This window comes from Canis lupus, chromosome 6 (genome assembly GCF_011100685.1).
Source record: "Canis lupus familiaris isolate Mischka breed German Shepherd chromosome 6, alternate assembly UU_Cfam_GSD_1.0, whole genome shotgun sequence".
In the NCBI taxonomy this organism is placed as follows: Eukaryota; Metazoa; Chordata; class Mammalia; order Carnivora; family Canidae; genus Canis; species Canis lupus.
In genome coordinates this window covers 29,445,108-29,517,196 of record NC_049227.1, presented here as the reverse complement: position 1 = coordinate 29,517,196, position 72,089 = coordinate 29,445,108, and the positions used below count along the sequence as shown (strand labels likewise).

Sequence of the window (72,089 nt, the reverse complement as noted above, 5' to 3'; positions counted from 1 at the left end):
TATGCTGGAATCCCAACCCCTAGGACTTCAGATTATGACTGTTATTTGGAGATGGGATCTTTGAAGAGGTAATTAATTTAAAATGAGGTCATTTGAGGGATTCCCGGCTGACTCAGTGGTTGAGCATCTGTCTTTGGCTCAGGTCATGATCCTGGGATCCTGGGATTGAGTCCCACATCAGGCTCCCCACAGGAAGCCTGCTTCTCCCTCTGCCTATGTCTCTGCCTCTCTCTGTGTGTGTCTCTCATGAATGAATAAGTATAATCTTTTAAAAAAATAAAAAATAAAATTAGGTCATTTGGGTAGGCCCTAATTTAATATGATTGGCATCCATGTAAGAAGAAGAGAAAGAGCCATCTACAAGTCAGAGAGAAAAGCCTCAGAAGAAACCAAGCTGCTGACACTTTGACCTCAGACTTCTAGCTTCCAGAATCATAAGACAACAAATTTCTGTTGATTACTCCATGCAGTCTGCGATTTTGTTACAGCAGCCAGAGCAGACTAACACATCCTTAGCCCTGGAGTTGGTAAACTGTTTCCTATAAATAGCCAGACAATAAACGTTTTAGACTTCCTGGGTTATATGGTCTCTGTGACAACCACTCAACTCTGCCATTGTAGCATCAAAGCAGCCATAGACCACACTCTAAATGAATGGACATGGCTGTGTTCTGATAAAACTTTATTAACAAAAATAGACAGGCTGTCCTTGGACTGTGATTTGCTGATTCCTACCCCCAGACGATTGATTCAGGAGTTAGCACGGTGATTGAGGTCTGGCCAATCAACACTATTGTATTCCTCTAGCCAAAATGTTTCAATGTCCAATTAGGATGACTCTCAGAACCTGTTCCAAACTGGTAGGAAAAGCACACTTGCTTTCCACTGGACTATAGTCATGAGGGTGTGAGAATGCAGCTAATGTTTGCAAAATAAAACCCAAAGTCCTCTCCATCACTTCAAGGCATCCTGAGCTTCAGGCACAGACCCACCATCTTTCATCTGCTTTTTACAAGGGCCAAAATTCAGTAGATGCCCCTAGATGCCTAAAGCAGGAATCAACAATTTACTTTTTTTTATGTATCCAAACGGTCTCGTCTGCTTGCTTGAATCAAGTTAACTAGAAAACTGTCAATTGCACTGCTTGAAAACAACCTAAAGTAACATACCATGCTGTATTTACCTGGCACCTTATGTAACAAGAATTTTAAAAGAATATCAAGACCCAGGAGAAAATGCAAGAGGGAAGATATTTATCCAGATTCTCTGAGAATGCCCAGAAAAAAAGCAGCTTTAAAAACACAGTCAGTAAAAAAAAAAAAAAAAGAGAGAGAGAGAGAGAGAGAAAGAGAGAGAGAGAGACAGATTCAAGGATGGCTGAATTTTTTTCCACCAACGTATGATTTTAAATTAGATCATTAACAGAAGAAGTCAACATAGCTTCCCAGTATGGATCAGAGAGAAGACAATATTGCAGTTTTAAAAAAAAATAAAAATTGGAAATCATATATTATTTTCTTTCCAGACCGACAATTATTTCTGTGGAGTAATTATTAACAAAATCAGATGCCAGCTTGCTTGTGTTGAAGAGCTTTTGGGGTTGGTGTCAATGGACCAAATTATGCTGCAATAATAAGCAATACTGAAATCTCAAGAGTTTTACACGAGTCTCTTTCTTGTTCCTGCAAAGCTCTCTGAGTCTCCATGTGGCAACTACTTCTATTGGCACTTCCACTTCAACAGATGCTTCACTGTGGCAGGAGAAAGAACCTGGAGCATCACACACTGACTCTTCCATGCGTTCACCCAGGAGTGTCAGATGACACTTCTACTCTCAACCCATCGGCCAGAACTAGTCATGTGGCTGTATCCACCACAGATGCCTAGGAAATGTAGTCCAGGAACAGGGGAAGGATGGGAAATAGTGATTATCACAGTGGGATACTTCTAAGAGGGGGGAAAAAAAGCAACAGAATTCTTGCAAACCAATGAGGAGGAAGCAGAGAGGAATAGGGATGCAGATAAGTAGAAAGGAGACACACTCAGGTGCTACTCAGCTCAGTTGCTCTCAGAATGAATCCATGTACCAATGCCTGCTCATGACATTGTTCACTGAGCTATGGCAAAAGAGGGGAAAAAAAGAAGAACATGTCATTATTAAGCTGAATTGACAATATGACCCTTCATTATTGCTAAGATTGACAATAATAAATGGCCTTTTGACATTTTGAGGGTTTTAAAATGTCTTTTTTTTTTTTTATGACTTGATAGTAATCAGAGTTAGTAATCACTTATCTAAAGTCCTAACTTGGCAAAATAAAAGGTTGGCAACCGCCCAAAACCTTCCCCATTTTTTTAATGTTACTGTGTCAGTCTGTAAAATGAAATTCTGGGAGCCACTGACCTAGATAATGGCTTTGCCTAGAGCCTACTTAAGCTGTAGAAGGAAATTCACTTTTTGAAGCACCCACTCTGCACTGTTTAGCATGTTTCAAAGGAAGGTATCATTATCCCAAGTTTATAGATAAGGCAACAGAGACTCAGAATAAGAGTTTCCTAGTTATAATTTCTCAGTTCTTCCTGTTTTCAGCCCTATAATAAGTCCCTTCTTCCATATTACTCCTTGTGGTTCTGCTTCTCTGATTAACTCTTGCTGATACACACGGGGATCCTCATCTCAGGGTCTGCTTCTGGCAAATTCAACATAAGACAAATTGCTTAATAAGTGATGCACTAGGTGACTTAACAAGGCCATACTGTTAATTAAAGTGATACTGGACCTCGGTCCAGATGTACATGGCTGAAGCCCATGTGCCGTCCCCAGAGCGCCCTTCCACTTTAGATACTGAGCGACCCCAAAGCAGTGAATTAAGAGGAACTTCTGGGTCACATTCACTAAGTGCGTGTTGGCAGAAATTCTTCCATATATAAAATAATAATATTTAACTCTGAGCCCATTAATGAAGCATGCCTCACCTGCACACTGGCAATAAAAAGGAATTGCCATTGTGGAGAATCATGCAGTAGGGTGTCTGGGAGCAAATTCTTAGCACAGGTGCTCTTGTGGAATATTGATAGCTCTTCTGAAGACAAAATAGAGTATCTTTGGCTCTTTTTACACCAGCAGGTGTTTCTCACTCCCAGAGCCCAAAATGTATGTGCCTTCTAAGACTATAAAAATAGGCACCTCTCACATTTCTCTATAGGAACACTTAGAAACAAACAACATTTGGAAAACTGCATACGTCTTATATGAATTTGTTCCACTTTTACGAGGGGCTTGCTAAATCTGCCGTATGAGCATAGATATTGGTATATTCATAAATTTCTGGTGCTAATGCACTTAAAATTCAGTGTTCCTGAGAAAGGCAGGAAGAGGCAAAACAGCTGTGAAAAAGTATTGCTTTTTTTTTTTTTTTTTTTAGATTTCTTCACTAAACAAATTTGTAAATAACCAAAGTGCTTTTATTGTTGTTAAAACCCTAAATCTTATGAATTCACATGAAAATATCAAACTTTATTTCAGGCATGGGGAAAGCCTCAAATTAAGCTTAATTCTTCTTATTTAATAAGTATTACTAACAAAATAAGGTTATTTTATGCCAAATATCTTCCATCTATATAAATTTCTTTTTTTAGAGAGAGAGAGTCCATGTATATAAATTTCTAATAATCCCTCTCATATCTATACTTTCTTCTCAGTAGATGAAAATAAGTCCTATACATCATGAATTATTTTAAAGCTACTTTTATACCAGGACCTCAAAAAACACATGGAATGTACTCTCTTTTTAAGAGCTCTGCAACTTAGGACCTATAATATATAATACATTGTCATAAAATATCACAGATTTTATTATCTATCAGAAATATTTAGGTGGAATAGTTAATTAAATGATGCAAAGATTTGCTTCCCTAAAATTATGGTTCACAATTAAAGCTATAAAAAGATACTAAAGCATAAGGAAAGAGAACATTACCCTAAAGACTCAGAGGAAAAACAGAACTTAAACAATGATCTTCTAAAAGAAATGGACAAAATTAAAAAAAAAACTTACTGGTAAAAAGTAACTAATTTTATATCTATCAATTGATAGGCAGATAGGTAGACAAATTGATAGGAAGAAAATGAAGAGTCTTCTATGAAACACAAATAGGAAGCCACAAGAGTTGAAGGCAAAAATGCATTTAAAAGGTGCCAAATAAAATTTTTAAAAGATTCAAGGAAATCTAAACTCTAATAGGATGATTAAAACCCATATTGGAAATAGTTTAAAACAGAAAGAACATTATAGAAATTGTGTTATAGAGAACTTGGAAACCCTAAGACAAAAAGTAAAAAACAAAACAAAACAAAAAAAAAAACCACAAATCTCAATTTTTTGAGAGATAGAAGTATAAAAGCAGTAAGCATAAAACAAAATATCAAATATAAGACTAAATGTGTTGATATAGGCAATGGAATGTTACTCAGCCCTTAAAAAGGATGAACTATTGCCATCTGTGATAATATGAATGGAGCTAGAGGGTATTATGCTAAGTGAAATAAGTCTGACAGAGAAAGACAAATACTATACGATTTCACTTATACGTGGAATCTAAAAAAATATGAAAAAAACAAACATAAAGCAGAATCAGAACTGTAAATTCAGAGAACAAAATGACGGTTGCTAGAGGGAAAGGAAGTTGGAGGTTTCCAATTATGGCATGAATAAGTCATGGGAATAAAAGGTATAGCAAAGGAAATACAGTCAATGGTGTTGTAATCATATTGTGTGATAATAGATGGCAACTACACTTATGATGAGCATAGCATACTGTATAAACTTGTTGAATCACTATATTGTATGCCTAAAACTAATATAACACCGTATTAACAGTACTTATATTAAAAAAAAAAAAGATCAGACACATTGATTGTGCCAATAAATATAAATGGGTTACATTTCCCTGTCAAATGGTCAGGAATTTCAAATAAATTTTTTAAAAATAAAACCCTATTTTGTTTAAGATATATATAACAGAAAAGAAGATTAAAATAACAGAGGAAGATCTATCAGACAAATGTGAGTCAAAAACGAAGCATGAATGAGAGGTAAAGTGGGTGAAAATTCAGTGTATACGCACAGATGCATTGACAGGGTGTGCTAGAGGCATCTTAAACTGGCTCACATAGCTGATTGTACATACCCCTTCTCACCTCCACATTTGGCAACATCACAGTACTTATTTTGCAGAGAGGTGTTTTACCAGCACACGACTGTATATACTTCCTTCCTTCACTCCACTCCTCAATGCTTCCCAGTATTATGGATACGGTTTGTTATCTTAGATCTTGGCTATCATAATTAAAGTACTTTTATGTATTGTGATGGTTAAGTTTATGCATCAGTTTCACAGGGCTATGGGGTACCCAGATATTTGACCAAACATTATTGTGGGTGTTTCTGCAAGGGTGGCTTTGGACAAGATTAACATCTTAATCAATAGAGTAAAACAGATTGCCTTCCATAATGTCAGGGGTCCTAATCCAATCAATTGAAGGCTTAAATAAAACAAAAAGAGTGACCTTCCTATGAGTAAGAGAAAAGTCCTTCAGACTGCCTTTGGACCTCATCTATATTATCGACTCTACTGGATCCCTAGGCTGCCAGCCTTTGGACTAGAACTGTACCATAGGCTTTTCTGGGTCTTTCTTGGGTCTATATACACACAGAGACACACACCTAATTTATTTCATTTCTCAGGAGAACCTTAATTAATACATTTATATATTACATGCTTCTCTTAAAAGACTTTTTTTTAAGATTTTATTTATTTATTCATGAGAGACACAGGGAGAGAGAGGCAGAGACATAAGCAGAGGGAGAAGCAGGCTCCATGCAGGGAGCCTGATGTGGGACTTAATCCCGGGACTCCGGAATCACGCCCTGAGCCAAAGGCAGAAGCTCAACTGCTGAGCTACCCAGGCGTCCCTTACAAGATTTTTTAAATATTTGCATTGACTGCTGGGGATTTACCCCAAAGATACAGATGCAATGAAACGCCGGGACACCTGCACCCCGATGTTTCTAGCAGCAATATCCACAATAGCCAAACTGTGGAAGGAGCCTCGGTGTCCATCGAAAGATGAATGGATGAGGAAGATGTGGTCTACGTATACAATGGAATATTCCTCAGCCGTTAGAAATGACAAATACCCACCATTTGCTTCAACGTGGGTGGAACTGGAGGGTATTATGCTGAGTGAAGTAAGTCAATCGGAGAAGGACAAACATTATATGGTCTCATTCATTTGGGGAATATAAATAATAGTGAAAGGGAATAGAGGGGAAGGGAGAAGAAATGGGTAGGAAATATCAGAGAGGGAGACAGAACATGGAAGACTCCTAACTCTGGGAAACGAACTAGGGGTGGTGGAAGGGGAGGTGGACAGGCGGTGGGGGTGACTGGTGGTGGGCACTGAGGGGGGCACTTGACGGGATGAGCACTGGGTGTTATTCTGTATGTTGGCAAATTGAACACCAATAAAAAATAAATTTATTATTGAAAATAAATAAATAAATAAATATTTGCATTGTTCTAAAGCTATACTAGCAAGATTAATTTAGATTTAGTGCAAGCAGTTATTTTAGACCACGAATTCCACATTCTTAATTCCCACAATTTGATTCATTTCTTAGCTGTCTGGAGTATGATAGTAAATAGTTTCAGGAAGAGTATGTTAAAGGTATACATCTTGATCATGTCTGAGACTGTGCATTCCCACATGAACAAGAAATGAGTCATATCATTGCCTTTGACCACTGGTTTTGCAGATAAGAAAAATCTTAGTCTTATTTTTTTCTCAGTAAGTAGTCTTTTTTTCTTGTCTGACTGATCATCATATTCTTTTTCTACTTAAAATTCAAAAATTTCATCAGAATAGTCTGTTTGATTTGAAGATGGACTTTTTATCACATGGTTCTGCCCTCTGGAATTGGGGTACACATTACAGTCACTGACTACCATGTGTAATACAGTTGTGATTCTACAAACCCCTTCTATTGACACCTCTGGAAACAATAAAGTATAAAACCCTTTTAGCCGTGATGTTATGTGGCTTATACTCTTTGCTAGTCTACTTTCATGAGTTTGTTTTGGCCTGTGCTCAGTAAACCATAAATTTAAATCTAAGTCCTTATTCAGCTAAAAAAAAAAGGCACCTTTATTTTTCCTTTGAATTATTATATTCCTTCTCTGTATGTTGTTTGTTCTTTCTGAAATTCTTCTCATTCTTCTCTCTCTAGTCTACATTTCTTTTATATTTTCTTAAGTCTCTGTTCACGTCTTTGTCCTCATCCTTTGGCTTTTGGGAGAAATTTTTAAGCATGTTTCCCATGGTATTGATTCCATTTTCCATAATAGACAACCTATAAATAGACAATTGTGTCTGTTGCAGATTTTAATTTATCCATTGTGTATTTTCTCTCTATACAATTCTTCTGAGCTCCACCTCTTTGCTCTTTAAGACCATCCACAAATGCAATGTTTCCAAATGTAATGCTCCAAAGAATTGTGTTAAAATAAAATTTAGAAAAATTCTAAAATTTGAGTATTTTCCCATTTCTTGCAACACCTCTAGTTCACAAAGTGATTTTTGTTCTGATTGTGGAGTATGATCCCACTCTTTTGAAATCTGCTATACTTTAGTATGTCAGTTGGTTTCTTATGTGCTTACACATCTGTAGTGATGAGTAGTGATGTCAAAGTCATTGTATCTAGTCCTAGTGGTTTATCTGTCAGGCTTAGAGTTTGAGCCAAAACATGATTCACTCTCCTCCTCATTCAATTCTGGGCAGGCTTTCTCCCACTTCTTTCCTCTCCTCACCCTGGGGAGACACCTCCCAAGGAATTAAACTGTCTAATCTTGCTCTATTAGAGAGGAAACCAGTTCCTTTACTGGCCTTGTCTCCTCTGTCCCTGATATGTGTCATCCCTCTTTCCCCTATAATGCATGTTTTCCCCTCTTGCCTCCAACAAGCCACTTTGCCAGAGTCCAATCAACATATCTGATTCAGTTGTGTTTCTTTTTGAAGAATTTGTTACATAAGTACATGCCTATTCCCTAGTCCTTCATCAGTCATTATTGCTACCAAGACAAAGTATGCCCCAGGGAGACATTTTGTTTTTCCTAAGATGATGTGAGATAATTGAGATGCTATTAACTAGTCTTGGATCATTTTGAAGTCTTTTGAATTCGTTATCTAACAAGATTAGGGGCTCGTTCTGATATTGTGGGAAGGTAATTTATTTCCTTCATCAAAATAAGCAAGCAACTGCTCACATCCCAAAACGATGGTAAACACTATCTGTATTTGTGGAGTTATATTCGAGAATAGGACGTGAAGAGATGACAAAGCCTGCATGGTCTATTACCAATTCCATCAAGGTGGAAATCTATATTTATGCAAGTCAATTAGAACAAATATAACAAAGCATACTAATTGTTACATGCACACAAATCAAGATTAAATTCTTGCAATTATATTCACACATACTCTAGCTGCTACATATTGACAAAGCACAATCTCACTGGTATATATTATACATAGATCAATATTATGCATGCACATGCATAAAATCTAGGATGCATCTATATTTTAACTGAGTTGAATCTATACACTTATTCTTCAGTTCCTTCCCTTGGATTTATTGCTAACTCAGGATAAATTCACTCAAAAAGTTAATACTCAATTTCCATTTATTTCATTACAATCTTCTTTCTTTGAGACTGCATTTTGCTGGGGAAAGAAATGAGAAAAGGTTTCATGCAAATACATTTTCTTTATTTAATTTTAATAATATAATTTAATATGTAACTGGTGTTTGAAATAAAATGTGTGGTGAATAAAAAGTTTGAGAGAGAAATATTGTTTTCTCAGAGAGCTGACAATTTGATATGAAATATATTTCTTCAAAGCTGCAGCTTACCCTTAAAAAAATTACCTACGTGAGGGGGGCACTTGACGGGATGAGCACTGGATGTTATACTATATGTTGGCACATCAAACTCCAATAAAAAAATATACAAAAAAATTACCTATACACTGTGTTTTGACATCTATGGTTACCAAATTGCTCTGCTCTTGTAGGCATCTGCTTCATTCAGAAATATCCTTCCCCTAATATTTGCTGAGTTCTGACTATGTGTCAGGTTAATGCAGTTAATCTTCAAAACATTCCCATGATTTACCTCTCATTTCTGTACTCCCATTTTACAAGTGAAAGGTCTGAAGCTCAAGAAACTTGCCTACAGCCATGAAGTTGGTAAGATACAGAAGTAGAGCTCCAAGACATGGCTCTCTGGTTCCAAGCCCATGCTTTCACCAGTGCTGTTGGCCTGAAACTCCTTAGAATGGAGCTTCTTTTGGCTATCGTGGTTACATCCCATAGATGCACTGCCAGGGACTTCCAAAAAGCGCTGTTAGCTAATTAACTAAAATACCTGTAGAAATCAAGAATGGATTGATACTAGGAAATCTAGAATTCAAAATATTTCTTCAATACATCAAAGGAAAAAAATCATGATTTTATCAATAGATGTTGAAAAATACTTGATAAAATCCAACATCCATTCCAGATTTGAAATGAGCCCCTAAAAAGGAGAAGTGATATATATGGAAACTACCCCCAGACCAGCAGGAGCATATTTAAGTGGAAATGAACCGTTCCACTAGAGCCAGAGGCAAGACATGACCAGTATTAGACTTTCTTCTGCAGCAACCTACCAGCTAAGTCCCAGAGCTCTGGAAACCAGACTTTGTGTCTGCGGATAGAACACTGGTGGCTTCTTCTCCCAAGAAACAAACATAATCGAGAGGAAATATCTAGAGAATGTGAAGCATGGAGATCCCTCCATGAAGCCAATTAGTCTACCAGCCCCACCCATGCACAGATAGCCAAGAAACCAATGTGGGGCTCTGTCAACCACCAAATACATCCATTCCAATTACCCCTGGCTACCCCCCAGAAAGAAGAAGTGGGGTTTTTCAGCTGAGAGCAAGTCTTAGAGGTTAGAATGAAAACTATTGGCCCTCAACATTTCCAGCAGATGGGGGAATTAATGTTTCCATTTTGAATGGAGTGTTTGGGCAGCAGGGATCTGGGTGGCACATCACAGCATCCACTACACTGACTGACCTTCATATTTTTTGATAAAACTCATAGTTTAAAAAAAAATCAAGGATTTATCTGAAAGTGGCATTGAAGGGGGAAAAAAGAAAGCATGCCATTTACTTTCTTTTTTCAAGATTGAGTAAAGAACCAACCTTGTGATTTATTTGTCTTAAAGAGTAATTCCCATGAATAACCTATTTTACAACCTCATTTCTCCCACTGAAATGATACGTAAACTATCAAACTATTTCCTCCTTCTGTCATCCCAAGCACTTGTCTTGACTTCTAAATATAATTCCTCACTCTAAATGTCAATGCTGTATAGTCTATCTCCCTGTGCAGGTAAAACTGGGCAATGATTAGATCTACATTAAATAATAATAAATTCCACTTTTGAAATGAACCAACTTTGAATTTCCTGAACCTATTTTTTAAAAACTGAGAAAGCACCTTCACCTCATGGCATTTCCTAAGAAAATATAAAAAGTAAACTCCAAATTAAGCATCTCTGAGGTCAGAAAAAGACCAGCCTATGAAAAAAACTTTTAATAGGCTATCATTTAATTTTGTTTACTTACTGAATTATTTAATTTATCCCCCAAATGCAGCACAATATATAATATTTGATGTCTTACCTTTTATTAAATTCAATTTTTATTTATGTTAATTTTACATAACTTTTAATACATTTTTGAAAAAGGTTCAAAATAACAAAGAGAAGATAAACAATGAACAACATCTCCCTCTCCTCCTTATTCCGATCTAATTTCCTCCAATAGAAAACCAACAATCTTAGCTTCTTATATATCCTGCCAGATTTCCTTTATGTATATTCAAGCATAAATATATATTGATAAAAATATCTTACACATCATTCCATACTTTGCTTTTTTCACTTAACAGAATCAATTGCTTTTGATTAATGAGAAACCACAGGGTTTGGGGGGATGGATTGCAACAAAATATTAGAATTTTTAAAAGATTGTTTATTTATGTATTTATTCATGAGAGACACAGAGAGAAGGGAGAGAGGCAGAAACACAGGCAGCGAGAGAAGCAGGCTCCCTGTGGGTAGCCTGATGCGGGACTCAATCTCGGGACCCCGGGACCACGACCTGAGCCAAAGGCAGATGCTCAACCACTGAGTCACCTAGGCACCCCTAGAATTTTTTTGTAATCATAATATTCTTGCATGGATGGTTGGGATGATAACTAGCTATTACTAATAATTTGCAGATTTAGTTCTGTATACATGCAGCACCCCAATGACAAGGTCCTACAGGAAAAACAACATGGTTTATTTCTTTTTAAGATTGTCATAGGTCACTACAAACAGTGTGGTCCAATAATCAGACCCAAATTTATTGTCTTCCAGCTCTGTTTCTTCCCCTGTCTGTGCTTCTACGAGATTAAGTGAAACCATATTTGAAGGAAACACCAAAAGTCCATGTGTAGTCCCCTTGTCACAAGATGCCAGGGAAATGCCCGCTCATCACCACCCCTACTTTCCCTCCCATACAACAAATGCTAACTCCGAATCAGGAAAATGGATTACAATAGTGTCAGCAGTGCCTAAACAAACAGCCCCCCCCCTTTTTTTTTTTTTAGGATTTGGGAGCCCAATTTGGGGCTCAATCCCAGAACCTTGGGATCATGACCTGAGCCAAAGGCAGATACTTAGCCAACTGAGCCACCCAGCACCCTATGGATGGACAGCTCTTAGAACATTGTCATTCACAAGGTCAGAGCTCTTTGCAGGGCCATCATCTGGGATTGCGTTGTCACCAGGACCCCATGCTCAGAAGGGCCCCAGGCTTGGCTGCATGCTCTGCTGTCACCATCTTGAAATTCCCAACACTTTTATAACAAGATGCCCTGAATTTTCATTTGCCCTGGGCCACACAAATTATGTAGCTAGTCCACTGTCCCTTGTCAGAATACATTCTAAGAGGGCAGATGCAGTACGGTAAAAGGAATGTCTCTAAAAATAAGGAAAAACACACTTCACAAAGCTTGCCTGACTTAAGTATTTTTCTCCCCACAGGAGAGCCTCCTCGGGGCTCCTCATAAATCCGTACAAAAGGTTAATTGCCTAATCCATAAGATCACTATCATTTTCAGATGTCCTTGCAAAGAGGGCTAGGTAATTGGTTTTCATGTTCTGATTCATTTTTACTTCTTTTCCCCCTTTCCCGTTAATGATGAATGGTTTGTCAAACAGTAAAAATATTTTTATTTTAATTACAGAGTCATCAAAAGTCCTTATTTCCAAGAAAAGAGATTAGTTTAATGATTAAATTCCCTCTGCCTCAATGAATAATAATTAGTTAACCAAATACAAGTCTTCCCTCAGCGGACTTACGATATAGTATTAGTACGCAGGTGACTTCATTTTCAGAGAATTATTGTAAGTGACTCACACCAGTGGGTCTCCCATGGACCTCAGGTCCCCAGCAAAACTCGGCAAGTATTGCAACGGCTTCCCCCATCCTATGTGTACCATCCCTTGCCTGAAGACAGAATCATAACAGACCTCTCAAGGTCATATACTAAAAATTTTCAAATGCTTCTAGATGCTGTCTGCATTAATAAACCACAAATCTATTTGAAACTGTTGCTGAATTCATAGTAGCTTTTTTAAAGTATTGTTGCAACCAACAGACACAAAACTCCTACTGTCATCAAGAGGGATTGAGCCAAGAGTATTGTGAGTTTATGTCAAAGGGATGCATATGCATGGAAAGGATGGGGACCATATGAGCCACATGTTCAAGTCTAAATGATTCAGGATGGTATTCACGGCCTGCCAAGGGCAGGCATCTAAGGAGGCAATTGGGGGAGGGGTATCCACAGGTTTATTTATTTTTTAATAATAAATTCATTTTTTATTGGTGTTCAATTTGCCAACATACAGAATAACACCCAGTGTTCATCCTCAGGTTTAGAAGTCAGGTAGACTGCTCCTTACTGCAACTTAGTCGGGGACCTTGGACAAGCTACCTACCCTCTCTATATCTTATTCTCCTCACTTGTAAAATAAAGAAAATAATAGTATCTACCTTATTATCTTAGTGGACACCTCTTAATGCCCCTTGATCTCTGAGGAGGATCACAGTGGTAGAGGGAACACCCATCCCCATATAGTGGGAGAAGAGAGCTGAATAGAGCAAGCTAGAGCCAGGACAGTGGTTAGCAATGTGCTTTGCACATTTGCACATGCATATAAAAGTCTAGCCATAGTGTCTGCACACTGCAAGGCTACAATAGATATGCCTTGGATATTGTTACCATGGTTAGGTCACTTGACCACCGGTTTCTAGCTGAGCAGCTGTCCTAACCCGCATGATCATAAAAGCACACTGTAGATCACTGTTTCTCAATTATTTTGTTCATTACCTATTAAGACATTATTTCCTCTAATTTTCCCTAATTGCCTTCCCCATGAGATTTTAATATGGCAGATGTATTGCAGTTCTGTGCATTATGGTTAATTTCGTGTGTGAACTTGGCTGGGCCGTGAGTTGCAAACCCCACCCCTAGTGTACAGACTTGGGGGAAAGGAGTCGTAGGCTCTGGATGGGAGGCTCTTGGCCAAGCAAGACTGTGACATGTGGCCTCTGAGGGCCCCTTCTCTCAGGTCTGCCCACCCAGACCGTGGACTGGACACCTTCCCAGACAGCCGGACCCAGGACTTCGAGCCCCACCTAGAAACCTCCTGCTTGCTCTTCATTCCCAACACCCTCATCTTATTCAAGTTCTTGATCTGCACCCTCTTTATTCCTCCACATAAAACTTTTAGTATTCTCTTTTCCTTTCATAATAATCTTTAAAGCATTTTAAAACCAGACACAACCATGGGCTACTTTCTCCTTATCAGAGGAATCAGAGGACAGGGGTGATCTGAGCATCAAATGCTCCTTGGCATTAAGAGGGAATGTTTGTGGGGTTTTTTGTTGTTGTTGTTGTTGTTGTTGTTGTTTTAAGATTTATTTATTTATGAGAGAGAGAGAGAGAGAGAGGAGGGAGAAGCAGGCTCCATGCCGGAAGCCTGACACAGGACTCGATCCCGGGACTCCAGGATCACGCCCTGGGCCAAAGGCAGGTGCTAAACCGCTGAGCCACCCAGGGATCCCCGGAATGTTTGGTTTTAATTCTTACAGCGACGTGTGTTTCAGGTCCTAGAATGGGTTGGATTGTTTTATAACAGTTGTCATGAAGTTTCTGAATGAAAATTGGTTGAATCATCATGTCTTGCTATATATTCTTCATCTCAATGACTCTAACAATCACATGAAGTAGGTCCTATTATGATCCCCATTTTTTAAAGACTTATTTATTTGCAAGAGAGAGAGAGCTCACACCAGTGGTGTGGAGCTGGGGGAGGGAGAAAGAGAATCCCAAACAGACTCCATCCTAAGTGTGGGGCCCAAGTGGGGCTCCATCTCCCAACCCCAAGATCAGACCCAGCCGAAACCAAGGTTCTGATCCTCAAATGACTACGCCACCCAAGCGCCCCTCTTAGTCTCATTTTAAAGATGAGGTAACTTAGGCACAGAGAGGTTAAGTAACTTGCATGAGGTCACACAGCTAGTAGGTACCTAAGCTAGACCAGGTCTTTCTGACTTAGAGTCTGAACTCTTAAACCAACACAAGCAAACTCTAAGAGACTCAAGGGTTATTCTGGCCCTAGGATAGGAGTTAATGCTAGGAAGCATTCGCTCTTTATCCACCTTCTGAACTTAGCAGGCATTCCACTTAGGTACATGAAAGGCTGGGGTTGCTAAGAGAAATTGCAGGGCCAGTCAAGCTAAGTTTAACCAAGGTTGCTTGGTTCCATCCCAGGTCGGAGAGGGAAATGATGCCTAATCTCATTCCTAGCCCAATGCCAAAGGCCAAAGGCCAACCACCTGCCCTGTATCCTCACAGGCAAAACAAAACAAAACAAAACAAAACAAAACAAAACTGAAACTGACAGAGTGACTTGGAAGGGAGGCGGCTTTGGTGATCAGAGTAGTCTAAAAAATAAGGAAAGGTTTGCAGAATTATTGTGACAGAGGCACAGGAAAAGAGGAAGGAGACAAAGAATCCCATCACCTTAAGTTGAAAACCTTTGCCCAGGGAAAAACTAAGAGATTGAGACAGAATCTGTGAAAATTTATAAGTCCGCTTCCCCAGATACCAAATTTGGCATTAAGTGTTGCCCACCACACGCATAGTAAATCTAGAAGTCACAAGATAATAATTTTTAGTGCTGATGAAGTATTTATATAGCACCTGGGAATTGGAATTGGTTTTATTATAAAAGCAATATAAAAGTTCATGGTAAGAGAGACCAACAGAAGAGAGGGGAATAAAATAAAATGTAAAGGTCTTACTCTGATGCCAATCACTCTTTTCAACTCCCCAGAAGCAATTGCTTTTGTTAAGAAATTTAATTCCAGAGCTCTCCTATGCAGTCATGGGAAAATATTGTTTGTTTGCTAATGTCTTTAGACAAAGAGGACCATGCTCTCCATCAATGTTTTGCAACAGCTTTTTTTTTTCTTTGTAAATAATCACATGTATTGGGTAGCTTGCCACATACAGCTTTTTTTTTTTTAAAGATTTTAGATAAGTTTATTTATTTATGATAGCCACACAGAGAGAGAGAGAGAGGGGCAGAGACACAGGCAGGGAGAGAAGCAGGCTCCATGCACCGAGAGCCCGACGTGGGATTCGATCCCGAGTCTCCAGGATCGTGCCCTGGGCCAAAGGCAGGCGCTAAACCACTGCGCCACCCAGGGATCCCCCACATACAGCTTTTTAATATCTGTACTATACCCCACTTATCAGAGATGCATGAAGAGACTTTCATTAGTCTCCTACTATTGGACATTTAGGTGAAATTCTGAGAAATAATGATAGTTCACAAAATGGTTTGACAAATAAACATCTTCATACACAAGCATCCACTAGAATATAAGTTCTATGGTTGCAAAGATTTTGCCTCCTTTGTTCACCGAGGAATCCCCAGCATTTAGTACACTGCCTGACACACAGCAGGTGCCCAATAAATGTTTATTGAGTGAATACCTCTTCATGTGTATATGTATCCTTACAGATATCTAAATTTTACATATAGGTTGACCAATCACCGTCCAAAATTATTGCTTCCCTATATACCCCCATTTATGTTTTCCTCTGTTTGGTTTTGGTAGTCTGGGAACATCTTACAAGCTCAGTGTAGTAGAAATAGTGAATGATTGTCTATGTTTCCTATTGCTGCTATAACTAGTTACCATGAATTTAGTGGCTTAAAATGACACACGTTCATTACCATCCCGTTCTGGAGGTCAGAAGCCCAAAGTGGGTTGGGAGGGCTGCATGTTCCTTCTGAAGCATTTAGCGTAGAATTCACTTCCTTGCTTTTTCTGGCTTTGAAAGTTTGCATTCCTTGGCTCTTGGTCCCTTCAAAATCATTCCAACCTCTGCTTCCATTGCCACATCTCTTTCTCCGACTCTGACCCTCCTATCTCCCTCTTTCCTTTATGTAGACCCTTGTAATTTGCACTGGGACCACCTGATTAACCCAAAATAATCTCCCCATCTTGAAATCACATCTGCAAAGTCCTGGTTGCCACTACATTTGACATATTCACAGGTCCCAGGGTTAGGATATTGACATCTTTGGGGAGCCATTATTCTACCTACCACAGCTTGGGAATCAGGTTTCAACTTCAGTATTGTCACTTCAACACACACACACCCTAAAGATGTGTTGTGTTCCTGCTTACTACATCCCGACCTGAACCTAAGCAATATACTAACTAGCTCAGTGGTCTTGCCCAAATTATATAACTTCCCTGAGGCTCCATTCTCCCACTCTCAGAACTGGAGAGATTAATACTCATTTCACAGGAAATGCTGCACGCAGATTATTGCAGGCAAACCTTTCCATTCAACCAGCATTCAGGAATTATTACATGCTGTTTTAATCTCAACAAAATGTTAGTAAAATCCTGGTTAAGCAGTAACGAGATAGAGAAACAGATCCTCTTGCAAACTGCTGACATGAATGTAAATTTGAACGGGCTTTCTAGAGGGCAATGTAGCACTATGACTGTAATGAAATGCCTTATGTTTGTTCTCTTTATCCCACTAATTATCCATTCTAAGTGTATCTTAGGGGCATAGTTGAATTTATGTACAAAAAATGTTCAGTGAAATATTATTTATAATGGAGGGAGGGACATAGAGACATAAATGTCCACTAATAAGGGATTAGATTAAGAAGTGTGGTATATCCTCATTTCAGAAATCTCATCAACCACGTAAAAGGATTTTGTAAAATACTAAATACTATGTTCGGAGGCTTGTTAAATGCTAGTGACAAACTTTGAATTCTGCCTTATCTATTGCCTCAAATCAATAAAAAAAGTGTGTGGTGAGAGTGTACGTATAAAACATTGAACGTGTATATTTTATGATGTTGCAGTGGCTATTTCTGGGTCACGGAATAGCCAGTGATTTTCATTTTCTAACAAGGAAGGCTGGAGGGTAAAGGGATTTCCACATAGAACAGTTCCTCTGGTTGGATTATCAGGCGACCCTCCTATAGAACAAAGACTACCTAAGGTGTCCCTCTAGTGGAAGAAAGGACGGCTGCGGGGACACCTAGCTGCGACTTTTTAAAAATTGCTTATTGTAATCAAGACCTTCCGAGAGAAACAAACGCCTCAAAGTAGTGAACTCTTCTGATTATTCAAAAAAAAAATGTTAATAAGAAGACAGAGGCCAATTGCAAAAGTAAGAACCAAACTTCACCGTAGGAAAGGAAAAAAAAAAAAACCTTCACCGTAGGAAATAGGTGCTATTAATTCTGAGCGCACCTGGAAGGCTGACGATTATTAGCATTTTCATTGCCAAGGTCAGGGGACTAAGCTCCCCGGGTTTAGTTCTCTTCTTCTTGCTTTTGGGTTGCTTGGGTGCTAGTTGTAGATCCAGGCAGCCCAACTCAGACAGAAGGGACAAGGCAAGGAAGATTCACTAAAGGCTCGGGGCTAGAGCCTGAGGCCTGGAGATGACACCTGTCAGGAGCGCTAGCACCTCCTCGGGACTCCAGGACTCTTCGGCTCCACTCGGTTCCTCTTCGGCTAACTTCGGCCAGAGCATCTCCCGGCTTCAGTTCCTCTTCGGCTGAGCTCGGCGGGCTCTCAGAACCCGGGTGGGGGGGCTCGGTTCCCTTCGGCTTCCTTCGACCGACGCTCGTCTAGGGCTCGGCTCTCCTCGGCGAAGCTCGGCTCTCCTCGGCGGAGCTCGGCCCACGCTCGCTTCCGGCTCGGCTCTCCTCGGCGGGGCTCGGCTCTCCTCGGCGGAGCTCGGCCCACGCTCGCTTCCGGCTCGGCTCTCCTCGGCGGGGCTCGGCTCTCCTCGGCGGAGCTCGGCCCACGCTCGCTTCTGGCTCGGCTCTCCTCGGCGGGGCTCGGCTCACGTTCGTCTCGGGCTCGGCCCTCTTCGGCTCCATTCGGGCTACGCTCGTCTCGGGCTCGGCTCTCTTCGGCTCAATTCGGTCCACGCCCGTCCCGGACTCGGCTCTGTTCGGCCGAGCTCGGCCGCGGCCCCGGAAGGGCGCCCATGGAGCCGGGCCTCCCGGCTCGGCCGACGGCTATGGCGCCGCTGCTGGAGTATGAGCGGCAGCTGGTGCTGGAACTACTGGACGCGGACGGGCTGGTAGTATGCGCCCGCGGGCTGGGCGCGGACCGGCTGCTCTACCACTTCCTCCGGCTGCACTGCCACCCGGCGTGCCTGGTGCTGGTGCTCAACACTCAGCCGGCCGAGGAGGTGCGGCCGCCCGCGCGGGGGTGAGGGGTCCCCGAGAGCGTTGGCGGCCTCCTGAACCGACGCGGAGGCCCTGGCGCCTCCGAGGGCGACCACAGCCCCCAGCGCCGGGGGAGGGCGTTGAACGGGGTCGGGGGCGGCCTCTGAGGCAGATGCAGGTCCCTCACAGGGGCGCGAGGACACGGGAGGGTGGGAGGAGTCCCCAGGCGGACGCAGGTCGGTGACCCGGGTGCAAGGATGCGGAGGGGAGGAGTGGTCCCAAGGCGGGTGTAGGTCCGTGACAAGGGTGCAAGGATGCGGAGGGGAGGAGTGGTCCCAAGGCGGGTGTAGGTCGGTGACAAGGGTGCAAGGATGCGGAGGGGAGGAGTGGTCCCAAGGCGGGTGTAGGTCGGTGACCCGGGTGCAAGGATGCGGAGGGGAGGAGTGGTCCCAAGGCGGGTGTAGGTCGGTGACAAGGGTGCAAGGATGCGGAGGGGAGGAGTGGTCCCAAGGCGGGTGTAGGTCGGTGACAAGGGTGCAAGGATGCAGAGGGTGGGAGTGGTCCCAAGGCGGGTGTAGGTCGGTGACCCGGGTGCAAGGATGCGGAGGGGAGGAGTGGTCCCAAGGCGGGTGTAGGTCGGTGACAAGGGTGCAAGGATGCAGAGGGTGGGAGTGGTCCCAAGGCGGGTGTAGGTCGGTGACAAGGGTGCAAGGATGCAGAGGTGGGAGTGGTCCCAAGGCGGGTGTAGGTCGGTGACAAGGGTGCAAGGATGCAGAGGGTGGGAGTGGTCCCAAGGCGGGTGTAGGTCGGTGACAAGGGTGCAAGGATGCAGAGGGTGGGAGTGGTCCCAAGGCGGGTGTAGGTCGGTGACAAGGGTGCAAGGATGCAGAGGACGGGAATGGTCCCCAGGCAGATAGAGGCCCCTGCAGAGGGTAGGAGTCGTCCCAGGGTGGGTGTAGGTTCCTGACATGGGTGCAGGGACACTGAGCAGGATAAGAGGGGACCCAGAGTAGATGAAGGCTTCTGACACAGGGGACGGTGGGAGGGGCCCTGAGGCCGATGCAGGTCCCTGACGGGCGCAAGGACGCAGAGAATAGGAGTGGTCCCAGGGAGAATGCAGGTTCCTTACAGCAGGTGGGAGGGCTTTGAATGGGGGTCAGATGCAGGTCCGTGGCACAAGCTCAAGGACACAGAGGGTAGGAAGGGCCCCAAGGAGGATAGAGGACCCCGACAGGGATGAGAGGGCTTTGAATGGGGGTTGGTAAAGCTGTTGCAGGTCTCTGCCACTGGTGCAAGGACACTGAGGAGTAGGGGTCATTTAAGGAGAATGGGGGCTGAGGGAAGGATTGCCCATCCCTGAAGAAGACAGGGATGTCTAGAGAAGGATGGGGGTAGGAACGATGAGGGAGTCCCCAAACTGGATATCATGGGATCAGAGGAGTGAGATCTCTAGAAGGGAACAGGGATGAGGATGGAGGACTCCCCCAGGGTAATGACAGGATGTGAAGAGATGCTGAGGCTGGGGAGAGCCCTGTAGGGAAGGGGAGGCACTGAGGGGGTTCACCCGAGCTGGGGGGAGAGGGGTATTGGGTTTGAAGGGAAGGGAGCTGGAAGCTGAGGATATTGGGGAAGCATACCTGCGGTTAAGGAATGGAGGACCCCGGAGACAGAGGGGGATACACCTGTGCGAAGGTGGGGCTTGGTATTGTGAGGTGACACAGGCTGGTCTGACAAGTCTGATGAGCCCCTGGGTAGAGCAGGTGGCCGGGAGGAAGATGTCCCCCGAGAAGAACGACCACAGGCTTCTTGAGGCAGAGGCGCTGTCTGGTTTGTCCAGGTATCCCAGTACCTGTCCTAGAGCCTAGCACAGCACAGGGCCCCCAGGAGAGGGAGTGTTGCACTGAAGATACAAAGGGCCAAGGCACCGTGGACATGAAATCCCCTCTGGGGTGGACTGGGACCGAACTAACAGCCTGAAACACTGCCTGGGAAAAGGATTGCTTGTGATCTCACACAGTTAGCTTACCTGCACACCTGGCTTTGGGGGGGAAGTATTCTGTTGCTAGCAGGCTTTTTTTTTTTTTTTTTTTTTTTTTTTTTAACTGAGGGCTTGTTGTTGTTAAAATGCTAATAACAACTCAGGTGCAGCATGCCTGGGTGGCTCGGGGATTGAGCATCTGCCTTTGGCTCAGAGGGTGATGCTAGGGTCCTGGGATCGAGTCCCACTTCAGGTTCCCCCCAGGGAGCCTGCTTCTCCCTCTGCCTGTGTCTCTGCCTCTGTGTGTGTGTGTCTCAAAAATAAATAAATAAAACCTTAAAAAAATAAAAAGAAAAGAAAGAAAACCTCAGGTGCAATGATTCTTTAGCGCAAACCCAAAAACAAAACAAAAATAAAATCCTGGTTAAGTGTATATGGTTGGTTGATCAACATAAATTAATAACTGAGTTTGTATATTCCTTACGTGTATTGGCTCACATTTTATAATTCTTTTTAAGATTTTATTCATTTGAGAGAGCGTGAGAAGGAGAGGGGAGAGGGAGAAGCAGACTCCGCTCTGAGCAGGGAGCCTGACATGGGGCTCTATCCCAGGATCCCGGGATCACGATCTGAGCCAGCCACCCAGCCATCCCTATTGGCTCTCATTTTAAATACAAAGACCTGCAACCTAATAAAAACTGCCCTATATTGCAGCCCTGGTGGCCCAGCGGTTTAGCGCCGCCTTCAGCCCAGGGCGTGACCCTGGAGACCTGGGATCGAGTCCCACATTGGGCTCCCTGCATGGAGCCTGCTTCTCCCTTTGCCTGTGTCTCTGCCTCTCTCTTTTTGTCTCTCATGAATAGATAAATAAAATGGTTTTTTAAAAAAAAAAAAAAAAACTGCCCTGTATTAAACAACCTACTAATAAAATTTGATTTGATTTAGGAGTATTTTATCAACCAGCTGAAGATTGAAGGAGTTGAGCACCTCCCTCGCCGGGTAACAAATGAAATCACGAGTAACAGTCGCTATGAGGTCTACACACAAGGAGGTGTGATATTTGCAACAAGTCGCATACTTGTGGTCGACTTCTTGACTGATAGAATACCGTCAGATCTAATTACGGGTAAGAATTTGCAACCTTATCACTATTTGTATGTAAATTGGCACTTTATTGCGTGTGTCTGTGCCCTCTGCTAAACTAACCTAGAACCTCCTTGTGAGCAGCACTGGATGTTTCTGCTCAACATCGTGCTTCCAGGTGTTAGCACCATAGCAGACACATTTTGGATGCTTTAAAAGTATTTGTGCCCTGAAATAAGTAACCAAATGAGGAAGTAAAGTAAGAATGATTTGTCCTTATCTCATAAGCTAGTATCTGGTAAATACTTGGCAATTGTCTGGCATTTGCTTTTAAAACCTAATCCAATTTTAAGTGTTTACAAATATTCTTTGTATGTTTCCTAAAAGATACGGTTTTCTCTTTAAAGAGTTTCCCCCAAAAAAAAAGTTTCCCCCTACCACCATGATTTGAAATGAAACCAAGTAGTTGCTTAATTATTTTGAGACGTATGGTTTACTTTTAGCTAAATTGATAATAGAAAAGGAATTATTTTTCATTGTTATTTGTCCTTTTGAAAACTTTTTCTGATTTTCTCCAAAGCTAACCCGAGGGCCCTACCCCTCTGCCCTCAGATTACCTTTTGCTTCTCCCCAGTCACAGCACTAAAGAACACCACGTTCTCTTCGCCTGTTTATTTGTCTGTCCCACTCATGAGATAACAAGCTCCATAAGTACAAGGAACAACTTGTTCATCGCGGGCTAAGTAACTGGTACATGTGTTCGTTGGATAAAATGATGCATGAATATACCGTGGCCTTTAGTGAACTTCTGGAGGGCACAGAGACTGTGATATTCATAATCAATACTTCCCACCATGGCCCTGAACCTAGAGGACCCTCAAAAAATATTTCATGAGTAAATGTATGAATGAATGCTTTATGTGGCATAAAGCATTGTGATTGAAGAAAGTGTTGTTATGGTTTTATAGCATTCATGATTAATTGTTCTCAGCCAGGGCCCCCAGGAGGTGAGGTCAGACTCGGCCTTGAAGGGTGAAGCCACCACGTACAAGCAAGTGACTTAATTTCTATAAGCCTCAAGTTTCCTTTTTTTTTCCCGTTACTTTTTTTTTTAAGGTTTTTTAAAATTTATTTATTCATTTGAGACAGAGACAGAGAGAGAGCATGAGCTGGGAAGAGAGGCAGAAGGAGAGGGAGGAGCAGACTCCCTACTGAACAGTGAGCCTGTTGTAAGGCTCCATCCCAGGAGTCTGGGGTCATGACCTGAGCCAAGGGCAGAGGCTTGACCGACTGAGCCACCCAGCTGTCTCTCTTTTTTCCATTTCTTAAATTGAGAAAATGGTGCCTCCCAGAGTTATCGTAAGGATCAAGTGAGTGAAAATAAATTGCTCAGTATAGTGCCTGAGATATACTAAACAGTAAAGAATAGCAAAAAAAAAAAAAAAAAAAAAAAAAAAAAGAAGGCTTTTCATCTCCAGAAATTCTGATACATCGTAAAGTCTTTTACTGTTTGCTGCTTTCTTCTCAGCTCAGTCTTCGGTTTCTTTACTTTTTAAGTGGATAAAATGGGGGGAAATGTACTGGAACTACCACTAGATGTCAGTATTGCTCTTTTACTCACCATTCAACCCAATTAGGCAGAGAGCAATAATGCATCAAAAGAAACGTCCAGATTATAGTTTCTAGGTAGCTCCTAATTAAAAGCACAAAATTTTGCATCTATTTCTGATCAAGTCCCAACCAAATATGAGGCTGGAGCTGCTGCTGCCCCTTGGCTGAAAGGAATGCAGATGAATGCCAGGAGTAAATCCCTTCAGATTCTGCACCCTGGAGGGATCCACCCCAGAGACTTGTGATGATGCTTTCACCATGGTTCTCACAGACCAAACAGCAGTTCTTGAAGCATCTGACCCTCCAGAAGCTTCTAAATGCCCCCAGCCCTAACCTGTCCCCTGTCACTGCCCAGTAAATTCACCACCACACCCCACACAAAGGTCCCTGCCAACCACAACTCCTCAGCAGCCAGAGAACTATCAGTGACAGAAGTGCATAAATGGCTATCCTGACTACTTTCAAAAGACGAGACAGGAGGCTTGTGTTGCTGAAATAGCTCCTGACACCTCCAAATAGAACTCAGAACACACTTTCCACAGCAAACTTAAAAAAAAAAAAGTTACATGTTAGATTTGTGTGCCCAATGCTGTGATTCAGTCTAATATTCATTCAACAAACATTAATTTACTGAGAGTTCCTTGTTTGGCAGGAATGGGGTGGGTGCTGATGATTGGAAAATGAATGAGATGGTGTGGTGGGCACCCACCTCCACCTGTGCCAAAGGTGTGAACCTGGGCAAGTTGCTTAATTTCTGTATGACTCAGTTTACTCCTCTGTAAATGGAAGCCGGCAACAGTGCCTTCCTCCTGGGATTAGCATGAGGGTGGGATGAGGTCATGTATGTAAAATTCCTCACGCCTCACTTGGCACATGGTGAATGTTCTCTGGTCATTGCTTGTTGTCGTGATGTCCTTATCTTTGAGCGGTTTAGTGGAGGAGCCAGATGGAAAGAAGTAGTGACTCAATACAGTCTGAGATACAAACTGTTATGGGAGCATAAAAATGAAATATAAGTAGGCTTTTGTGAGACTACCAGAAATGCAGCCTAACTGTGTTTTCATCTTTTTTTTTTTAAGATTTTATTTATTTGAGAGAGGGAAAGGGAGTGTGAGCAGGGGGAGGGGCAGAGAGAGAAGCAGACTCCCTGCTCAGCGGGGAGCACGAATCAGAGGTTCCATCCTCGATTGATCAATTGATCGCTGAGTATATGACCCAAGCCAAAGGCAGACGCTTAACCAGTTGAGCCACCCAGGTGCCCCTGCTTGTGTTTTCTTGTTGCTGGTTTTTAAAATGGTGGCTGGGGGTATAGGAAGGGGGGTCCTCAGATTGTATCACTTAGGAAAAACCAGGTTTTGTCCTCAGCACACCCCCGTCCCCACCACCACCATCACCACCATTGCCTGGTTTGGAAACTTTAGTCTCCCACTACTTGTCGGATGACCTTGATCAACTTGTTTCCCTCTCCTGATCTCATAATAACACCTACCTCATAGAATGCTCATGAGGATTAAATGAATAACAGTCCACTTAAGTACCTAACCCTGGCGCCTGAGATGGAATGGTCATTCTCCTCTTCTTCCTCTTCCTGGGTTCCAAAAGAATGACAGTCTCTTGGAGCACATTTTCTTAAATTGAGGTTCATCTTTTTTCTAAAAGTCCACTTTTATTACTTTAACCTTATATGATACTTCAGTTTAGGTCAGCAAGTGTAGCGTAGGAAAGTACTTGGAAAAGTCCAATGACTAGGTCCAGTCTTTGCTCAGTGGTAAATTAGTTTACCTACATAAACTAATGTATGTATTGTGGTGATTGAAAATCTTTGTCTACAAACATGTTGTGGTTATTGAAAATCTTTGTCTACAGACTCCTAAATAACACTATTAATTTTTACCGTATCTGAAAAACAATTTGCTTAGCTAGAATAAGTTGTAGCTCCATCTGCCTCCATCCAAAATGTCAACACCAAAACAATAGAATCTGAATCGAGCTTACTGAACTAGTAGAGAAAGGAGTCACTAATCACTTCTAATGCCATTTCCCAGGCTCTAGGAGTGATGTGAACTGATATAAAAACACATAAGCACATTTATGACAAACTTATATATAAGGTAATTGGCTTGATGTAGGTCTAAAAAACTGAGAATCATCGTAGAATAATTGAGTTTTTGATTCAAAAATGATATCTGTGCGCTCTTATGTAATATATGTTCCTAATCAGTAGTCACACTGCATGAAAACGGCATAAATATGTATAATATCGTGTGTATATGTTACATATACATATCAGAGATCATCTGCTCCAATACTCCAATACATTTTATACATAAGGAAACATGTAACAGTTGTCTGTTTTTGTGATCTCAGAGGCATCAATCATACCACCCCAGAACACAGATGTAGTAAATACATTCATTAAGGGTTTTTATTTTAATGGACTAATTTATCTCTCAATTGAATATACTCTGATTCCAAAACTTGAATTGTTCTAGTCGGTGATGCAGATGTTGCCCAGACTCCTGAATTGCTATTTTATGTAGTCCACATGTGGTTCACATATAAAAGGAGAGTCAGGGAGCCATTTCGCTTTCAGAAATTCTTCCACTGTGCCAGACACACCCCACCCCAGGGCCTTTGTTCTTTTTGTCTCTTCAGCCCGGAACTCTCTTGGCATACATGGCGACAAGGCTCACCTCTTCGTTTCCACCTACCCTTGGCTCAGACGGGGCCTCAATGAGGCCACCCTATCGACAGTCGCCAATCACCACCCCTCCCACACACTCCCTCTCCTCCTCTGATTCACTCTTTCTCCCTAGTAATTATCACTCTACAACCAGCTAAATAGTCTTCGTGTTTATACTGTGTATCGGAAGGACCATGGGGACAGGGATTTACATCTGTGGGTTCACTGCTGTATCCCCAGTGGAGATCAGTGCCTGCCCATGCCCAAGGAGGTACTCAGGAGACATGTGGTGAATAAGTGAATGAAGATGTGCATGACGTTCCATGACTCTTCTGCAATCTAAATTATGATTTCCTCCCAGGCATCTTGGTGTATAGAGCTCACCGGATAATCGAGTCTTGTCAAGAAGCGTTCATCTTGCGTCTGTTTCGCCAGAAAAACAAGCGTGGTTTTATTAAAGCTTTCACAGACAATGCTGTCGCCTTTGATACCGGTTTTTGTCACGTGGAAAGAGTGATGAGGAATCTTTTCGTAGGGAAGCTCTATCTGTGGCCAAGGTAAATAGCACATTGCAACACATTTCTGGGAGAGAATCTGCTATAACTTAAATGTGCACTTTAACACGATGTAAAATTACTGTAATTGCACTCCATACATGACAGCCGGGCTCCTAACAAGCACGTCAAATAGAAATAGATGGTCACCGCATCCGTGGTTCTTTTATAAGTAGAGAGCGATTTGATAGTTATTTTTCTGGTAGCGCATCAAATCCATCCAAGGGCAGCCATTCCTTCTTGTATGTTTAGTGAGATCCCCAGAGAATCTAGACATTCACATAGACAACAGCTTTAGGTGAATTACAGATTTATTGGCTCTAAGACTCCCACTTCACTTTGAAAATTGCCCATTGGGGAATAAAGCACCAAGGTTTTGAGGAATTTATATATATGTGTAGGAAAAACTGTAAGGTTTCAGTGTTCAAACATCTTGCACTTATGCTAATACATATTTTGATTATATTATATGGCATTTACAAAGAATTGCCATAGTCTTTTTCCTCTCCTGATTATACCTTATTTTTTTTTTAATTTTTTATTTATTTATGATAGTCACACAGAGAGAGAGAGAGAGGCAGAGACACAGGCAGAGGGAGAAGCAGGCTCCATGCACCGGGAGCCCGACGTGGGATTCGATCCCGGGTCTCCAGGATCACGCCCTGGGCCAAAGGCAGGCGCTAAACCGCTGCGCCACCCAGGGATCCCCTGATTATACCTTATTAAAGAGATTGGGACACTTATTCTGTGGAGGACCAGATAGTAAATATTTGGGGCTTTGCAGGCCCTGCACTCCATCACAATGATTCATCTCTGCTGTTAGAGCAGGAAAGCATCCATAGACAGTCCATAAACAGTGGGTGTGGCTGTGTTCCAATAAGACTCGTTCTAAAACTGGGTTCGGCCCAGACCATAGTTTTGCTGACCCCTGCCTAATTTGAATAATAATGTCCATTCCTTGAGGATAAAAGTCTTCTTTTATCATTGTCAAATTTGCTTTCTATTTTGTTTATGAAACATTGTCATTTTGCTTTCTATTTTATGTCTTAATTGCATTTTACCAAAAAAAAAAACAAAAAAAAAACAAAAAACTGTGAGAGTATTAAAACAAGATCAGAAATACAAAGCTCTTAAAACTCAAGAAAATCTTTGAAAACTGTTTGTCTCTGCAGGTTCCACGTAGCTGTAAACTCGTTTTTAGAACAGCACAAACCTGAAGTTGTAGAGATTCACGTTTCTATGACGCCTGCCATGCTTGCTATACAGACCGCCATCCTAGACATTTTAAATGCATGTCTGAAGGAGCTCAAATGCCATAATCCGTCCCTCGAAGTGGAAGATTTGTCTTTAGAAAATGCTATTGGAAAACCCTTTGACAAGGTACTGTTTCTTTTCCTTTTAAGCACAGTTTGTGATCTTATAATTTTGAAGAATCCAAGTTATTTTCGTAATTGCAGTGTTCTTAATAGGAATTTGCTATTATTTTATAATTAATTTGGAGCTGGTTTCAGGGTAGCTTCTTTGGTTTCCTGGAACATAATAATTTGTAGTAAAATACATGGACGGACATATAAGCACAACTCTGATTTTTGCAGTTATGCAGTTATTATCTTAATATTTTAAGTATAATTAAGAAAAGGATAAGTAACCTTTTTGCTCTGAAATGACAGCATTTGGATATCTACAGGTAGGAGAGTCTTACATAAGAATGCTTCATGAATTTAAGTTTTAAAAAAAGAATGCTTCATGATTTACGATCTTTTGTTTAGAATAAAAATAATTGGGATGAGTTTTCATTACTGAGGAATGTGAACTTTGCTCTGTCTTAAAATTACATTTTGAATTGAGAAAATGGGACTTTAGTTCAAAGAACTTTTATTCTAACTGATTTTTTTTTTTTTTTTTTTTTTTTTTTGGAGAGAGAAAGCATGCATGAGGAGGGGGAGGGGCAAAAAGAGAGGGAGAGAGAGAATCTCAAGCAGACTCCATGCTAAGCCTGGAGCCCAATGCAGGACTCGATCTCATGACCCTGAGATCATGACCTGAGCTGAAATCAAGAGTCAGAGGCTTAACCGACTGAGCCACCCAGGTGCCCCTCTGATTTTTTTTATCATAGATGAATATTAATACAGATGCAGATATATCAAAGATTGAATTGTAAATCCAGAAAAAGCTGACTTTTAAAAAATTCCAGATAGCTTTTTTTTATTTTTACATATTTTAGTGGAACAAATTCCTGTCTTTGAAACTCTGAACCAATCTGTCACTGGAAATAATGCATAGTGATTATTAAAAAGGAAAAATGTAACGCCTCATTTCTCTGATTCTTCCAAAAAGTTATTTTACTGTGAAATAATGATATATAAAACTAATTTCATATGTTTTTTTCCCTTGTTCTTAAAGTATAGAGCATGATCAAGCCAAAAAGAAAAACCACCAAAAACAAACCTACACATTCTTTTAGTAGAATGCATATGTCCTTAGGAAAAAAAACAAAATATAGCCTAATATGTTTTGTGCTAAGTTTCTGGTTATCATTTCCTGACTAATAAAAGTCAAAGTATTATTTTGGATATTCTTTTAGCAACCAAATGTAAATGCAGATGTAACTTGCAACTTGTTAGAAAATTTAACTTTTATAGATGATTTTGCCAAACAGGTATGCACTTCTGTGTTCCAGTTTGTCTAGGGCAGTTACACCATTTACCTGTTGTCCTGGAGTAATTATTAATAATATAATTTCATTTTTACAAGAGTCCTAGTTTGAACAATAAATTATACAGTCATACAAATATTACTCCTGATGAATATTAAATTTGTTAGATAAGATGCTACATGGTGATACTGCTTCCATATCATGCTATAAGTATCATCCTTTCCAGTTACAAAATCAGTTTGTAAAGGACATGTGTGTGGGTGTATGTATGCATACATATATGTAAATATATAGCATATACTATATATGTGTATATAGTATATGCAAAAAGCTATTCTGTGTTTTAGGCAACTTTTTTAAAAAAGATTTTATTAATTTCACTTTACAGAGAGAGCAGGGGAAGGAGCAGTGGGGAAGAGAGAGGGAGAGAATCTCCAGCAGACTCCACAGTTAGTGCAGACCCCGATGTGGGGCTTGACCTCACGACCCTGAGATCATGACCTGGCCAAAACCAAGCGTCAGATGTTTAATTGACTGAGCCACCCAGGCGCCCCTGCTTTTTAGGGTCTTAAAAAAAAAATCAAATTTAGTCCAATGTTAATTTAACAAGTGTTTTCCCAGCCATGAATCACATTAAAAAAACAAACAAAAAAAAACAAAAAACAAAAAAACAAAGACCTAAGCAAATCTTTTACACCACCATATTAGGGTACATTGTTACTTAATTTGATACCATGTAGTTTCCCTCCTATATGTGCTCTGTTCCATGCCCAACTGTATCCCACATTTTTATCTACCTAGAATGGGGTCACAGCCAAACTTGGCAGAAATTGAGTATGTCTAAGCTACCTGCTTTGACTCTTCATAAAAATAAATAATTGGGGATCCCTGGGTGGCGCAGCGGTTTGGCGCCTGCCTTTGTTTGGCCCAGGGCGTGATCCTGGAGACCCGGGATCGAATCCCACGTCGGGCTCCTGGTGCATGGAGCCTGCTTCTCCCTCTGCCTGTGTCTCTGCCTCTCTCTCTCTCTCTCTCTCTCATGAATAAATAAATAAAATCTTTAAAAATAAATAAATAAATAAATAAATAAATAAATAAATAAATAAATAAATAAATAATTGGTTATCTGATGTTTATCAGTCCTTTTCTCCTAATAATGTAAATATGAATAATTATGAATTGACTATCTGATCAGAGATTCTAGGGATAAAACACTGCTTTGTATTTGAAAATGCATTTGAAATATTTATTTTAAATATATATTTGAAAATCAGTTCAGGTCATGATCCTGGGGTCCTGGGATCAAGCCCCACATCTGGCTCCCTACACCGAGAGGAGCCTGCTTCTCCCTCTCCCTCTGCCTGCCACGTCCTCTGCTTATGCTCTCTCTGTCAAATAAGTAAATACAATCTTAAAAAAAAATCTTATGTACTGAAATTTTCTGTCTATTTCCTAGGGAGATGATGCTTGGAGTTTTTTTGTATGAGTGGTAAAGTATACATAATATAAAATTTACCACTCTAACCATTTTTAGGTATATGGGGATAGGATAATGTTCATTGAAAGTATAATTTATACTAATAATAGCTATATTGAATGTGTTTTTAGCAATACTAAATTTTATTCTTGTTTTAGACAATCCGCCATTATCTGGATCCTTTGTGGCACCAGCTTGGAGCTAAGACTAAGTCCTTGGTTCAGGACTTGAAGATATTACGAACTTTGCTGCAATATCTCTCTCAGTATGATTGTATCACATTCCTTAATCTTCTGGAATCCCTGAGAGCAACAGAGAAGGCTTTTGGTCAGAATTCAGGTGGGAGATAAAAATACTAATATTATTATGGGAGCTGATTTGAATAAAGTGTTGGATTTCGTTGGGGAATCAGATGTAGGAAGTGCTATATTCAACTACATGATATACTAAGATTTCAAACTACGTTTTTATGTTCATAGCACAAAGATGTAGGTTTTATTGATAGCTAATGTTTCCGCCTACTTAACTTCTGTTCTGTATAATAATAAATATTCATATCCATTCCGGGCGATTTTATTTCTAGAAAAGACTCTGTATATTACAGGCAGTCCCCAACTTAGAAATAGGTTGTGTTCTGGAAGTTTTAGTTGTTAAGAACTTCAAATTCGTTTTCTCCAAAGAAGCAGGAAGGATTTTAAGGTTTCATCAGCCAGAGTGCTGAAGACTGAGGAGATTTGTAGGGAAACACATGTCCACAGCTGGCCACCGTCTTGTTTTTCTACCAACCACATCTGCACCTGCTAGTGTAGCCTCTGTCACTGTTTGGCTAGCCCATCGATTTTCAAAGTGTAGTCCCTGAGCCCCGGAGGCCAAGATTTAATACAATTAATAATTTTTACCTCTTCATCAGGGACATTCGTAAGTGATAAACTACAAATGCATAGCAATGAAGAATGCGTTGACTACTAGTGTACTTTGGTTCTACTGCCTTGATTACATTCAGGCGCCAGCAGTGTTACCCACCAGTGCTTCTGCACCATCACTGGAAATGTCAGCACAGTGGGGGGTGGGGGGGGATCAAATAATGAGTCAGTGTCCTTATGAGAATAGTTTTGAGATCCAGACCCTCTGGAAACAACTCAGTGACCCCCGGAGGTCAGTAGGCCACACTTTGAAAACCACTGGTCTAACCAAACAGTGATGGAAGCCACAGTAAGGGAGAGGGTGTGGTTCAGAGGAGAACAAGATGGTGAACAGTTGTCCATATAGGGCATGTGACCATCAGTCTTTAACATTCATCCCAAACTGAGGGCTTTTTTTTTTTTTTTAACTTTTTGTATTAGGTTGGCTGTTTCTTGACTCTAGCACCTCCATGTTTGTAAATGCTCGAGCAAGGGTTTACCATCTTCCAGATGCCAAAATGAACAAAAAGGGCAAAATGTCTGAAAAAATGGAGATCAAAGAAGACCAAGGTATCTTGTAGGCTTGGTCTTTTTTTTTTTTAAACATGTTTTTAAATGTGAATTCTGTTTGCCAACATATTGCTCATCCCATCAAGTGCCCTCCTCAGTGCCCATCACCCAGTTACCCCATCTCCCCCTCCACCTCCCCTTCCACAACCCTTTGTTTGTTTCCCAGAGTTAGGAACCTCTCATGTTTTGTCTCCCTCTCTAATTTTTCCCCAGTCAGTTCCCCTCCTTTCCCTTTTAATCCCTTTCACTATTTCTTATATGCCACATATGAGTGAAACCGTATGATGATTGTCCTTCTCCGATTGACTTATTTCACTCAGCATAGGCTCGATCTTTAACTGTGTCTATTTATGTGTTTAGTGTGGAAATTCTTACCGAGTGAGCATATTAATCTTACATATCCTTCAGCCATGTGAAAAACATGTGCTCTGTATCTTAAACATGTTATATGCAATGTATGTTAAAAGTATCCAATACGGCAAACCTTAGAATCCATTGTCAGAGGAATACAAATAGCAAGTGCTAAGTATCAATCAAGAGTATTCTCACCACCACATATGAGCTACAGATTGATTTTTTTTTAACTTCAGAGTAATAACTACTTTTGGCACCGTCAAGTCTTAACAGAATGTTTAACATTCCTTTTAGCTTTAAAAAAAAATAAATATACTAGAATGAGGCAAGTATGGATTTTATTCCAACACTTAACTAGTAGGTATAATAAATATCATTGGGTTTTTTTTTTTTTTAAAGCATGAGATGGGGTGATGCTGGCCTTCTGTCTCATTCAAAGGTCTAGTTCAAAACTAAGTAGATTAATGATGTGTTTGAGTCTTTACAGAAGCATTTGACTGCTATCTAACTTGTATCCCATCTTCAGGATTGTGAAAGTCATGGGAATTTTAGGATTAATAAATACCATTACTCTATACTGGTCCTTTGATTTTATGTAGCAGCTGATATACAGTGTCACAATTAAGAACTAGGACAGTATCTTCTGTAATTCATGACCATGCAAGTAATTTGCTCTCAGGGCTCTATTCACGTCGGTTGGGAGTGTATTTCATTTAGACCTTAATAAACAGACCTTTTTCAAAGAAAGAAGATTCTATTTGGCATCAGGAAGGAGGCTCAAAGGAATGGGCTTTCCAAATGATGCTTGTGTTACCTGTTGTTTTGAAAGCCTGTGAAATACTTTATGGATAAATATTATCACATAGAATGAGGTCATCTTTTCATTTCTATACAGAAGCAAAAAAGGAATTGGTCCTCGAAAGCAACCCAAAATGGGAAGCACTGACCGAAGTACTGAAGGAAATTGAGGCAGAAAATAAGGAGAGCGAAGCCCTTGGTGGTCCAGGTAGGAAAAAAAGAGATGGTGACATTTGCTTTCAAAATGCAGCATGTGAGTCCTCTTTGTTAGTTCTTTAAAAATAACTAACTTGGGCAGCCTGGGTGGCTCAGCGGTTTAGCGCCTGCCTTCAGCCCAGGGTGTGATCCTGGAATCCCAGGATCGAGTCCCACATCGGGCTCCCTGCGTGGAGCCTGCTTCTCCCTCTGCCTGTCTCCCTCTCTCTCTCTCTCTCTCTCTCTCTCTCTCTCTCTCTCTGTGTGTCTCTCATGAATAAATAAATAAAATCCTTTAAAAAAATAAAAATAACTAACTTGATTTTGTTTATAAAGCATAGAAGAGTAAATCCCAAAGGAACACCGAAATCCTGGTGGCAGCCTCATTTTCTGTTCTTTTGATGTGATTTTCTCCAGGTTGAATCCTTGTATATTCATGAAAGCAGGGTTGTCTGCCTGTGTGTGTGTGTGTGTGTGTGTGTGTGTGTGTGTGCTGGTTGCCTTCTCAGGACTTCTATTTAAAGAGGCAGCTAAATCTCCGCATACACGTTCACCAGGCTTTCAGTCTGGAATCCCCAAGGAGAAAGCTAATGGGCTTGCTTTATTCTCAGCAAGTGTCTTTCCAAAAAAGTCTTAACTGTTCTATGGAGCAGCATTGACCTAGCCTCCGCCAAAAAATTGCAGATTCCAGGGCTGCTGTCTTCAAACATGAGTATACTAATAGCTTAGCACGGTAGACCAAACCTGAACTACATTTAAAAATACAACTGTTATAAAATAAAACTAGATTAAAAAAAAGAAAAAAAACTAGGGGCACCTGGGTGGCTCAGTGGTTGAGCATCTGCCTTTGGCTCAGGTAGTGATCCTGGGGTCCTAGGATCAAGTCCCACTTCAAGCTCCCCGCGGGGAGCCTGCTTCTTCCTCTCCCTATGTCTCTGCCTCTTTCTCTGTGTGTGTATCATGAATAAATAAATAAAATCCTTTTTAAAAAAAATCTATTGAGATTTTGAACTCCTATAAATCAGCAAAGGCAAGCACATAATTCTCATATTAGTAAATATACTGGTGATGTTATCCAAGAACCTCCAGTACTGTGATTGAAGACCCAAAGTCATGCATGCTTACTTAGGAAAACTGAAAAGTACGAAGGAAAAAGAGAAGGGGGAAAAATTATGTTTAGGAGCCATGCTGGCATATTTGCTTCCAGGGTTTCTTTTATGTATTTTCTGTCTCACATTATTGGGGTTATAGTGCAGATATAATTTCTGGATATATAATTAGCAAGTCAAATGATAATGTTCTTGAGACATATTACCATGTTTGACTTGTACAAAATTTTTGTGAATTTTCGTTTCTTCTAGCAGCATAAAAGTTCATCTTTTTTTTTTTTTTTAAGATTCTGTATTTTAAAGATTTTATTTATTTATTCATGAGACACAGAGAGAGAGGCAGAGGGAGAAGCAGGCTCCCTGCGGGAAGCCTGATGCTGGACTTGATCCCAGGATGCCAGGATCACAACTTGAGCCAAAGGCAGATGCCCAACCACTGAGCCACTCAAGTGGCTCATTTTTTAGTTTTATTTAATTTATTTATTAGAGAGATTATGGTGAGGGCGGGAGCAGAGGGAGAGGGAAAGAGAGAATCTCAAGCAGACTCCATGCTGAGCTCAGAGCCCAACAGGGCTCACAGATCCCAACAGATCCCACAACCCTGAGATGATGACCTGAGCCGAAATCAAGAGTCAGACCTTAACCAACTGAGCCACTCAGGTGCCCCAGAGCTCATCTCTTTTTCATTTAGCAGACAATGACTGGTGATTCTGTATATATTCGTGTGCATATATACGTGTATATGTGTAACAATTTTATTAATTTGATTGGAGAAAAATGTTATTCATTTGAAATTTGATGCTTGGTAAGCTTTTTCTTAAATGCTTTTCCTCTTTTGTGAATTGCCTTTTTTTTTCCTTTGTCAATTTAGACTATGTCCTCAGTTTGTGTTGGCTTTTTATATGTTAAAGATATTGTCATTTATGGTAGTTGTTTGGTAAAGTTGTTTTTTTGTCTTTATGCTAAGAAAGCTATGCTTTCTTAATGCATAGCTTTTTTCTTCTATAGAGTCAATCTTAGATTATAGACATCTGCTTTCTCTGAGATTTCTTCCATTGCTTTTAAGCCTAGAAAATCATTTCCATCCAGAAAGATGGAGAATGGTCCCCTTTTTTTTATGATTTAGTATTTAACATTTGACTCTATAATCCATTTGGAATTTATTTTGGTATATAAAATCCTCTGGAAAATTATTAATTAAAAAGAGCTTCTGTAAAGCCTCCATTATACCACAGCTACGCTTTCCTAAGACTAAATGTTTCTGGCTTCAACTTTACTCAAAAGATTTAACTAATCCTGCCAGAGAGGGAAAACATTTGATAAGCATCTGAGACCCTTTTTAAACAAATTGTGAATACTGTATCCTTCACGCCAAGGGGTAAGATATATCTTCTTTGTCGGTGGAAGAGGCGAGTGGGCAGACAGGTAGGAAGTACAGGGACACGTGAGGTCATAGTAACATAACCCTGTTTCGTAATTTTAGGTCAGGTACTCATTTGTGCAAGCGATGACCGAACGTGTTCCCAGCTGAGAGAGTATATCACTATTGGAGCAGAGGCCTTCTTGATGAGGCTCTACAGGAAAACTTTTGAGAAGGACAGCAAAGCTGAAGAAGTGTGGATGAAACTTAGACATGAAGACAGTCCAAAGAGAATGGCGAGATCTAACAAAAGGCCTAAAGACCCCCAAAACAAACAAAGGGCTGCCACCAAAGAAAGGACTCTCAAAAAGAAAAAGCGAAGGTTAACCTTAACTCAGATGGTAGGAAAGTCTGAAGAACCAGACGAGGAACAGGATGTCAAGGAAGGCTATCCTAGAGACACGGGCAGTAGCCCAGAAAGCTCCCTAGAAGAAATTAAGCATGAGGAATTTGATTTAAACTTGTCATCTGATGCCGCTTATGGACTCCTGAAAGACCCGCTTACCATCCTCCATCCACTCCTGGGCTGTAGTGACCCCTACGCTCTGACAAGGGTGCTCCATGAAGTGGAACCAAGATACGTGGTTCTGTACGATGCAGAGCTGACGTTTGTTCGCCAGCTTGAAATTTACAGGGCAAGCAGGCCCGGAAAGCCTCTAAGGCAAGTTATAAAGAATATTAGCCATTTCTTCTCTCTTTTTTTGTGTACATATATGTATTTTTTAAAAAGCTGAAGTATAGTTGACATATAATATTAAATTAGGTTCAAGTGTACAAAATAGTGATTCAATAATTCTACACATTACAAAATGCTTGCCATGATCAGTGTATTATGATATTGATTATGTTCCCCACAGATTATTTATTTTATAAGTTTGTACCCCTTAGTCCCCTTCATTGATTTTACCCTTTCATCCCACCCACACGCCCCTTAGGCAGCTATCATTGTGTTCTCTATTTGAGTCTATTTCTCTCTTTGTTGTTTGTTCATTTTGTTTTGTTCTGTTTTGTTGTTTTTTGTTTTTTTTTTTAGATTCCACATATAAATGAAATCAAATGGTATTTGTCAGTCTCCATCAGGCTTATTTCACTGAACATACCTACCCTCTAGGTCCATACATGTTGTGGCAAATGGCAAATTTTATTCTTTTTTATGACTGAGTAATATTCCATTGAACGGCTTCTTTTAAAGGCTTCAATTTCACAGTTCTTTAGGCTTTCACACAGATGCTGTACCTGTTGCACATGGATTTTCTTTAATATTCTGTTGTTATGATGTGGGTTATGTTTATGAAACCTTCTTTTGCTTTCTGATCCACCAGGGAAGTTTGCACAGGAAGGATGACAACTATAGTAGAACAACAAATCTAGGAAGCTATCTGTGTTCTGGTTACTTGATGCTTTGTTGTTCTGTACTGTACCCTTTGTGCATTGGTTGTAGTTTACGGGATGCTGTATCTGAACAAATCTAGGAAATGTATCATATCCTAACTTCTACCAAAAATTACTATAATTATGGCTCAGCTAAATGGTTTTGATCTTCTAAAATGTCGTTCTTGTAAATTTCAAGAAGTGACTCTAAATTGCATCCACATAAAATGAAAGTATTTGGGAAATTATTGTACCATGTTTTCTTGAGTTTCAAGAAATAGCAGATTAAAGGAAAAAAAATCTACAGAAATATCAGATGAGAAAATGATGCCTCTCAAAGAATATAGTGTTCTGGGTCTCAAATTATCTGAGAGAAATAAACAGCAAAATTAATATCCTGAACTCAGCCTGAACCAAAAACAGAGCCAAAAGAAACCTTCCTAGCAGTTTAACTAATGCAGGCTTCCAGAGCAGCAATGAACGGAGCAGGTGGGTAAGAAATTACACAGGATGAAGAGATTAGATGAAGCTGATCAGATAATTATAGGCTGGTAAATTTTTCAGACTTTGCTGCTGATCAACTTTGTAGATACCTCATGTGCTCCCAAGTTCTTTGTTGCCTGAGAATGGAATAGTGTGGTATTTGGAAACAAAATGTCAGAGTCAGAGGGGACCTTGCATTCAACTGTTCCCTCTGTCAGTTGGAAACTAAGATCCAATAATAATGGATGACTTGCTCTTGGCCACATAGCATTTCTGGGGGAGAGCTGAAGTCTTTGGGCTCATTGTCTCTGTACACACTTCAAAAATATATATAACCTAGAAACATGTAATCCAGAAGAAAAGTCGAAAGTATAAAAAGGAAAAACCTCTGATAGTTGCAAAAGAGGGAGAGAGGAGATGCTTATTAAATCAGCCTCTGAGCTACAAATAAGATAGAAAAGCAGTCCTTCCTAAGAGAAAATAATATGTCGAATTATTTTCTTAAGCCCTATATCATCCGTGTGTCTTCTGCATCTGTGTGTTTATGTAACACATGCACTGCCTTGGTTCTGTGAAGACACAGATAAAAAAAGCGCCGAGAAGGAAGATGAAGGCCATATAGATTTCATTTGTTTATTTCTCACTAATGTGAACTTTACACAATCTGCGTTTTATTTTATTTTATTTTTTTTTCAATCTGCGTTTTATAACTACTATCCAACTTTGCAAATGATCGTTTGGCAGAGGTGTAAAGAAAAAACTGAAAAAAAAGAGAAGCCGCTGAGATTTTGCGTTTTCTGATTTGTTTATAGTCATGAAGCAAGAATTATTCTATCCCTCTAGTTATATTTCAGTGTTTACCTAAACTCTATTCCTCCTTTCGGTAAAGGAGGAAAAAAATGTGGTAATGAGACTTTTACCAGGTGGGGTTGCAGCAGCTTAATTTTAGGTACGTGATTAATGGAGCCTTTTATTCTTGGTCAAATATTTATTATTTGAGCAGTGTAGATTGCTGATTTTGAATGCTGCGCTCTTCCTTTCAGGGATTAAAAATTGTGTTTTTATAGCCTAAAAGAGTTCTGTTTTAACTGGCAGGGTCTACTTTCTTATATATGGAGGTTCAACCGAGGAACAGCGCTATCTCACTGCCCTGCGGAAGGAAAAGGAAGCTTTTGAGAAACTCATAAGGTAATACATAGAGGCCTTTCAAGATGTAGAGGCTTCTCTGAGTGGGGGCCTACCTAATTGCCCTCAGGAAAGATGGAGAGGGAAGGAGGCTCGGAGGGTCACCTCAAGATAAACCTGTGGTCTGATTCAGCTCTGGGCTATATGCACATTTCTTGTCCCCTCCTTGTCTTTTCCATCTTCTCCAGTTGCCTTTCAGTGATTTAACAGAATATTGGAAATGTGGCGAGAACTGCTTTTCTGCTTGTAAAGACTCGTAACAGAGAACACCAGAAATACAGCTTAGCCACCCCTTTTCTCAAGAAATACGTTCTTAAATCTCCCCCCTCCCCTACACACACAAGCTTTCTCCCTTCCCTTGGAATTATGATTTATTTTCTCCTGGTAAAATTGCCATTGTCTGTGGGTGGGTGACCGCCTTACCATTTGCTGGGAAATGCTTTTACATTCCCTCCCCCCTCCACCCCTACTGCTGGTTCAGATCACCAGCAGTAGAATCACTCTGGGAAAATACTGTTTTGAAGGTGTGATGTTGATCTGAACGTACGTGTACTGTTTCTAGGATGAGCGTCTGGTAATACTCCGAATCCAAATAGAAAATGCTTTCCAGTGTCACATAAGGAAAATGTTCCAAGTGACATATGCACAGACTGGATGGCCACCTTTTACACCCCCGCAGGTGTTTGAGAAATCTGATAACCTTGCACCGGGGGTGTTGTCAAGGAGATGGCAGCCTCGTGAGGGAAGATGTGTCGCATGGTCTCTAAGGGACCTCAAAAGCCAGGGCGGGGGCTAGACAGGGCATCCTTGAGCTGAGCCAGAGAAATGGCTAGACCAGAGGAGAATACGGCTTGGGCTGACCAATCTTCCAAGCCTCAGACGTGGGTAATGTATCAATGGCAACAAGAGGGCGGAAATCATTTTTAGTGGCTGTTAGCTTGCCAGGGCTCCACACAGAATTTCAAAATAGACAGCCTTCCTCCAACACTGACTGTGGGCTCTCAGTGTACACCTAAAATATCCCCGTGCCCCATTTCATCCAGGGCATACGTTCCGGGGGCTTACTGCATCAGTGCCACTGAGTCCCCGTGGAGGGGCTTGGCAGGTTACATGGGCAGGACCATTCCCCCCCTACCCCCTGTATCTTCTGGTTTTACCCCATGCCTTGGCCATGGATTCTTCTAGCCTGTGGTCAGTCCTTTCACCCTATGAAAATGTTTTCTATTAAAATGCTCTCTGGGATGGTTTTCTGGGATATGTATGTATATACAGGTGGGGTTTTTAAAAATATTTTATTTATTTATTTGAGGGAGAGAGCATGAGCCGGAGGGGAGGGCAGAGGGAAAAGGAGAAGTAGACTCTTTGCTAGGAGGGAGCCAAACTTGGGGGCTCGATCCCAGAACCCCGGGACCAGGACCCCGGGATCATGACCTGAGCCGAAGGCAGACGCTTAACCAAGTGAGCCACCCAGGCACCCCTAGATATATGTTTTTTGGAACAATATTTCAAGAAGTGCGATAACCAGGCAAGTGTTAAACAGCCTGCCTCTTCTTGTCCAAAGCTTTCGGCGCTTCTTTATGTCTTCTAGAGAAGACCCACGCTCCCCCAAGACTCTAAACAGTCAACAGATATTTACTGAGCTTCTGTTAGGCACCAAGCTCTGTGCTAATAATAAAATGCTATAGTCACAGCGTTGCCGGAAGTCCCTGCCCTCCTCAAGCTTATCCTCTAGTGGAAAAGGTGAACATTAAGTCCCTCTGAATGTTCCACGAAGCAGACATGTGCAAAGTCTGGCTGCAAAGGTGAAAGAACGGGGTACACTAGCACATGTCAGAGAGACCTGGCCAGTGTGGGGACCAGGATGGCCTTATGAAAGAAGTGACAGATAAGCCACCTGAGGGATGGAGCAGGGAAACGAGTCAGGAGAAACAGAGGTAGCCAAGATGAGGTTGAAGAAGAGAGAGAAGGCAACAGATATGAAGGAATGGAATCAAAGAATTGGTGCTACAGGATGTGGGCCAGTACCTCTTAACCTTAGTCCCTTACTCTTCACAAAACATGCTCTGCAGGAGGCTTCACCGGTTAACCGTCGCCAAGTTACAAAGGAGCACGCAGAACTGAGATCACTCAGATTAGGATACTGGTGTTCACGTTGAGGGCGGCCCCCCAAGACCACCCTCAGGCTCGGTGATTCACTAGTAGGGCCCACAGGAGCCAGAAAAAAACTGGTACACTCACAGTTTGGGTTTATGACAGCAAAATAATACAGATTAAAATCAGCAGAAGGTAAGAAGCGATGGGGCAAAGTCCAGGAAAACCAGGCATGAGCTCCCAGGCGTCCTCTCCCTGTGGAGTCCTGCCGATGTGCTTCATCTTCCAGCTGCAAGGTGTGACAGCACTTGCTGAGCATTGGTGACAAGGGGGCTTCCTCGCGCCTTGGGGTCCAGTGTTTTTATTGGGGGTCAGTCACATAGCCACAGAGTACGCACATGACAGACTCCAGCCCCGCAGAGCAAAAACAGGTATTCACCATAAATCAAGTTGTGAGCATAAATCATCTGATCAGACTGGTGCCATGTGACCCTTCCCTCCCCCAGGCCTCAGACAGAATGTTCTAAGCATTCAGAGCTCATCCTCCCAGAAGCCATCCTGGGGAGACTGGGCCTTCCCTGCAGAGTTGTAGCCAAAAGAGCCTGCTAGGATGTGGGGAAGAAGGCACCTAGGTAGGTGAGTTTTTATGCCCCAGGCTGCGCCTTCTTCGGTGCATCGGGGAACCTCATCTAGAAAAGAGTATTTTGAGTGGATTGTCACAAGGTACCACCGCCCCATGCCACTCCTGTTTCATATAAGCGAGTCTCCACACCAGAAGGGCTGGGTGACAACGTGTGGATAAGCCTGGTATATACTAGAAACCACCAACAGAATCCGGAACATGGACTACTGTCCCCCACATTTCAGTCTATGAGATAATTCCCATATCAGATTTTAATGTAATTTTATCTGTGGCCCAGCTTAATCTCCTAGCTCTCAATGGTGACCGTCTACTTATTAGGAGTTAGATCTTCCCATATTACACAACAACCAGGTAGTTACACCATTTAGAATCTTAAGGCATTTACTTTCCCAGAAAACTTGGGGAATTTGAGAAGTATTTGTTTTGAAAAGGAAAATATAAATGAAGCGTGTTGCAGAAAGAGCATTTGCACCGAGCCTGTGCTTAGAAATTTAATGTGAGAATAAGACAACGTGCTTTTGCCAGGACCTCCGTGGGTGATGTCGTAAGAATAAAAGCAGTGCTACTATTTAAAATAACCCAAAAGGAATGAATCTGGCAAACTGGCAGTGGAAGGAGAGCTTGCCTGGGCTAGATCAGTCGATTACAGATGACAAGAGGAAAAAAAACGACTCTCCTAAGTATTGATAATAAAATGCTCCCTGGGTAGAAAAATTGGCAGTAACATTCTGAGTATACATAGTTTTGGAGAGGTCACTGCTTTTCAAAGGCAAGGGTAAGATTCTTTGGAATCTTAGTTAGAAAATGTGATCGCCAGGGCGCCTGGCCGGCTCCGTAGGTGAAGCACACGACTCTTGATCTCAGGTTTGTGAGTTCGAGCCCCACGTTGGGTGTGGAGATTCCTTAAATCATAAAAAGAAAATTAAAAAAAAAAAAGAAACTGTGATTCCAAAAATGAGTTAGCATGAGGACCAGAATACATGCCTGTTGGAGGAAGATTCCTAGTTCAGCATCTCCTCCCTATATTATCATGTTGTACAAGCTATTCAGATATCATTAGAGACATTGAAGCAAAAATAAGAAACTTCTGTACTCCAGATTAAGTGGAAATAAGAACCTGCATTTTTAAAAATATTTTATTTATTTATTCATGAGAGACAGAAAGAGAGAAAAAGAGGCAGAGACGCAGACAGAGGGAGACAGAGGTTCCCATGCAGGGAACCCGACGTGGGACTCGATCCCGGGGCCCCAGGATCATGCCCTGGGCTGAAGGCAGGCGCTAAATTGCTGAGCCACCTAGGGATTCCCCCGGAATCTGCATTTTTAATTAGTAATTTGTATCTGTCACACAGAGTGACTTGGATAATTATGCTAACTGTTGAAAGCAAAGAACTAAATATTTATAATGATGGCAAATTTCTGTTACACTAAACATTTGTGTTACCAGTTAGGGAGACCTATCATGTGCTTCACAATCCAGGCTTCATTTCAGGAGTTTATTATTTCTCAGATTCAATATGCAGTTAAATTATAACATTTCACAGTAAACTAGCTGTTTTTATATGACAATATTAATTGAAACCACTGTGGAATCATTTGAAACAAATCTTCGGTTTTTCAGCATTGTCACAGATAATTAGAGGATGAGGTTACCGCATTATACATACTGTTATAATAACAGCTAACATTTTATAATGCCTGGTATGTGCCAGGCACTGTTCTGAGTACCTTATACATTGGATAATCCTCCTAATGTGCCTCTTTTGAGGTAGGTTTTATTATTATGCCCATTTTACAGATGAAATTGAGGCACAGAGCCATTAAACTACTTGCCTAAGGCCACATGGCTGGTCAGGGGTTTCAGATCCACAAAATACGGATTCATACTCTAAGCCACTAGACTACTCAGCCTCTCACAGACTACAGATTAATCAGGAAACTGGGGTGCCCCCGTGTGTGACGTGTAGCTTAGCCAGTAAAGTAAATTGAAATAAAGGGGGAAGAGATCCCAATATTAATCCCAAATGTTAAAGAAAAAGAAATTGAAGAGCAAGAACTTGTCTGGATACCTTGCCTCTTGTCTTCAACTGGAGCCTAGGAGGTATCACGGAGCAGTAAGGAGTGGCTGTCCAGCAGGCCCCACTTGCCGCCCGTATTAAGAATCTTGAGGCAACCTGGACCTGGAACCGTGCCTGGCCCCTTGCATGAACTAGTTACCAAATGTCATACTAAAAATAGCTGTGCGTTTGTATATTGTTTTAGAGTATAGAACTCAAAGTTGTAATTTCTGTTCTTTAGTGGTATCTTCGAGTAGTGCCCTGTTCTAACACATCGTTTACCCAAGGTGGTTGGAATATCCATCCATCTGGTTTTATTTCCTTTACTTGGAAAATCTGTGCTGTTTAACTCCTTATTGAAATTATGAGTGAGTCCTGAGGATCCATCCCCCTTGTGTGTCACCGTAACCCGGGCTCTGTTACTGCCACCATCGTTTCCTGCCTGTTCTTGCTTCTCCTACTCAGTTTCATACCCCATGAGGGAAGAGAGCCAGCCTCATACATTCCCTCTTCCCCTCCGACCCCAGCACCAGTCGGACACATAGCGCTTGCTGGTTCATGGATTGATGATAACGTAATTCCCTGGTTTTGACAAATAAGACCATGGCAAGCCTGGCCTCCTCACTCTCTGGTTATCGAGGACATTGTCATGATTGTAGCCCCTGATAACAAATCTTAATTATGATTGAGCCAGGTGTGAGATACTGAGCTACTTTGAAGACAGGAATTACTATGTAACCATATGTATATCCAGAGCTCCTAGCACCTCGGGTAGGAGCACTCCAGAAAGTTTTTTTAAGACAAATCTATGAGGGAATCCATGCTGCTCTATCACCTAAACTGAGTTCTTGATTGATTGATTGATTGATTGATTGATTGATTTATCTGTTTGTTTAAATCTCTGTTGGGAAATTTGTCCTACTGTGGATTTTGCCTTTTGAATTGCAAGTGTTTAATGGGGCCTCCCACCTGGTGTTTTTTAAATCGAAGTCCTGTCATCTGTGCTTTGATTTTCTTAATCATTAGTCTTTAACCATTCCTATTAATGATTTACTCTGAACACATTGGAATATAAATGCTTTAAATTATTCTTTTTTTTTTTAATGGAAGAGACCTTCTTTTTTTTTTTTAAGATTTTATTTATTCATGAGAGACACAGAGAGAGTAAGAGGCAGAGACACAGGCAGAGGGAGAAGCAGGCTCCATGCAGGGAGCCTGATGCGGGACTCGATCCCCGGTCTCCAGGATCAGGCCCTGAGCCGAAGGCAGTGCTAAACCGCTGAGCCACCCAGGCGGCCCGATTTAAATTATTCTTAATGCTCAGTACCACGTTAGCCTATTTTTATAAAAAGCCTATTGGTGGCATTTTTTTACCTGCTTATTTCATGTCTCAAAGTGTTTCAAGGACATAAAGGATGGAAAATAAACAACTCTGGAAAATTAGAAGGAGCACCTAACCAAGAAGTTCCTCCTCCTTGCTTTACCCTTGCTCATCTGTGTAGGTTTATCTAACACATTTCTCATCTTGACGCTCTTGTGGCCATTTTCTGTATTATAATCAATAAAAGATTAAAATCTGGAATTTTGAAATTAGTTCAAAAAATATTTAAAATGGAGATGCCTGGGTGGCTCAGTGGTTGAGTGTCTGCCTTCAGCTCAGGTCATGGTCCTGGGGTCCCAGGATTGAGTCCCACGTCAGGCTCCCTTCTTGGACCCTGCTTCTCCCTCTGCCTGTGTCTCTGCCTCTCTCTTTTCTGTGTCTCTCATGAATAAATAAATAAAATCTAAAAAAAAAAAAATGTTTAAAATGTTGTCCTCCCCAGGGAGAAGGCAAGCATGGTTGTCCCAGAGGGAAGGGAAGGCAGGGATGAAGGGAACCTGGACCTGGCAAGAGGCTCCGCAGTGGCAGGCACCCCCACCGACACGCGGAAAGCAGGTGAGTCCCATCCTGTGGCCAAGCGCTCCCGGTCCTATGACGGAGGCCGGGGGAGGGAGGATAGGTTCCAGAGCTTCTCTGTAGAGGTGTGGTTTCTCTCCACAAACTTGTAAAAATGGGTGCCTACTCCCATCCCCAGAGCCAGCGCTGCCACCGTTCTCTCACCACGCGGCCCTCCCAGACCCCTGGCTCCTCATCTGTGAAATAAGGGGGCCCTGTTCTAGGCACCCCAGCCTCAAAGTCGGTCACATTCCAGCGCTGCTTGTAAACCTGGTTGGTTGGCTGAGATTCAGAATGTACCGTTGCCAAGAAACTTTTATAAATGGCAACGAGGTTCTTATTTTTACCCGAAGAAGCCGTTTTCCCTCAGATTAGACAGGAGCTGTTTGGAGCGCATCCCCACTTCGCTTCCTGCCCCCGTGTGCTGCTTCTTGGCACCTCCTCACATCCCAGGTGCGTGGCACCCTCGTTGCCGTGCGGCGCCTGAACCGTGGCATGCCAGCAAGAGCTGCTGAATTCCAAGTGCAGCGGAACCCAGAAACAGTCCCCCTCTCCCCGAAACCTCATCCCTCCATGGCAGCAGCTGCTATCAGCCAAGTGGCCAGAGGAACACAATACTACTGAGTTGACTTCCCCTCTAGTGAGGACCGGGTTAGAGCCACGGGCCTCCTGGATCCAGTATCCTCTGGAATGCCTCGGGGCTTGTCAAAGCTATGCAGCCACAGTCCTCACTCCGTGCAAATTCTCATTCAGTGGATCTGAAACGGGGTCCACATCTCGGAGCTTCTGATATCAGTGGTCCCTGGACCATGCTTTGAGAAACATGGCCTCAGAGCATCTAGGTCTTTTTTTAAAGAAGGTCTTTATTAACTCAGATAGGTTGATGACATTTCATGCAGAATATAGAACGTCAGGCCGAACGGAGGAAGCTAGATTTGAGCCTATAGGTGCCACACAGGTGCTCTTTACAGAAGTCTGTCCTTCTGAGTCTGTCCCACAGCTGCTCTAACACCACAACACACACTCCTTATCTCATAATTATTGTCATGAAATTCCAAAGTCCACAGGGGTTTCACTAGGCTAAAACCAAGGCGTGAGCCCCAGCTGTGCTCCTACCGGAGGCTGGAGGAGAGAATCTATATCCCTGCCTTTCCCAGTTTCTAGAGGCACCTGCACTCTTTGGCTCCCAGCCCCATCCTCCACCTTCAGAGCCAGTGGCTTGGACTCTGACCCTCCTGCTTCTCTCTTTCACTTGTAAGGACCGTTGGGCCCACCTGGATAATCCAGAAAAATTTCCCAATCCTGAGGTCCTAAATTTAATCACATTTGCAGTGTTGCTTTTGCCACATAAAGTAACATATTTACAGTCCTGGGGATTAGGACATCTGCATCTTACAGCACCATTATTCTGAGTATAGAACCACCTTTAATTTGCTTTACAAGCGGTTCTGGGCACGCTCAAATATGGGAAGTCCTGTTCTACTGGCTTCTTCCTTTTTCTCCACATCCAGACTCACCGGTAAAAGCGCTAACGGCTCCAGAATTTTTCACAACAGCTTATAAGGCAGTTTACTCAGCAAGCCTTTTTAAGCATCTAGTACGTGCCAGACTGTCATAGGAATTAGGAGTACGATGGTCAGTAGAACTTGGGCAGTGCAACCATCAGGGACCACACCAGAGAGAGGGCGATGGCAAACGCTGATGTTTGTGAATCATCATGACTCTCCTAGCAGCTCTATTTAGTTTTAAGAGAAATTTCTTTTATTTACTCTGTAAACAAACCTTTCTGAAAACACAGAAAAATGAGGAATAACAACATGGGATATTATGTTACCGTGCTTCAGAGGCTGACAACAGAAACACATTTTTTTTTAAGATTTATTTACTTATTTTAGGGAGAGTGCAGAGGGAGAGAGAGAAGCTCCCCACTGAGTAGGGCGCCCGAATTCAGGCTGGATCTCAGGACCCTGAGATCATGACCTGAGCCAAAATCAAGTCCAAGGCTTAACCGACTGGACCACCCAGGCACCCCAGAAACTACAGATTTTAAACTTTCAATTGTTCTATTCAACTTTGTGAGCTCTTCCTCAGTGACATCACTTATAGTGGTGCTTTTTTGTTCCTAGGCGGCCAGGAGCAGAACAGGACACAGCAAACAATCGTGGTGGACGTGCGGGAGTTTCGCAGTGAACTCCCATCCCTGATCCACCGTCGGGGCATCGACATCGAGCCCGTGACCCTGGAGGTCGGAGACTACATTCTGACCCCGGAAATGTGCGTGGAGCGCAAGAGCATCAGTGACCTGATTGGCTCTTTAAACAACGGCCGCCTGTACGGCCAATGCATCTCCATGTCCCGCTACTACAAGCGCCCGGTGCTACTGATAGAGTTTGACCCCGGGAAGCCCTTCTCCCTCACTTCCCGGGGCGCCTTCCACCAAGAGATCTCCAGCAACGACATCAGTTCCAAACTCACCCTCCTCACGCTCCACTTCCCCAGACTCCGGATTCTCTGGTGCCCATCCCCTCACGCCACCGCCGAGCTGTTCGAGGAGCTGAAGCAAAACAAGCCACAGCCTGATGCGGCCACGGCCATGGCTGTCACGGCAGATTCTGAAACGCTCCCCGAGTCAGAAAAGTATAACCCTGGTCCCCAGGACTTCTTGTTAAAGATGCCAGGGGTGAATGCCAAAAACTGCCGTGCCTTGATGCATCATGTAAAGAACATCGCAGAACTGGCCAGCCTGTCGCAGGACCAGCTGGTGGGTGTTCTGGGCAACGCGGGCAATGCCAAGCAGCTCTATGACTTCATCCACACCTCCTATGCAGAGGTCCTGTCAAAGGGGAAAATGAGGAAATGAACCGTGAGACGGCCATCTCCTGGTCCCGTGACTGGGCTTCCCAGCTGCTCTTTGCCTGCACCTATAGGTCGCAATTAATGATCGTCTCAGAATTTCATTGTCTTCCAGCGCTGAACGGCTGTGCCATCTGTTTCCTGGCTCTGTGGCCCAGAGGCCAAGATTCCTCCTGGAACTCTGCGTTCAGGCCCTGTATTTACTCTGCTGTGCCGGCTCTCCTGGCTCCCTGCGCTGTCCAGGCCAGGGTCAGCACACTCGGTTCTTAAATGAGGTGGGTCTGGAGCAGGTGAGGTGTCCACAGGTGTTGATAGAAGGCCACTCTTGAAACAGGCAGAAGTTTATGTTTCTAATGCAAACCAATAAAACGCAAGGTCACATTCTTACCATCTTTCTTCAGAGGGGCCCCAAAACACAGAAGAACACCCCTCTGCTCTCCCTCACCACTTCTCCCTGCATTGCCCTCAAGCACGTTCATCCACCTTTCTACCCCTAACTCAAATTCCTCAGGACTTCCTACTGCTGTTGTAAAACAGCCACCTCTACACCTTGCCAGTTAACGTCCTAATCCCCTGAGTGTATGTAACATGCACTGTGGCTCGATTGTGCAAAGCCAGTCGTTTTTAGACATGTGATGAATTATCTCTTTCCAGAATTTGATGGTGTTAAAGTGAAGGAGTCCTTAGAACACTCAGTTTCCAAATATTTAACCTACTAAATCTGAGACCTCTGAGCCCACCAAATGCCTAGAGTCTCTTGAGACTTCCTCTTTCCTGAGACTCTCTTCACATGCCCTGAGGCCACCAGCACCAGATCTTCTCCCCAAGCAGCCTAAGCTCACCTCTTGGTGCCCCCCACTCCATCTCGTGCCTCTGTGCAGAGCGGCTCCTTGCATCTGTGTGAGGACTCCCATACAAGCAAGTGAATGGCCCACCAAGTCTTTAAGATTTGGTTTTCCTTCCTGGAGTCAAGATAAAGGAATTAAAAAAGTAAATGGAAGATCAATGCATAGAATAGATAAGAATTCTAGAGAAATATAGACATATTTAAAAACTCACAAAACCATCTCCCTCTCAAACCTTCCAACTGAGTTAGGTTAGCTTTTTACCGAAGTGTACATACAGGGACCTTCATAGCATCTTTGTGCAGTTTTTAAACTTTTCTATTTCAACATTGTTGACGTAGGTATTATTTTCCTATCTAGTAATGAGTAGTAAATTTTCTACCTCAAGAGCTGATGCAAATATAGACATCAGCCCCGCTAGCCATACCGTGCACAGTTACACGTTTTCCTCCGCATCAGCCATGTTTTTATTCATCACGGTGTTGGAACTCAGAGTAGACACTGGACCACATAACACAAAATGGTCTTCACCTTCACGGAAGTTCTTTCAACCAACCTCTCCAAGCTGAACCTCTCGTGTTGACTTCCTGCTCTCTCGGTATGTTAGCCTACGTTAATACTGCTAAAGTAGATGTGGATTTCAAACTCTATACAAGGGCACCGCAAGAATGAGTTGAGAGATTTCAGGGAACCATGTTGTTATATGGATCTCCGTACAGTACAGTGATCTGAGGAATTGGGAAGAGGACAGGAAACAAAAATTAGCTTACAGTAGATTAAAAGGTAGGGCTACTAAATTTTGTCCGAAGGTTAAAAAGATACGCTAGAGACTAGAAAACGAGATGTCGGGTACATATGTTAATTTTCACTTCTGTATGTACTGATTTAAGAGTCCAGTCGGAGCGAAAAGTACATTAAAAATAACGTCACACCTCCAAAGGAGATGGTTATCACCATTTTTCTTCATCCTATTGTAGCACTTCTGCTTGTGGTATATAGTTTCTGGTTTTTCTTGCATAATTCTACCTGCCTTATATTGTTCTTGCATTACAAGAAAAGGCAAATTGGAACATAGCGCATTTGTTTATATGGGTTCCACTTCAATTTAAGCTTTCAGAAATAAGCTGTATTCATAAGGCCACCATTTTAAACAGCCCTTGTCATCTTGTACAACGTAGAATACAGTCTTAATTGTATTTAGAGAGCCGGTGTCTCCCTCTCTTGGATTCTGTTTTTTGCTGTTGTACGTACTGGACATTTGAAAGACAGATGAGCTGTTTTGTTGTGTATTTGAATTATGAATAGTAGTCTCTAATGAACTTGAAAATGCTCATTATAGACACAAGGCTCTCACCACCACTTCCCCTTCCAACTAAATAAATCTATTTTAAGCTGTCGTCAATGGTGAAAAACCTTCAATAGAACCATTATGTACTGACTTTTACCAAATTCTTTCACACATTTTTATAATCTAAGAATCTTTGGCAAAGGAACTAATGCATGAATTCGCAAAATTATCACTTTATTGCCTAGCATCATAGTTACCTTTGCCTTTTTTCTTTCAGAATAGTAAACATCCCGTTTACTTATGAACTCATGCTTAGCTTTTTAAAAAACCTTTTTTAAAAGCCTGAGATCAGCTTTATTCTATTTTACCAAGTTTTTTTGCATAAAAATCAGAGTGTATGAAAGCTGAGAGAAATCATTTTCAACCTTGTTTGCTTAAATCATAGTACCTCTTGATTTTTAAAAAAAAATTATGCAAGTAATCATTTTATGTATTAATAGCAGCCATGTAAATAGTGTCCTTTTGGCAGGACATTGCCACTTCTTCAGTCTAGGGCTTAGGAGGCTGTATGTTTGAGTAGATCCAAAATGCCATTTCCCTGCTCATAAGGGACTGAAGATAATTGTCCCATTCATCAACCCATTGGGACACAGAGGGTTAAGTCTAGATTTTGTTGTGTTGAGATAACAGAACATAGAATTAATAAATGGCCTTCAGCAGGAAAGTCTACACTGAAGCAAATCCGAAGAAGTGGGTGAGACAGACATCATTAGTCTTTGCTTTTGTTTTTCAGGCATAATTTGATTTTCCTTTGGCTCAGAAAACTTCTTTAGGGAAATTCTCTTCTCTTTTGTTGCTCAGTTTAGCCTAGAAATGTCCTTTTAAAAACCAACAGTTTAGGAAAGTTCTTTTCTCAGTCTTGAATATATTAAAATGTATCCAGACTTCAACGTGAGTTGTCATTTTTCTTCATTATTTTGCTTTCTATTTTGGTTTATTGCTACTTCCTGTCCAATTCCAAACTTCAGGACTTAACCGTCTATATCCACAGGTTTTTGGTAAGCCACACCACTGCTGTTTTTTGATTTAAGGGAATGTATGTAAGCCAAAATTTGGATGGGAGGGAGACATAACTAATTTATATCAATTTGTAACAGGAGTTGTGTGTGTGTTTTTAATAAAATGTATTTATTCAGTATTTTCCTCAGCATTTTGTGGGCAAAGTAAAAATAACAATGCATAGTGAAAGAACATGTATTCCCAGCGCATCATATTTCCAACATGTTGGTAAATACAATTTAAAATGAAGAGAATATTTAATGTGCTTTTTGTTGTGCAGAATAAATGATTAAAGCTGAACTGTTCTTCCAACCCCTGCTTTTGCGTTTGACTTGTGTGATAAACCCACTTTCTAAGGCCTTAGCATAATTTTCTTTGGGTTATTTTTCCCTTACTGCTTTTTATTTTGTACATCTGCCCTTAGAGAGGGGGAGAAAAAAGACTATTCTCCTTCTGAAAACACTCATTTGTTGACATGTAATGAATATGTGTAAGCACAATGCCTGGAACATCTTAACTCAACAGAGATTAATTTCCTGCCGCCCCTGACTCATACAGTTTTTTTGTTGTTGTTCCTTCAACGTCAAAGTTGAAAGTAAATTATCCTCTTGACACATCTAGAATTTACTGTAATCTCTTAAGTTTAATTATTATTAAATTAGTTGACTAATTGGCTCATTTTGATGATGTAGTTATTTTGGTTTCTGCTTTAAAATGTAGGACCAAGAAAAAAAATAAAATAAAATAAAATAAAATAAAATGTAGGACCAATCCCTTCTTAATAAGGCATAAGACAGGTTATTTCTCAAAATGTTTTAATGTCAGAATTAAGGCTTTGGTAGAATAATTAACCCTTTCTTAGGAGTAGTGATACAATCGTCATGACAAAGACCTAAAAGTACTATCACTTAAAAGCCTCTTTTGCTGCAGTGAATCCAAGTGACAGGTTAAGTCATTTGCCTGGTAGATGATGGAATCATGATTTGAACCCAAACAGTCTGACCCCAGAGCCCATGATGAAACACTGCTGATGAGTGGTCCACTTCCAGATACCTAATTACAGATGTGTCACAAAAAAAGCAAATTGGTTTGTTTCCGTGCCTCTCTGGGTTAATAATGTCAAAAGCAAATATGTAGAATTTGGAAATCGGTCAAAGAGCATACGGAGTACCTTTTCTGTTTACAGCTGGATGTTGTTGGGGTGCCTGGCTGGCTCAAGCAGTGGAGCATGTGACTCTTGATCTCGGGGTCATGAGTTCAAGCCCCACACTGGGTGCAGAGATTACTTATAAAATGAAATTTAAAAAAGAGCTGGATGTCATCTAGTAGCGTATACTACCTGGGGGTCATCTGATTTCCAGGGCTGGGTACCTCTTACTGACTATTTTGCAACTGTATGAGAATAGAAGTTAACTTGTAGAAACCCCGACAGCGATCCAAGTGATTCTTGTTCTGTAGCATTGCAAGGGTGTTGCCTAGGTAGCATTGCAAGAGTATTGCCTAGCGGGACCTGAACCGGTTCTACATTTATTAGCAAATTTATTTCTGCATTCATTGGACCAGCTACAAATCTCTGAGCCTTTAATTTTCTTTTAAATCAGTCCTAACATCTTATTGGTTTCCTCATTAATTGAATCTAATAAAGTCATTGACTTCTGTTGTTTTTGGGTTTTTTTCTATTTGTATGAGAGTCATATTTCTAACTTTCTGGAAAAATTATGCTTTGCAAGTGGTGTTGCCAATGTGAGCTCCCATATGATGCTAAAACTGAATTTCCAGCCTCATTCAACCTAAAATTAAACCTCATAAACTAGAAGATGGATACTATACATAGGCATGGATATATACTCATATATATTTAAGAACTGTACTTTGATACTAAGATGGTAATATTACGAACTATAAATTAAATATTTAAGAACTGTAGACTCATTTTAAGATGCTCAGTGGACCTCTGTTTCTCTGTTTACAAAAGCTCACCTGAATTTTCAATCTCAGTTCTGTTTCTGTCTAGCCCCTGACTGAGGCAGGAAACTGACCCCTGAAAAGGAGAAAGAAGAGGAATTTTAGATATTCCCAATGATTCACTTGCCTGTGGAAGGTATTTCTATACCAGAAGAGCACTGACTGCTCCCCGAGGGCCTGGGAGTCAGGTAAGCAAAATCAACTTGTGATTTCAACTAAGAGAGTTTCCTGGGATTCATGAAAATAGCAAATAGACCAGGTCTAATGAAGATGGTGATATGCGGGGACCCTTTTCTAACAGAATTTGGTGTCAGTGTGAGCATGCCTTTCACTGAGAGCTTTGCTTTTCTGTGCAACTTTGTTTTTGGGAAGGGTGACGCCCAGCAGAAGCTTAAGGAAGCAGATAGTTTAGTAGACTAAGGGAAGCATGACTGGGCAGGTTTGTTTTCGGCATGAGGCATTTACTGCAGAAGACAAAGGGCTGTCTCTGGGCTTGATGCTGCAAAAGCCCATGGCATTAAGGGACATTCAGCCTATGGTGAAGAGAAGTCAAAAAGCATGAACAAGTAATTACAAGTAAAATAAGTAAAATACCACAAGCAAGGTAGAAGTGTTCTGGAGGTCAGAGGAAGACGTCATATCCAGGTATAGGAATCCAGAATAGCCTCAGAGAGAAGGTAGGGCTCGATGTTTTATATATGTTACTCCACTACGGCCTCACAGCCTGAAGTAGGGATCTTCCCTGCTTTGCTGATGAGGCAGCTAAGATTGAGAGATTAAGAAATCAAAGTCACAACAGAAGCAAATAGCAGAGATGGGACTCAAACTCCAAAGCCTACTTTCTTTCTGCAGCACCTTGCCACCTAAAAGGAAGGATTGGAGGTAGAAAGACCATTCTGGAAGCTGTGGCAACAACCCAAGTGACAGAGAATGACAACCAGAACTAAGATTAGAGCTTTGGAAATGGAAAGAAGGCCAAGTATTGAAGAGGAATGTGGCAAAGAACATCGATGCCAAGGAGGAGTCTATATTATTATTTAGGCTTTAAGCCAAGGCTCAGAAAATGATGATGCTGTGAAGAGAAGGAGTCTGGGGAAGGCCGTGATCATTTCGGAAAGAAGGTAAAGTTCAGTTTTGAACAAGGTTGATTTAGAAATAACCAATAGTCCGGCAGATAATCTCAATTCAAGGTGTAGCTGATGACATCTGTGCAGAAGTGAGAACCGACAGGGCACCCGGGTGGCTCACTTGGTAAAGCGTCCAACTCATGATTTCAGCTCAGGTCATGAGATCCAGCCCCGCATTGGGATCTGCACTTGGCAGGGAGTCTGCTTGAAATTCTCTCTTTCTCTACCCATTCCCTCCCTCCACTCATGCTTTCTCTCTCTCTAAAATAAATGAATAAATTTTAAAAAACAAGAACCAAGGACGCCATTTAAATGGTTAACACGCAAACCAGAACATCAGAACATACCCAAATCTAGGAGGTGAGAACATAGGGGAGGCCGACTCTTCAGAGATCCTGAATCTCTCGTGGGCACCAGAATCGAACATGGCCAGGAATTTCATGGGAGTGACCCACAAGGGTTGGGAGCTGAGCGTGGGTGCACCGGTGGCCTCAGACTACGACAGGGACAACACCTTAGAAATCCCTGGGGGGTCCTGGGTGACAGTTCCAGGGAACTGGAGGGCCCACACCAGACGGGGGTGGGAGGAGGCCAGGTCCCAGTGCAGCTGGATGAAAAGAGGAGAGGCGAGCTCACTCCGAAGGTGATTTTGCATGCTGGTGATCAGAAGGAAGGAGCAGAGCAAAAGAAGGAAGATGCTAGAGGCACAGCAGATCATTCATGGAAGCAAAACCCACTGCGGGGCATCCCGAGGCGAGGAGGGAGACAAGAGTGATTTTGCTCTTCTTCCTCCCACACACGGAAAACCCACTTTTGTATGGATTTGCCTCTTCTTCACATCTTACAGTTAGAGTACCGTGTCCCTCCCCAACTTAGAGCAGGACTGGCCAGCCACCAGAAGTCACAATGAGCCCTTTGCGGAAACCTATTTTAACGACACAACGCTGATGTTTGGCAGTGAGGTTGGCTCGTGTTTAAGCTGGCAGGCAGAGAATGGCCTAGAACCCCTCCGTTTGTAACCTGACCGTATAGTTGTATAATTATTTAAAGCATCCCTCCTTGCAAGCGATTTATGAAACCAAACGTCAAGGAGGCTAATGTCGCCTGAAAACACGGTCGGGATGGTCAAGCAGCCCTCCCCAGCCAATGCTAAGACTTGGTAAGGATTTTTATTTTGGTCGCCCTGAGCTTACTGTAACTGGGGCGGCTGAGTTGCTATGGTGATTTCTTCTCCAAACAGAGCATTTTGCCGCAATACCTTGAAACAGCAGATAGATCTCCTTTACGTCCACTGGATCGTGACATTAATTCTAGTTGAAACATTTCCCCCACGCTCCCATCAGGACTCGTGTGCAGGAATTTTCAGTCAAGGCCAAGAAGGCACGGACTAAATAAATCGAAAGCTGGGCCGTTTGCACCGGGGGCCTTCACAACTGGCTGGCGGGCTCGGGGCCTGGAGCCTGACCACCGGCGGCGGGTTGGCAGCTGGGAGAAGGTTCCTCACTGAAGCAATTTCGTGTTTAATGACTCCAAGGTGGGCATAGGCTGAAAGTTGTGACCCCCGCCCCCCCCCCGCCCTGTCACTAATAATTTGGGGGGTTGTTGGGCAGGATGCACAGAACCTCAGCTGTCTCTTCCCATCCCGCTTGCAAACCTCGGAGCTGCTAAGCTGCAGCGCTCGGAGCTGGAGCGTGGGGAAGAAAGGGGACCCCCTTCGAGGCCGGGGCTGGGGCGCTCCTCGTCTCCACCAGCAGGTGTCTCCGTTAAGTCACAAGTCCCCAAACTCGCTCGGCGGGAGTCGCCGGACGCTTTCGGGATGACTGCGCTTTGAATGGGGGTGTCTCTGCCTCTGATTCTTGCCTAACCGTGACCTGAGAGGCAAGAAAAGTAGCTGCCTGTCTCCGGCATGACTCATGATAAACAAACGGAGGACAGACTGCCTCTTATCAGAGCCCGAGTATGTGCCCCAGGACCGTGGGTGAGTCAGCCTGGAAGTCGGGAGGCTTTTGTTGGTCCAAGGGATTTTTTTTTTTTTTTTTTTGTGCTCTGTGCGGAAGAGGTGGATGGGGTGCAAGGAGAGGGTGGCGGGCAGGGACTGCTATTGATTTCTTGGATTCAATCAGTGACCTCGCACAGTGAGGCCCTGGGCTTCGGGGGGCAGGGGGGGTGTCGAATTCCACCCCCACCCACCCACCCAGACCAAAAAGGCGTTCACATTGGAGGTTTAAACTGGCCGTGACCCCGTGGAACCCCATTTAGAGTTGATGGAAGGGTTTGCAATCTGCGGCTTCACAACATACACATAGTGCCAATAAGCATCAAAGTGTACACTTTAGGGACGTGCAGTTTATTGCATGTGAACTACTCAAAGATTTTTTTCTTTTTTAGGAAGAAATACAGTTAAATTGAGTGGAGGGGAAAAAAACAAACAAACAAACCTGGCCAACTCATTTTTATCGTGATGTATCACGAAACCCTCCGTCCACCCCCTCACTCCCAATCTCTCCCCTCCTGTGGCTCGGCATTTGGGTGCAAAGGCAGACCAAGTGCACACACCTGAAGGGAGCATGACGTCATGTCACCTGGCACTGATAGGCTGCTCCCCAGCCCGGCTCTCCCAGAGCCTGCGTTGCCAGGCGAGGGGGTTATTCAGTCCTCCTGCGGGAAGGAAGGCAGCGGGGACAGGTAAAGTAGAGGCTGGCAACAGGTGTGGAGTGGGGGCAGGTGTTGGGGCGCCAAGGGCAAAGCAGCACCCCTGAGGTCCCCCCGCCCCTCGCTGCCTCCCTGGCAGCCTCCAGGCCGCTGCAGGCTCTTTAGCCCCAGGTGCCTTCCTAGTTCTGCGAATGCAAGTCAGGTCAGGCCCAGGGCAGGACGGCTCACCGATGGCTGTGCCAACAGGTGCCGCACACGTGAATGACTTCACACTTGCACACCAGCGAGCGACTTAGCTTAGGGAGAGGTGAACATGTGCGTCCTTTCGATGGTGCAAAAGGACCAAGCAGCTGGGGCAGGTGGAACGAAGCGAGGAGCAGCCCTGAGGGGCAGGGTGGCCCAGGTTTCAGTGCAAACGACCTCAGTTAGGAAAATGGGAGGGGGGTGTCCGTGGACTTGCTGTGCTGCTTCTGCAAGCAGAAAAATGTCACTTTTTCTCCTTTCAGAGAATAGACGCTCAGCGCGCCCGAAGAGTGACTCTCCTTGCGCACCTGCTTCCCACCGCTTACCTGTTTCTCTCACGTTTCCATGTGTCTGTTCCCCCTGCTGTCTCTTGGTGAATCAATTCAATGTTACGCATTAAAGTGGGGGGACCTGGGCAGCCTGAGTGGCTCAGTGGTTTAGCGCCGCCTTCGGCCCAGGTCGTGACCCCGGGATCCCGGGATCGAGTCCCACATCGGGCTCCCTGCATGGAGCCTACTTCTCCCTCTGCCTGGGTCTCTGCTGCACCCTCCCTCTGTGTGTGTGTGTGTGTGTGTGTCTCTCATGAATAAATAAATAAAATCTTTTTAAAAATAAATAAATAAAGTGGGGGGATCTGTCACCTTTCACAAGAAGGTCATTAATATAAAAGGGGCTCTGCCTTAAATCCCTGATCTCCCAGCCAAGTCACTGTCACCAAATGTGTGTTGTGTGAGAGTGTGTGTGTTTGTTGTGTAGGAGTGTCCAGGAGATGGAATATTTGAGGGTGTGGGGGTGTGTGGGTGCTGGGTGGGTATGTGAGTGCATGTTATTTTCAGACTCCCTGGATTCTGTGTGCACTTTGAAGTGGTGTCCTTGCCACCGCGGCTGATCTCACATATAATGGACAGGCGTGTCCTTAATCTCCAAAGACAGGACTGAATTTCAACACTCGTTTTGACGTCCCCCCCCCCGCCCCGGTAAATACATTCAGACCTTTTTAGATCATTTTTCTTTGCTATAGAAATATAATCTGTAGGAGGAATATTTCACTTAGCAAGTGTTTTCTCTTGTAAGCACATCTTCCATGTTACTATTTGGAAAACGAGGCCAAGTTTGCTCAGCAGACATTCATGAGGTGCCTACTGTGTGCCCGAAAAGTAGAACATAGCCCATAGACTAGAGTGACAGGCTATTTGTTCCCAGACTCTTAAAGAGTCTAAAAAGCAGAACCAGGCTTTGTATCTGTAATAACAGAATTATAGTCAAGTGTTAGTTATATTAAAAAAGAAAAAAGAAAAACCCACTCATTGCCTGGAAATGACCAAACCTTCAAAGCGCTGTGCTATGCATTATGGGGTTCTGGGTGCTGTGAGCACAGGTTACAGAAGTGGTAAGAGTAGCCGTCGTGGCAAGCTGCCAGGCGAGGCCTTATTTCACATTTAATGCCTTGTAGGAATGAGATAGCGTGAGCTGAGTCTTTTGAGCAGATGAGAGAGTTCAGTTGTCTTGAAAAGCCACGGATCCCACATCCTATTTGTTCAGAATCTTCGGGCTAGTCACTGGTGTCCCTGAGTGGTGCCAGAGGGTACCTGTGAAATGGGAGAGAATTTTTATAAAGGGAAAGACGTTCTCCAGGTAGGTCTGTTTAATGTACTCCTTAGGGCTACTTAGGAGGCATATCTTTGTAATGTGGCTTTTAGTTGGTGCTTCAAACCTTTCCTCTGGGTCTCTTCCAAAGACATCTTCAATGTGTCACCCAAAGTCAAGCTTTCTATGATTCCTCTCAATAATCTCATTTCTCTTACCACCTTCTAACTTTGGTTTAACAGAAGGTTGTGTTTTTTTGTCTTTTTTTTTTTTTTTTTAGGATTTTATTTATTTATTTGACAGAAAGGAAGAACACAAGAAGGGGGAGCAGTGGGCAGAAGGAGAGGGAGAAGCAGACTCCCTGCTCAGCAAGTAGCCTGGTACAGGACTCCATCCTGGGACTCCAGGATCATGACCTGAGCCAAAGGCAGATGCTTAACTGACTGAGCCACCCAGGTGCCCCCGTTGTGTTTTTCTTTTCTTAACTGAGCTGCCACTACGTGGAATTGGAGTACTCATAATCTTGGCTTGTGAAGCATGCTCCCCAGTGATCCATGCACAACCTGCTTTGATTTAGTTTGTTGGTTTGAATAATGCAGAAAGTACTCACGAAGTTACCACCTCCTGCAAAAAAAAAAAAAAAAAAAAGCTATCATAAGATGATAACCTACATCTAAGCCTAGAGGTCCACCCTCCCAACCCTATTATCCTGCTTCTCCCACCCAGAATGAAACTTCATCCTGACCTATGTGTTCAGTATTCCCTTGCTTTATTTAATCTCATTGTTTTTTATATGTATTCTGTGGATTTTCGAAAGGATGTATGTGTATGTACATACATGTCATTCTTAACTTTATAAAAAAGATATCATGTCATATGTAACCAATAGTGGTAAGATCCATTCTATTGCCCCATGTTGCCCTCATTCACTTTTTCTGGCTTGTCTGTACTATTCCGTTCGATGAATATACCACAGTCTACCCACCAATCCTGTCAGTCATTTGGACTGTGCACAGATTCTTGATATGGTAAACAGTTCTTTCCTACCTGGTCTTACACATGTGCACACATTTCTCTTGGATACATGTTTAGGATGAAATGGCTGAGCTAGATAGTATGTGTATGTCCAACGATAGGGCACAATGCCGAGCTGTGTCCTGCAGGAGTTGGACCCATCTACACTTGCATCAGCATAAGAATGGATCAATCCATACCCTCCCTGATGCCTGGGATTATCAGATCTTTCTCATGTTCATTGATGGATTGTCTTTAAAATGGGACCTCACTGTGATCGTGATTTGCATTTTCACCTGTTATGCCGAGCACCTCTTTGTATGTGATTGGCCAAATATGTCTCTTATCTCCTAAGAAATATCCGTGGTTTTTGCTCATCTTTCTCCATTTGTGCTCTTATTAAAGGAGCACTTAATATATTCTTGTACCAATCTTTTATACTTCTTTTCACTTTCTCTAAGGTGTCTCTTGATAAACCCCATCCACGGCAGGGGAGCAAGATATTGGGGTGATAGGGCCAGGCCTTGGGGGGATTTATAACCATGATTGGCTCTTATATTTATTAGTTTGTATCATTTTATCCTCCAACTATAAACATATATATAATCTCACCAACTTTGGACCATGGAAAAGAAAAGGAAAGACCATAATGCCATCACTTGGGGGTTTTCCATACATCTTCACATGTAAGTCTCTCGATACACACACCTCTCCTTCTCCTCTTTATCTTGACACCAGTATCCTGACCCTAGCCATAGATACTTTCTAGACATTACCTTCCCTGATCGAGGAGTAACTTCTACCAGTATTGACCATGACATCAAAAAAAATACAAAGAACTTCTGTTAAAGAGATTATACTTAGGGGGTCCCTGGGTATCTCAGTCGGTTGAGAATGCGACTCTTGATTTCTGCTCAGGTCATGATCTTAGGGTTGTGAGATCAAGCCCAAGTCCATGACCAGCATGGAGCCTGCTTGGGATTCTCTCTCTTTTCCTCTTCTCCTCCCCACCTCTCTCTCTCTCTATCTCTCTTGAAGGAAGGAAGGAAGGAAGGAAGGAAGGAAGGAAGGAAGGAAGGAGAATGAATGCAGGTAAAGGAAAGAAAGAAGAAGAAAAAAGAAAAAAGAAGAAAGAAGAAAGACACGCAAAGAAAGAAAAAAAGACAGAAGAAAGCAAGAGAAAGCAAAGAACCCCAATAACTACATCAAAACCTAACAGAAACCCCAGCCCTCACTCCGACACCCTCACCTCACTATACCGACCGACACTCCAACGCAAGCCCGCCCTCTCTCTCGCCCCCCCCTCACTCCCCTCCAACCAGTCCCTCCCTCCCTCACCCCCCCCTCCCTCTCTCGCTCTCATCCCCCTCCCTAACCTCCCTCACTCCAGCCCTCCATCCCGCCCTCCCGCCCGACCAGCTCACGGAAAGAAAGAAAGATTATACTTAGAATCTTGTGCAGTTATTGGAAATTAAGAGTGGGCAAAACAATGTCTAATTTTACTAGCCAGAGTTATAATTTCTAGCATTTTGACATGTATTGTAAACTTTTTTCTATCTTTCCTTACATATGTATTATATTCCATTTAAAATGGAATCCTCTTATAGATGCTATTCTGTAAGCAATTTTTTTTTTTTTTTTTTTTTTTTTTTGGCTTTGGGGAAGGTTGCCTAACATCATATCCCATTTCTCCAGGGTAAAAAAAAAAAAAACATTTTTCTGCACCATAGTCTGAGGGATACAGACTATCTCCTTGTGTGGGTAAAATCTAGAATAGTCACCAACTGTGCCTCACAGCCACCAACAAATCCGAATGAACGCTGGCTAGTGCTCTCACACACTCAGCCAGCTCTGGGCTTTCTTAAACCATTTCCATACTGCTGACCTCACATTTCCAACTGCTCCCTATTAGAAGCACTGATGAAATGAGCATCTTTCACACGAAGCCTTTATGTGCACATCTGTGATCGCACTCTCAGGATACATTTCGATAAGTGGGAGTTCCTAAGCAAAGAGTAAGAACATGTTTTAACTTTTTGATATATGTGGCTGAATTGCTCTGCAAAAAGGGTTCATCCATTTATATTCACATTAGCAGACTCCAGGAGAGCCTATGCTCCCACATCCTGGCGAAGAAGAGTGTTTTGCCTTTTATCATCAGTACGCTAAGTTCAAGTGCCGGTTTTACTTGTTTGTATTTCTTCAATTACTATGAGGTTCGTTTTTGGTTTTTTGTTTTTCTTTCATAGGTATTCTGGCCATTTGTGCTTGAGTGTGTGTTCTTTCTCTCCCTCCCCCTCTCTGAGAGAGTGTGTGTGTGTGTGTGTGTGTGTGAATTGCCTATTGGTGTCAGTTCCCTTTTTATCCACCAAATGTTCTTTCTCTTATTTTTCTGTGCCAGTTATTATCTGTGGAGAGTTTTAGCAAGTTTCATAAACATTGCAAATATTTTCCTAAATTTGTGTTATGCCTCTTTGTCCGTGCTTTTGCCTTTCAGGTTTAAAAAATTATATATGTTGTCAAAGCTTATAATAGTTTCAAAATTCCCTTTTTCATTTGAGAATGCATAAAACCCACCCTCAATTTTCTTCTGGTATTCTTGTTTCGTTTTTTACATTTAAATCTCTGTCCCATTGAAAATGTGTGTCGGTTTGTGGTGGAGCTAACATTTTTCAAAATAGTTAGCTAGTTGGGAGTGTCTGGGTGGCTCAGTGGTTGAGCGTCTGCCTTCGGCTCAGGTCGTGATCCTGGGGTCCTGGGATCAAGTCCCGTGTCCAGCTCCCTGCAGGGAGCCTGCTTCTCCCTCTGCCTGTGTCTCTGCCTCTCTCTGTGTCTCATGAATAAGTGAACAAAATTTTAAAAAATAAAAATAAAAATGTTAGCTAGTTGCCCAGCACCTTTGTTGAAGAGTATTTTCTTTACTTGCTGATGTGATTAGCACCTTCGTCTTATACTGCTTTTATGTTTATACTTCAATATGTTTCTGTGTTTCCAATTCTATTCCTGTTATGTGGATTGTTCCTATATCATATGAATTTAGTTATCACTTTACAATAAATTTTGGTTTTTTTTTTGGACAGATGCCTTCCTATTATTATGCTCTTTGAAATTTTTATTGGCTAACTGGCTATCCTTAGGCATTTATTCTCCCAGATGAACATTTAAGACTCTTCCGGTCAAGTTTCCAACAAATGTTATATTTTGATTTTCATTAGATTTACATTATGTTATTTTGGTGATAACGGACACCCTTACAGTATTAGGGAAATGGCATGTTTTATAGTACTTGTGTTGAAGTCATTTTTCTCATTCTTTGGTAGGATTTTATAGTTTGAGTCATATAAATCCTTGGCACAATTCTTGCCGAGTTAATGCAAAGTTATTTGTTGCTATTGCGGTTTGTGACTATACTCCTATTCTTCCTCCAGCCCCTCGTTATTCTGCTATATTAATTTTTATGGATTTTATAACTGGCTGTCTCACAGAACTCTTATTCATTTTCATGGTTTTCCAGTTGATTCTTTTGGATAGTACAGGTAGGCCATCACCTCATTCGAAAATAGTAATGAGACTCTTGTCCCCTTTTCAATATTTATACATCTTGGGGTAACTGGGTGATGGGCACTGAGGAGGGCACTTGGTGGGATGAGCACTGGGTGTTACATGTTCGCAAATCGAACTTAAATAAAAACAAATGGAAAAAAAAGTCCCCATGGCAACCCTCTCAGGTCCCCTCCCTCTTTGGGAGCTTTGTACTATCACTCAATAAACTTTGCTTCACTATCACTCAAAAAAAAAAAATTTTATACATCTTTCTCGATTTCTTATCTTACAGTATAGGTTGGAGAATTCAGATGCCCATGGGCCCAGGCCAGGAACATAAATGAGTGAATTGGGACAGAGGAGGCCTTTGGCAAACAGGAGAACACAGGTCGTATCCAAAGGGGGAATTCCATACTTAACTCCAGCCAGTTTCTGCTGTTTGGGGACTAGGCCTCATGTTGACAGACAGTTGGATTAAAAACAAGAAAAGGTATACTAAAGATTGTTTTTTAATATGAAATCTATAATCTATTATAAATTTATAATCTGTGGTGTGAAATTATGAAAACATATTTAATACATTTAATCTATAATTATAGATAATTATGATTATTCTACTCCATATCTATTCTAAATATTATAATTATATAATCAATAAATATAGATTGAAAAGTTGAAAATGAATTCAAATTTTTTAAACATCAGGCAAGTGAACTATAGGCTGACAGGTTCAACCCTGGCTCACAATGAGCCCCACTTTGTCTGGAGCTCCCAGAATTTCAGAATATATGGAATTGGAAGGGTGCCTGGGTGCCTCAGTTGGGTAGGCATCGAACTCTTGGTTTTGGCTCAGATCACGTTCTCAGGGTCATAAGATCAAGCCCTGCACCAGGCTCTGTGCTCAGTGGGGAGTCTGCTTGAGATCCTTTCCCTCTTTCACTTCCCCACTTTCTCTCTCCCTCAAATAAATAAATAAAGCCTTTAAAAAAAAAAAAGAATGTATTGAGTTAGGCTAGGCATTCATGCCTTATGCCTCCAATTATTTGACCAATTAGCTATTTTGTAGTCTCTTGACTTATTATTTTTCATATTAAGCCTCTACCTCCCTCCAATTTAACAGGAGTATTGCAGGAAGGGAGAAATTTGAATTCTATTAGTCGCTAGGGTTTTCTTCTGTGACCAGTGTGATGAATCCATAAATTTTCTCTTATCAAACCATCCTTGCATTTGTAATTGGTGGAATTAAACTCTACTCTGTGATGTTATATTATTCTCGTAAATATACAGTCGTATTCCATTTTCTATTTTATGTAATGATTATGAAAAGGGAGGAAATAAGTTTTAAGGTTTTCTGCATTTTTTGTTTTTGTTTTTTTTTAGAGAGACAGCAGGCAAGCGATTGGGGGAGGGGCAGAGGGAGAGAGAGAATCTTAAGCAGGCTCCACACTGAGCACAGAGCCTGACATGGGGCTCAGTCTCACTACCCTGAGATCATGATCAGAGCCAAAATTGAAAGGCAGGGCAGCCTGGGTGGCCCAGCAGTTTAGCGCTGCCTTCAGTCCAGGGTGTGATCCTGGAGACCCAGGATTGAATCCCACGTCGAGCTCCCTGCATGGAGCCTGTTTCTCCCTCTGCCTGTCTCTGCCTTTCTCTGTGTGTGTGTGTGTCTCTCATGAGCAAATAAATAAAATCTTAAAAAAAAAAAAAGACACTTGATCAATGAAGCCACCCAGGTACCCGTATTATTGGGTATTTTTAGCAGAAAAACTCTCCTATTGGCTCTCTGTCTCATACCAGCACTACCCCCTACTTGTTTTCCCTGGTAAGTAGTGTAATACATTGCTTTGAAGGGTCATTAAACTTCATCACATCCACTCAGATATGCTTGTGCATTGGTAGATGATAATTTGGATTCTGATTTGCTAGGGAAGCGAGGTTAAAGCTAGATTGTTCTCAATAAAGAAATCTTGTTTTTTAGAGGCTCTTAGAGGGCAGTGGGAGGGAAGGTCTTGAATAACAGCACAGAGATACATAAGAGTGTCTGCTGTGGTTTTGTAATGTGCTTCCTTTCTTGGATGTCCCACAAAACTGAATGAAGTGTCCATTTGTCCTCAGTGTGCTATAGAGCAGGATCTTTCCCTGAGCATGACTAATTGCTAACCAGCCCCTCCCTTAGACCCAGGCAAGGCTGCTTTTAAGGCCCTCCTTGGTCCCTCTTTTGCCTCCCTTCCTCCCCAACAAGTGAGGAGACCACAGGACCCATGAGACAGGCCTGTAAGTAAGTGCAGGCCTGTTTGGGGTGGGAATGTTGGGAACCTGTGTACCTGGGCCCTGGGTCCCCCTGCCCCCTAGACCATGTTCTGTATACCCAGGGCCCCAGATTTTTCTATATAAATGACTCTAGCCTGTATCCAGGGCTGACTCAGGCCTCTTGCCTAGATCCATCCTCCCAAGGGAGAACCACTCTACAGGTGCCTGCATTCTTGGGCCTGACAAGTAACCAAGAACAACAGATTGTGTGGAATATAGACAAAGCCTGGACATGTGGGCTGGAGTGTTCACTCTATTCCCATAAGACCCATTAGATGTAGGAAGGAGCTGGGAGCCATAAGGGCACTCAACTATCTTTACACCTGACAGTAGCATCTCAGACCACTGAGGAGCCTGGGAGAATTTTAAATCCAAGCTTGGCTTCCCAAGTGGTTAGGAAGGTATATTTGTCTATGGAGAAGTATAACAATTTTTAAACACAGTTGGTCAGCTTGACTTATTGTTTTAAGTATTTTAGCCATATGGCATATGGACATCCTTGTATACTGTTGCTCTTGGCCCCACAATTGCTTGGGGAAAACTCATTGCTGAGTTTGCCCTTTGAGGCCATGTTGGGGGGAGAGCTGCAATAGGAAGCAATGCTGGGATTTTGTATTTATTTGCTTACCACATGGCAAGTTCCCATATATTCTCTGCCCTTACAAATAGATTGAAATCACCAAAGAAAGAGAAAAATACTTGCATCCCAATCTATATTGGTCTTGTAAGGCTGCCATGACAAAAATACCACAAAATGAGTAGCAAATTTACACTTTCACAGCTCTCCCTAGTCTGAAGGCCAGAAGTCCAAAATCAAGCTGTCAGTAGGGCCATGCACCTTACAGAAGCTCTAGGAGGAGAATCTTCCTTGCTTCATTAGACTTCTGGTGGCTCCCAGAAATGCTTGGCATTCCTGACACATGGCTGCGTTGCTCTCATCTCTGCCTTGGTGTTCATACGGCCTCTTCCTACTGTCTCCGTGTTTCCTCTCTTCTTCTTGGAAGGATACCAGTCACTGGGTTTGGGGCCACCCTAATCCAGTATGATCTCATCTAAATAATGACATCTGCAAAGACCCTATTTCCCAATAAGGTTACATTCTGAAGTTCCAAGTGGATATGGGGGGTGGGGGACACCATTCAGCCCAGGGTGCTATCCCTAAATGTATTATTCTCTCTCTGAGCATCTCTGTCCCTCTCACCTTCTCATCTCAGTATTTGCTTATCAGGGTTGGGTTAGATTTGTAGAATTAATTAGGACACTTTTAAATGTCCTTAGACCCTGGAAACAACTAAATCATGTAGAAATTCTCTCTTATCTTAAAGGTTGACAGAATTTACCCCCTACTCCCCAAATCATCAGAGCCCAGATGGTAAATCACAGTGGCAGTGACTTCATCAGTCTTTTCCATGACTAGTTGGATTTTTTTCTGCCTGTTTCTTGAATGAATTATGTTGTCTTATTCGGGCTAAGATGTTATTAGCATAAATTTAAACATAGCATGCTCTTAGCTTTAATCTCCTTCCATGTCTTTGTTTCTAGTCCCTTTTATGCTTAAGTGCTATTTATTTTGTCTTGTTTCGTCTTCTGCAACCTTGCCAGAAGTTCATCTCTTTTATTGGTCTTTTAAAAGAACTAGTTCTTTCTTTAATTTATTTGTTTATTTGCTTGCTTGCTTGTTTGTTTCAGGAGTAGAATTCAGTGTTTCATCACTTATATAGAACACACAGTGGTCATCACAAGTGCCCTCCTTAATGCCCATCCCTCATCTAGCCCATCCTCCATCTAGCCCATCCCCCACCCACTTCCTTCCATCAACCCTCAGTTAGTTCAGAGTCTCTTATAGTTTGCTTCCCTCTCTTTTTTTCCCCTTCCCCTATATTTATCTGTTTTGTTTCTTAAATTCCACATATGAGTGAAATACCTTACCAACCTTATCATTTTTCTGTTTGCTCATTTGCTTACACCTACTTTTTTATCTTTCATTCTTTCCCTCTACCATCCATAGGTGTCTTAGTTTTTATCTTAGTGATTGAGTTAATTGCTCATTTAAAACAATTTTTTTCACATTGCATGATTCCGTTTGTATGACGTATCCCAAACTGGTAAACTCACAGAGACAAAAAAAAATTTTAACTTAATCACGAAACCATTCAATCTTTCTCTTTTCTCCGAGGAGTAGCCAGAGAGATGGAGGCACTGTGAGAATGTTGTAGTCAGGAGAAAGCCCTGGAATAGAAAAGATCAAACACACATTTCTCTGCTGGAGACCTGGCCGTGCATCCAAAAAGCCAGTTGGGCAGATAATGCTACTATATGCATCATTGCTTGTCTGCTGGTGCTTCCTGCTGAATGCTAACTAGAGGGCCAAGGTGGTTTGGATCCTCTTAAAACTCACAGTTTGAAACCTAATCCCCAGGGTGATAGTATTTGGAAATGGGATCTTTGGGAGGAGTTTAGGTCGTGGGGGTAGAGCCCTCATGAATGGGATTAGTGCCCTTAGAAAAGGAACCCCAGAGAGCTCTCTCACCCCTTCTGCCCTGGGAGGACCCAAAGAAGATGACCATATATGAACCTGGAAGTAGGCCCTCATCTGACACCAAATCTGCCAGCACCTTGACCTTGGACTTCTAGCCTCCAGAACTATGAGCAATAAATTTCCATTGTTTATAAACCATTGATCTATAATATTCTGTTATAGCAGCCTGAACAGACTAAGATTCCAGTCATGGGCTGGACTCCATCTTTCCAGCAATTGATACTGTAATGGTGACCCTTCAAACTTTATCCCAAAGGGCTCAAGGCCTCTCAGAATCAGTTTTGTCATACCTGGAGAGTTCTGGGGCCTTAATGATAATTGTTTGGACTTGTACCAGCCAACCTGAAAATGCTATGGTCATCCATGACAGACAACTGCATATACTGGGCATGTTTATTACACCTTAGTATAATGAGTCAGAGCTCATTTAAAAAAATTTTTTTAATTAAAAAAAATTTTAAAAGTCAGACCTTTCTCTGACCTCAACCCTAACTTCTCCTGGCTCATGAAGGAGCAGGAAGATCAAGATGAAAGGGAGCCTGAGATGAGGATGGATAGAAAACATGAATTGTCCTTGTCAGCATAGGTTTGAGGATGGGGATACAGTGAGGAGTGAAACACATTTTGCAACCAGATCAAATTACACCTGTTTGAAATGTTTCAGTTGCAGGGCACCCTGGAACCTCAGCAGAAGATAGCAATGGCCTGGGGCTGGGATACCTAACCCTGATCCAGGGATCAGGGTTAAATATCCCCCTGAAAATATACCCCTGGGCTTTTGCAGGAGGTGGTCAGCATAGAGAAAATACAAAGTTTGGAGTTGGAAGAATGGCAGTCTCTGCCAAACTCCAACCGCCAGACCTCCCTTCTTCACCGGACATAGATCTTCACTCCTCATCCGTTCATTGTAGAGTCTCCATCCTAGAATTTCATTCCTAAAATGATGAATAACAAACATCTATTGAGCTTTCCCTATGTGCCAGACAGGGTGCTTGGTCTGGTTTTTTCAACTGCTTTATTGGGATAGAATTTATATACCATAGTATCGACCCATTGTAACTGTACATACAGTTCAATGATTTTCAGAAAATGTATAGAGCTATGCAGTCATCATCACAATCTGTTTCTGGAATATTCCATCACTTCCCAACATTACCTCAATCCTGTCTGCAGTCAATCCCCCCTCTCCCTCTCAGCCCCAGGCAACCACTGAACTGCCTTCTGTCTCTAGAAAATTGTCTTTTCTGCACATTTCATAAAAAATGAATCATTCAATCTGTGATCTTGCATCTGGCTTTTTTCACTCAGTATGTTTTTGAGGTTTGTCTACACGGTAGCATGTATCAGCATTTTGTTCCCTTAGTATGCCATTGTATGGATAGGTCACACGTGGTGTATCTACTTACCATGCTGGACGATGGACATTTGGATTGTTCCAACTTTGTAGCTACCATGAATAACACTGCTGTGAACATTCACACATACAAGTCTGTGTGTAAATGCATCTTTTCATTTCTTTAGGGCAGATACTTTGTAAAGTGAGTTTACGTTTAGCTTTTTAAGAAGCTGTCAAACTGTTTTCCAAAGTGGCTGCACCATTTTACATCCTCACCAGCAACATAGGAGGGACCTGGTTTCTCCACATTTTTGCTAACACTTGCCATTGTCTTCCTGATTACAGCCATTCTTGTGAGTACGTAGCAGTAGTTGTGCTTTGTTGTGCCTCCCTCCCACCAACACTGTATTAGTCAGGATAGGGTTAAGTGATGCTGTGGTAAGAAACAACCCCCACACCTCACTGGCTTAAAACAACAAAGGTTTATTTCTCACTAACGCAATGTGACCAGTGATGAATAGAACCAGAGAGGAGGGGTGGTGCTCATTAAAGACACTCAGAGACGCAGGCTACTAGGAACTCCTGATGTTAAAAAAGCAAACTGCACACCAATTCGTCAAGCTTCCCTCCTGGTAGCAGGAAATCACTCTCGCTCCTATTTTGCTGGCCAACAAGGCACATGGGTGTGGTTAACTCCAAAGTGGATAAAAAGTATCATAGTCATTTTTATCACATACATAGAGAGGAAGGGGAACTGAAATATTTGTGAACAGACCAATGACTTTTCACAAATACTAAGAGGAAGAAATTACTGTCATCATTTACCAGACTCAAAGCTCAGAGCTTAAGTGCCTTCATGGAGGATAGGTAACTAATAAAAGGAATCAAGGTAATCCATCTCCTAAACCTGCATTTGCAACTACTAGATTAGTTTCTATTGAGATACTGTTAATTATGGATAGATTTTTTTGAGACATCCCCACTGGGACAGTAGGTGAAAAACTTTGGCACAGGCTTTGCTTGATGTTGTAGTACGACAGGATATTGGTCTAGTGGAGATCAATATTGTGGTCACCAACTTCTCCCAATTACAGGTTTCTGCTTTAGACTGGGGTCCATGTAATCCCATCTCAAAAGGTAGAGAAGACCCATATCCTGTCACTATTTTCATAACCGGAAATCATATCCCTCTGCCCACCCCACCCCCCAAACAAGAACCATGTTTTACTCAAAAAAACCTCAAGGCCCAAGAGCCCTGTGTGATTGGATCCAATCAAACAGATTTCTTGGAAACCACCAAAAACGCTAATAGAGGGTCTATTTCAATGAGTTGCACAGAGCAGCAGTAACTCCTGGAAGGCTTGGTGCCCCAACGGGAGGATGGCTCAGGGGTTCCAGGTGCTGAGAACCCTGTAATAGTTAGGGGTACAGGCTTCTGGCTCAAACTTGGTTTGGAAACCTGGCTCTGTTGGCTGGCCATGAAACCTGTGCTGTGTAAATAGAAATAATATACAGGAGGATCCTTTCCACAGGGTTGCTAGGATTTAATCAGAAAACATGTGAAAAGCACTTAGCCTGGTGCCTGGAACTTTGTGAGGTTCAGTGGTCGTGTTGATA

At 42.1% G+C, this 72,089-nt stretch overlaps 1 protein-coding gene across 5 annotated transcripts; it reads left to right on the top strand.

The window, feature by feature from the left end:
• Window positions 1-18,713: 18,713 nt before the first annotated feature.
• On the top strand, window positions 18,714-58,657 carry ERCC4 (ERCC excision repair 4, endonuclease catalytic subunit). 5 transcript variants are annotated; one of them, XR_005360902.1, is made up of 16 exons: window positions 18,715-18,978; window positions 21,879-22,059; window positions 26,672-26,867; window positions 28,037-28,244; window positions 31,156-31,336; window positions 32,341-32,469; window positions 33,719-33,829; window positions 36,409-37,006; window positions 39,295-39,387; window positions 45,999-46,111; window positions 48,238-49,239; window positions 54,171-54,309; window positions 54,974-55,242; window positions 56,592-57,226; window positions 57,637-57,933; window positions 58,407-58,657. XR_005360902.1 is itself a non-coding variant. In XM_038540315.1 (11 exons), the coding sequence occupies exons 1-11, from the start codon at window positions 18,772-18,774 to the stop codon at window positions 48,969-48,971; spliced, it is 2,751 nt and encodes a 916-aa protein (XP_038396243.1). In that variant the 5' UTR covers window positions 18,715-18,771; the 3' UTR covers window positions 48,972-52,468. The 5 variants fall into 5 exon arrangements, 2 of the variants coding, with proteins under 2 accessions (XP_038396244.1, XP_038396243.1); XR_005360903.1 differs by having other exon boundaries at window positions 54,155-54,309; XR_005360904.1 differs by lacking the exon at window positions 57,637-57,933 and having other exon boundaries at window positions 58,407-58,655.
• Window positions 58,658-72,089: the final 13,432 nt, after the last annotated feature.

Excerpts from the sequence above, each read along its gene's own strand:
- ERCC4 (XM_038540315.1), top strand. The coding sequence starts at position 18,772 with ATGGAGCCGGGCCTCCCGGCTCGGCCGACGGCTATGGCGCCGCTGCTG. Across the intron at positions 31,337-32,340 it reads GGCTTTTGGTCAGAATTCAG|GTTGGCTGTTTCTTGACTCT; the intron begins GTGGGAGATAAA and ends TTTTTGTATTAG. Across the intron at positions 32,470-33,718 it reads GGAGATCAAAGAAGACCAAG|AAGCAAAAAAGGAATTGGTC; the intron begins GTATCTTGTAGG and ends ATTTCTATACAG.